The sequence below is a fragment of the Chrysemys picta genome, chromosome 6 (assembly GCF_011386835.1).
Source record: "Chrysemys picta bellii isolate R12L10 chromosome 6, ASM1138683v2, whole genome shotgun sequence".
Classification (NCBI taxonomy): domain Eukaryota; kingdom Metazoa; phylum Chordata; order Testudines; family Emydidae; genus Chrysemys; species Chrysemys picta.
This window is the reverse complement of record NC_088796.1, coordinates 13,607,802-13,679,182: the sequence shown is the minus strand read 5'-3', so window position 1 is coordinate 13,679,182 and position 71,381 is coordinate 13,607,802. Positions and strand designations below refer to the sequence as shown.

The 71,381-nt window shown below is 44.2% G+C and overlaps 3 protein-coding genes across 5 annotated transcripts; 2 read left to right on the top strand and 1 right to left on the bottom strand.

Annotated features, from left to right (window-relative positions):
- Positions 1–24,651: 24,651 nt before the first annotated feature.
- IER3IP1 (immediate early response 3 interacting protein 1) lies at positions 24,652–31,987 on the top strand. Its single transcript, XM_005305420.5, has 3 exons — positions 24,652–24,824; positions 29,311–29,412; positions 31,134–31,987. Exons 1-3 carry the CDS (start codon positions 24,734–24,736, stop codon positions 31,187–31,189), a joined length of 249 nt encoding a protein of 82 aa, XP_005305477.1. The 5' UTR covers positions 24,652–24,733; the 3' UTR covers positions 31,190–31,987.
- Positions 31,988–35,663: 3,676 nt separating this feature from the next.
- On the bottom strand, positions 35,664–37,423 carry LOC135972341 (uncharacterized). Its single transcript, XM_065549986.1, has 2 exons — positions 36,773–37,423; positions 35,664–36,247 (listed from the first exon to the last, which is right to left on the bottom strand). The coding sequence occupies exons 1-2, from the start codon at positions 37,311–37,313 to the stop codon at positions 35,697–35,699; spliced, it is 1,092 nt and encodes a 363-aa protein (XP_065406058.1). The 5' UTR covers positions 37,314–37,423; the 3' UTR covers positions 35,664–35,696.
- A 3,704-nt stretch (positions 37,424–41,127) lies between these two features.
- Positions 41,128–67,106, top strand: HDHD2 (haloacid dehalogenase like hydrolase domain containing 2). Of its 3 annotated transcripts, none has more exons than XM_005305418.5 (7): positions 41,128–41,260; positions 45,558–45,659; positions 49,197–49,405; positions 54,000–54,084; positions 60,062–60,278; positions 62,891–62,954; positions 65,851–67,106. In XM_005305418.5, the coding sequence occupies exons 2-7, from the start codon at positions 45,559–45,561 to the stop codon at positions 65,952–65,954; spliced, it is 780 nt and encodes a 259-aa protein (XP_005305475.1). In that variant the 5' UTR covers positions 41,128–41,260; position 45,558; the 3' UTR covers positions 65,955–67,106. The 3 variants fall into 3 exon arrangements, with proteins under 3 accessions (XP_005305475.1, XP_005305476.1, XP_023959151.1); XM_005305419.5 differs by having other exon boundaries at positions 41,170–41,192; XM_024103383.3 differs by having other exon boundaries at positions 41,241–41,472.
- The last annotated feature ends 4,275 nt before the right edge of the window (positions 67,107–71,381 follow it).

Sequence of the window (71,381 nt, the reverse complement as noted above, 5' to 3'; positions counted from 1 at the left end):
CCACACCCCTCTGCAGTTGACTGAAACTGGGATGCACTCAGCTCAGGCTGCTGCTGAGGTAACAGAGACTTTCTAACTAGCTATCCCCGAGTAGAAAGAAAAAAAAAACAATTCAGCTTGTAAATTCCTTTTACCAGCTGTTTGCTCATTGATTGAACCCTTCTCTTAACAAAGACCCTTGTTAAAAAAAACACCTCTGCCTTCAGGCAAGGAGAGATAAGATATGCATCTACCTTTAGCTCTGCTTTCCAAGCAGCTAGAAAGGAGAAAAAAAATCTTACTGGCTTTTGGTTTAAAATGATCCCACCGCTCTGCCATCATGTCAAGGCTGCTTCCCCACTCTGAACTTTAGGGTACAAATGTGGGGGCCTGCATGAAAACTTCTAAGCTTAACTACCAGCTTAGATCTGGTCCACTGCCGCCATCCCAAAACTAATTCCCTTCCCTGGGAAGCCTTGAGAAACTCTTCACCAATTCCCTGATGAATACAGATCCAAACCCCTTGGATCTTAAAACAAGGAGAAATTAACCATCCCTCCTTCTTCCTCCCACCAACTCCTGGTGGATCAAGATCCAACCCCCTTGGATCTAAAAACAAGGAAAAATCAATCAGGTTCTTAAAAAGAAGGCTTTTAATTAAAGAAAAAGGTAAAAATCATCTCTGTAAAATCAGGATGGAAAATAACTTTACAGGGTAATCAAACTTAAAGAGCTCAGAGGACCCCCCTCTAGCCTTAGGTTCAAAGTACAGCAAACAGAGATAAACACTCTAGTAAAAGGTACATTTACAAGTTGAGAAAACAAAGATAAACTAACACGCCTTGCCTGGCTGTTTACTTACAAGTTTGAAATATGAGAGACTTGTTCAGAAAGATTTGGAGAACCTGGATTGATGTCTGGTCCCTCTCAGTCCCAAGAGCGAACGACTTCCCAAACAAAGAGCACAAAAACAAGCCTTCCCCCCCCTCCCAAGATTTGAAAGTATCTTGTCCTCTTATTGGTCCTTTGGGTCAGGTGTCAGCCAGGTTACCTGAGCTTCTTAACCCTTTACAGGTAAAAGGATTTTGGAGTCTCTGGCCAGGAGGGATTTTATAATACTGTACACAGGAGAGCTGTTACCCTTCCCTTTATAGTTATGACAGGAGCAATGCGGGGTCATGTGCTCCCCCAGATTTGCTGCTTGGCTTGTACTGAGCATGCTCACACGGACTGGGCATGCTCAGTAACACTGCTGAAGCAGGCTGCCCTCACTCTGCCCCCTCACTATCGGCAGACACAGATCGTCTCTGGGTTTGTCCCAACAAATCTTTCTTGAATTTAAATGATAGGAACTGCTTTAGCTCAATGCCAGAATAATTGCTGTAAACCAAAGCTTAATATTTGCTAAGATTTCTTTCTTCTGACTGCTCAGCCACAGAACTGAAGTTAAATCCTGTTAGTTAACACGTGGAAAAATGTACCTTTTTTCCTAGTGTGGACATGGCCTAGGAGTCCAATCCTGCATTCATGACAGACCCAAAAGTCCCACCAAAGTCAGCTAGCTTTGGGTGTGCATGAAATGCAATGCCAGGCCTCTAGGTGGAGTCTAGTTATTACCACATCCTTTCATATAAAGGAATGTGAAAGAAATTGCCCAACAAGAGAATTGTGAGTAAAGGAAGTGTGTGATCCACCTCCATATTTTATTGCTCTGCTATAAAAGTCGAAGAGTAATATACCCTATCATAAACACTGATTAGCAGAGGCCAACAAAATGAGTAATCAATCCAGGTACACCTCATAGGATATTCTCATCCCCTCAGTCTGACAAAGTGAAGCCAACCAAAGAGTCGTCTGCAACAACAAGGTAATTCAGAAATTTACAGAATTTCCTCATGTTCTTTTCTAGTTACTAGTTTCCACGTTAAACTGATTTTCCTTTGAAATAAAGAGCCACCAGCCTGATCCTGAGAGGTGCCTCTCCAATTAATGTCAATGTTATAGTATGAAAAGAAAAGCTTGTTCAGTACGTGACAAGCAGACATGGTTCATATTGTGAGTTCAGTCAGAAGGGCAGGGGATCATCAGCTCTCAGGATCAGGTCTTTAGTTCTGCTCTTCTAACTCACATAAGTATTTCTCAAAGGAGTCCAGGGAATTTCTCATGTGAGTAAGGCAAGTGAGATCTGGTCCAACATTTCTTTCTTTAGGTACACACACACACCCTCCCAGTGAAGCCATGGGAATAAGTGGTGTGTCTGAGAGAAGAATTAGAAGACCAATCTGGTTCACTGTGCAAATGTTCTTTATGCTTTTCCTGTTCAATCTTTTTTTTTTAAAGGGTGTGGGGCTTTTTTCACTCTCTTTCCCAGGTTTTGCGGATTCTGGCTCATGCTATACACAGTATTACAGTGTGAACAGGGCTCTTCATTCCAGGTTTCAAACCTGGTATTGCAATTCATATAAATCTGAGAGAGGGTTGTTGTTTGGGGGTGGTGGTGTTTTTCTTCTGTGGGGTTTTATTTTCCTCAATCACTTGTTTCTTCATATGCAACCTGTGGCGAATGGATTTTTCACAATAAATCTAGTTTAACTTAAGTTTATTGTTGCAGAGAGAATATTATTTAAAGTGCTACTTACGTAACACTAGGTACAAGCTCTTCTGATACCTGAGGACATACTGCAGTCACTTGATTAACATATTTATTAAATGTTGGATACACATTCTATAAATCTGCATCTCATTTATATTCTGAATAATGGGCTGCATAAACACTGGATGGAAACCAGTACACCTCTACCCCGATATAACGCTGTCCTCGGGAGCCAAAAAATCTTACCACATTATAGGTGAAACCGCGTTATATCGAACTTGCTTTGATCCACCGGACTGCCCAGCCCCTTCACCCCTCCCCCCCCCCCCCCCCCCCCCGGAGCACTGCTTTACCGCGTTATATCCAAATTCGTGTTATATCGGGTCGCGTTATATCAGGGTAGAGGTGTATATTAATAACACAAGGAAAAATATATGTGTAAGACAGAAGCCCTGGGATCAGTAAATGGGGGGAAATGGGGCTTTACAGCCAGAGGATTTAATGGAGGATCATACCTGAGTCTGACTTGGGAATTATTTTCTATAACTCTTATCTGATGTTTTGTCAAATGTATTTTCCCAGTAACAAAATGTTATTTTTACCCATACTTTGAGAGAGGGAGGGATGGTCCTGTGGTTAAGGTATGGAACTGGGAGCAGGGAGATTGGGATTTAGTTCCAGGCTCTACCACAGACTCCCAGTAAGACCTTGGGCAAATCACTAATAGCTCTGTGCCTCCGTTTCCCCAACTAGAAAACAGGGGTAATAATGGTTCCCTACCTCACAGGGGTACTGTGAGAGTAACTTCAATAATGCGTTTGAGCTTCTCATATCTTGGTGAGGGTCATGATGGCAAACAGAGTAATTGGAAGAAATGGTATTTTGTTATTCTGCTGCAAAGCAAGAAATTGCACCTTGTATATCACATTATCTCCAATGTCTAATCATTCCCACTTAGAGTCTCTCCCATGATGGCTGAGGCCTTGCCTACATTGCAGAGTTTTGTCGACAAATGTTATGTCGACACTCAAAAAGTGCTATAATAAAAATCGGTATTGCATGTTCACACTCGCTCCCTCTGTCAGCAGAGCATGCCCACACTTGGTGCACTAGCATCAACCACGTGCGGGTACCTATCCCACAGTCCAGCTCAACACCTTCTGCCGCTAGGTCTTTTGGGAAGGCGGAGCGGATCGTGATGCATCTTGGGTCCAGGCTACAATGTCCCCTGATGCTTTGCTTTCTGTCCCAGCATTCCATAGGCTTCAGGCTTTCTTTCGAGGCATTTTTCAACAGCCCTTGTTTGCTGTGCACCTGAGCATCTTTGTGAGAAGGGATGGATCCCACATTGCTCTCCTATGCTCTGATAACTGTCATTAAGACATCGCAGATGTTAATCGCTAAGTTCCCAACTGAAGAAGACTCCCAGTTGCCTGACATGCTGTATGATATGGATAGGAGCAACTTTAGATTGCTTTTGGCATTCACAGAACAGCTGCAGCGGGTGGACCATCTCGGGAAAGAAGCACTGAATGGTGGGATCATATAATCATGCAGGCGTGCGATGATGAGCAGTGGCTACAGAACTTTTGGATGTGGAAAGCCACCTACCTGGAACTGTGTGTGGAGCTCACCCCAGCATTGTGGCACAAGGACACCAAAATGAGAGCTGCCCTATCAGTAGAGAAGCATGTGGCAATCACTGTGTGGAAGCTGGCGACTCCAGACTGCTACCAGTCAGTCGCGAATCAATTTGGAGTCAGGAATAGGGTGACCAGATGAGAGGGAGAAAATATTGGGACACATGGTGGGGCGGGGGTCCGCCAGCAGAGGGGAAAAAAAAAAAGTCACGTGCTGCCGGTGGAGCGAAATATCAGGACAAATTGCATCCCGACCAAAGATCAGTCGGGATGTGGAACAAACACCTAAATATCGGGACGGTCCCAATTTTATCAGGACAGCTGGTCACACTAGTCAGGAAGTCAACTGTTGGGGCTGCGTTAATGCAAGTGTGCAATTAATCGCATCCTGCTACGAAGCACTGTGACTGTGGGAAATGTGCATGAAATAGTGGATGGCTTTGCAGAAATGGGTTTCACGAATAGTGTAGGGGTGATAGATAGCACACATACTCCAATTTTGGCATCAGACCACCTTGCGATGGAGTACGTCAATAGGAACGGGTATTTCTCCATGGTATTGCAGGTGCTTGTGGATCACCATGGGCGTTTCACTGACATCAACACGGGGTGATCCAGGAAGGTGCATCATGCAAGCATCTTCAGGAACACTGGCCTGTATAGAAAGCTACAAGCAGGGAGCTTCTTTCCAGACCAGAAGATTACAGTGGAGGATATTGAAATGCCAACAATGATCCTGGGAGACCCGGCGTATCCCTTACAGCTGTGACTCATGAAACCTTACATGGGAAACCTGGACAGCATTATTAAGGACTTCAGCATCTGCGTTTGCTCCTCCATTACTTTAATCATCCACTCAGTAGTGTCCTTAACAAACTCCTGATTTTCTTTTCTGTCCTGCCTTTCAGATTCCCTCCACTCCTTGCGTTCCCTTTTCTCTGGATTGGAAAAGTGCAGTACCTCCCAGAACATGTCTTCTTTGCTCCATCTTGGGCACTTTCTTATCTAGTGGAGACACTTGGCCGGTGTTCCTGAAGGCCACATCTGCTGAAGCACAAGGAACAATGCACAGAAGCACGATTGTTAAATTCATGCATAGCACTGAAACATTTCAGTAAAATACACCTTTTGTAACATAACAATCACTTTCTCATTGACCCTTGGCAAGCACACATCTCTGCGAACACCCAAAGCATGGTGAGTGTTGACTGGAGGGAGGGGCGCTCTACATGGGGACAAGTGCACTCTGCAAGGGTTGCGGTGCAGCCGACTAGGAAAAAAATTATAAAATTCTCCCACACTTTTCCATAGGTGGGGGTCATTGTAGCAGACATCTCACTGCTGAGGGTAAGCAGGGAAGTGAGGGTACATCTACTACATGCTTGTGGCTTCCACCCTAGACCCTATGCTGCTGCTCGCCTGTGTGCCGCTTTGGTACCTGCATAAGTATTGCCGAATGGCATGGGAAAGTTTCATATAATGTGGGAAGGAACAAAGCAGCTCTGCCCAGGAACCTTTGGCAGAGGATTACCGAGTACCTCCAGAAAACTTTCCTAGAGATCTCTCTGGAGGATTCCTGTGAGATCTCGGCGTGCATCAAAACCCTGTTCTGCTGTACTGATTAGCTACACAGGGAAATGTCCAGCTCACAGAAAGACAGCCAGCCTTCCACATTTCTGTGCCCTGAACCCACCTCCGCACTACACAGACCACAGACACTTATCAGGCATCTCCTCTCCTGCTTCTTGCTCTCTGAAGAGCAACTGTTGAGACTGGCTAAACACCTCCAGAGTGGTGAACAGTTCCTGGCTGCCTGCCCCATCGGGCAACCCTGCCGGGAGCCCCACGTTGTCATTTAACTCCACCTCTTCATCAATGACTTTGTCCTCTGGGTCCTCTTTCCACTGCCTCCAGGCCCACCAAAGTATTTACGGGGCTCTTGGCAGTGGAGGTGGGGTCTCCACTGAAGATAGCGTCCAGCTCCTTACAGAACTGGCAGGTCTTAGGTGCAGCACCGGAGCGACGGTTTGCCTCCCTCGCCGTATGGTACGCCTGCCTCAGCTCCTTTATCCCCGCTCTGCACTGCAGCATGTCCTGATCATAGCCCTTTTCGCACAAGCCTCGAGAGAAATCTGCCTGTAGGTATCAAAATTCCTATGGTTCAAGTGCAGCTGGGACTGCAGAGCCTCCTCTCCCCATATACTGAGCAGATCCAGCAGCTCTGCAGTGGTCCAAGCGGAAAAGTATTTATAACCTGCCATGGTCACCTGGGAAGATGCAATGAGACCTCTCCACGCCGAGCCAGCAGGAAATGGAATTTCAAAAATTCCCGAGGATTCTAAGGGGGAGGGGCGGATGGTCGTTTAATCTGGCTGCAGGGCAGTGGAGTTCAAACTGCTCACCAGAACAGTCAGGATGGGCATTATGGGACACCTCCTGGAGGCCAATTAAAGCGATAAAATCAAGCGTGGTGTCTACACTGGCACTTTGTCGACAAAAAATTTGCACAAAAAGCTTTATGTCTCTCGTCAGGGCGGTTTTATTTTGTCACCAAAACAGGGCTTTTGCTACCAAAAGTCCGGTTGCAGTGTGTACGCATCCATTGTTTTGTCAACAAAAGCTGCCTTTTGTCAACAAAACTTTGTAGTGTAGACAAGGCCTGAGATTGTTAAAGGAGCCTAAAGGAGTTAGGCATCAACTACGGGGGAGTTAACAAAAGAGATGGCCCGGTGTTGGGTGATAGCTTAGGCCTCAAGAGAACAGGATTCAATTCCCTTCTCTACCACAGACTTCCTGTGTGACTGTGGGCAAATCACATAGCCTCTCTGTGCCTCAGTTCCTCATCTGTAAAATGGGGAGAGCAATACTTCCCTGTCACACATGGATGTTATGAGGATAAATACGTTAAGGCTGGGGGTGTGCTCAGATGCTGTATAATTACCTAGGACAGATGGACTGAATTTCAACAATAGCGCATGGTCTGACTCTCCTGTTTGATTTTGTTTTGCAGCATGGCCAGTGATGGTGACAAGACACTTCATGGCACAATGGTTCTCAAGCATGCAGGTGCCTTACTTCTCTAAGCTGTTCTCATAAGAACCTCCAATTATTATTATGCATTAGTATTACTCAAAGGCTGCAGTCACTATTTGTATATGGGACCACTCAGTGTAACAAAAATAAGTCCACTCACAGGACTGCAGGCTGGAAATTTGCTGCTTTATTTAACTGCATCACAAAAGAGTGTGTGGGAGGGGGGACACTCCCACTGACTAAAATGGGAAGTAAAGAAAGGGTGAACCAGGGCTCCGTCACATAATACGTTGGGAAACCCAGTTAACCCTCCCATGACCGCTTTACTACAAGTATCAGGGCCCCATTGAGTTAGATGTTGAACAAACACGTAGAGAGGCATGGTCTCTGCCCCAAAGGGCTTGAAATTTAAATAGACAAAAGGGATACAACGTGTGGGCGGAGTGATTGGCGAGACAGGCACTCGGCACCTAGCCCCAGGTCTTTTGGGATTTTTATGGGATGGGTGGGGGAGAAGAAGGGATTGTTGGAACGGGAGGAGCCGGGAACAGGATAAGGAAGAAGACCAGGGGCCTGATTCAAAGCCCGTTGAAGTAAATGGAAACACTCCCATTGATTTCAGTGAGCTTTGGATCAGGCCCAAGGAGCCAAATGGGCGGAAAGTGCGGTTGAAGAGCTATGCTCTGTAGTGGCAGAAGAGGATCAGGATGAAAGGGGTCCAACAACCAATGGCAATACAGCAAATATGGAGGGAAGGGAGAATTCCAGAGACCAGTTGTCAGAGCTGAGTGAGTGATATCAGGAAGCTGCAACAGCTCTTCCCTGTGGAGAGAGGGGGAGAGGAGGTCACCAGCCCAGTGCCCCAGCTCTCAGACCCAGGAGGAGAGGCTCATGGAGATGATATACACTGTGAGACCTCAACCATAGCTGGTGCTGGTTGGCTGCTCCTGGGGAAGGAGCCCCTAGGGCCTGGGCATGCCACCATCTGCTCTCTGCAATTTCCTCCTAGCTGCTGCTGTTGTACAAGAAGAGGCCGCTTGGTCCAGTGGGTTTTTACTTCTCTCTATGACTAACCATCCTCTAAACAGAAGCACGTTTGGTTCTCTATGGCACCTTTCATACTCACAAAGAAATGAGTTAACAATGAAGGGAGCTGATACTTAGATTGATAAACCAAGGCTGAAATTACCCAGTAATGCACATGTGAAGAGGCTGCACGGTCTGATGTTTAGAATATAATCTGGGAAGCTGGGTTACTCCCAGCTCTGCAACTGACTTTCTGTCTGACCCTGGGCAGGTCACTTCACTGCTCTGTGACAACTGTAAAAAACAGGTATTGAACTACTTATTTCAGTAGTGAAGTGTTAATTCATTCAGCTGTAAAGCACTTTGAGATCTTGAATGAAAGGTGGCACAAATTGGCAAAGTATGCTTTTAAATGCCCGCCTTACCCTCTGAAATTATGAGCCCTTCAATCCATGGGCTGCAATGTTGTTAAAATCCCAGCTCCACAATAAACTGGAGAATTTGCCATTTAAAATAATAATCAATAATAATAAATTAATAATAAACGTAATCATCCTGGGACCATGACACAAAGGGCTGCACATTTTAAGGCTTTTGTTTGGCTGCAAAACTCATCCATGCTTTTTATACTCTGCAAGGTCCTTCCAACGCCATTTATGAGATCATCATGGTGTCTATCAGTGGAAGTATGTTACTGTTGGCTGTGATTGTTTTTGCAGTGAAAGTTCTCAGAAAGTAAGTATTACCACTTTATCCAGTCAGTGTTACTAAGGATGTTTAAGGACGCCAGTTAAAGTCCTGCAGATATAAAATGCAATGCTGCACTATGCACTGGGCAAAGGCAGGATTTGGGGAGCCCATGCTCAGAGTTTGCTAACACTCTGTAGTCCATGGAGCATAACTTTATAGAGCCTCCTATGCCCCCATGCAACAGTGTATGAACAAAAGCTGGTTGAAAAACTGTGTGTGTGAAAATTTTTAATTAAAGTATTTTTAATTGTTTTTATTTGTTTTTGTTTTCTCATTTTTGTTGATTTTTTTTTCTCAGAAATGTATTGGGTTTTTATTGTTGAATAACAGAAAACCCAGAAAACAATTTTGTTGTATATAGCTGAATTTTTTTGGTGTTTTCGGGGTTTTTTTTATTTTCCACAGAAATGTGCATTTACATATATTTTTAAAAAGCTGTTTTCTTTCTAGAAAAACAAAACAAAACAAAAAAATCAACCCTTTCAAACCAAAAACTTTGACCATCTTTAGGTTGGATAGGAGAGGGGTGGAGCCAGTGAGTCTGTTATTATACTATGAGGTAGAAAAATAAAAGAGAAACAGCATTGTTGATGGTCATGTCCAGAATCATATGTAAGCCAGAGATGTCTCAAGGTTTCTTCCTTTCCTAAAACGTGCATTTCACAGTTGCATGTTCTTATTCACTGAAGTTAGAAAATATTATGAATTAGATTGTGGAAGTGTCCAAGCCCAACAAACTCAGACTTATCTAGTAGCTAATGTTTGTTTTCTTCTATTTTTATTGTTCCAGGCAAGGTAAATGTTGCTGTTCTTCCAACGATCCTAGTACAACAGAAGTGGTTCTGGCAAATGTTACAATGAAGCACAATAGTTGTGACAAGATTTCAACAGTGGATTTTACTGGTCCTGCGTATATAAACTACTTCTCAGAACAGGAAACTCTACCCAAGGAGCTTTCCCAACTCTGAAAATAAATTGTCCAGTTGAGTGCTACCTTACTCTTCATTCACATCCTCTAGTACACCCCCTGACACCTCGCCAAAGCAATGGTGACACCAAGGTTTCTCCCAACAGCGAAGTTTTCATTCGGAGAGGAAAATGCCTGGAAAGCTCTGGGATATACATGAGCAAAGTGAAGTCTGTTCGTTGCTTAACACAGGCCATCTTCATTTCCTTTGTCGTAAAGGCAAAATGTTGAGACATTGGAATGCGAACTTGCAACTTTGCAGGATTGAAAAATGCAGATTCTTTCCAGTGATGAAGAACAGATTCCAACTTTCTTTGTGATATATATGTATGTATGTACAGTATCTCTGTCAATAGCTGTATAAATAGAAGTATAAAAATATTATTGAAGGAAACCCAAGGATGGATCATTCCCTCCACAAATGTAAATGCAAGCTCTCCTTTGCTGAACTGTCCCCCACTCTCTAGAGGTGTCTACTAGGGTTCAACTTGTCGCAGTGCTAGAGAGTTTTGGGATTTGGGAGCCTGGCTCCACTTTGTAGTATCAATTCTTGTAGGATTTCTGCACAGAACTCTGCCTTGGAGTTAATACAGTATTCACTCTAGCTAGTTAGCCACCAGAGCTGCACCTGAGCTGCCACAGAGGGACCCAGCCAATGGAAGGAGGTCTTCTTCAGGACACCAGTACTGCTGGAGGCAGAAGGAGGATAGGAACTAAGCAGATGTCTCCTGCACCTTAGAGCTTGAAGATCACTTCCCTCTGGTCCCCGTCTGAAGGCCTTAGCTCTGGCTGGCAAATTCTGCTGAGATCTATTCCCTTCCCCCTTCAGCGGGACATTTCACAGGAAAATATGCAAAGGGAACTTTTTGAAATTTTCCTGACCCTCCCCAAAGGCTTCTCCTTCCTTCTGACTCTAATGCATTATTCCCACACTTTTGAGCCACATTCTAAATCTCCTATGTATGGTTTCTCATTGACCATAGCTGGGCCAATCTGTTGTTGTGCTCTCAGGCATCAGCACCTCCATGCATTGCCTTAGTACAGTCAGGCATTGCCAGACTGTCTATTTTTTTAATCTATCTGTCTATATTTATGATTCTAATGTGCTCTATTAATCTTTAAACTGATCCCTGTGACCTCCAGTGTACAAATGAACTATGCTCCCAGTTAATAAAGCTTTGTCTGAGACGGTATGACACCAGCTTGTTAAGGATGAAATATCCATGAGGTCTTCTCTATCCGGGTGGTAGTTACAAGGAGCTAGATTAATTCCTGAGCTGACACAGAGACTTTTGTGGTCAAGTGGGGCCCTTGGCCCAGGCTAGGATAGTCCTATCTTGTGTTCCTATCTCACTGGCTTCTCTGTGTGTCACTGCAGGGGCACAGGATGCCCCAGGCACATCCCTTTCCACTATGGCCTGCTCTGGACAGCCTGCAACACATACCCTGGGACTGGGAAGGTGGGCTCTTGAGGAGGTGGCACAGAGAACCTCTGCAGAAGTATTCGCAGGAAGGATCTTATCATGCCCAGTGGCTCCGTTGCACCAACACTCCTCAGGACCCCGAAGGCCTGTGCATACTCATAGAGAAAAGTATTAATTATAATTGACAGCAGCTCGCCCTTTATGTGGCTGTAATCATCAGTGTCAGTGACCTTTGTCTTTGACCATTTCCTTGGCTCGAATTCAACGTGTGGAACTGGTGACACCAGGGTACATTGCTTTCTCCAAACGGGAGGCCTCATCCCCAGCATGATCACCTCATGGAAGAAACTAACAAAACGTTTTCAAATTGTGCATTTCCACACATCCCAGCCCCTGTGGAAATCAAGGTGGATAGTAACAAAACCTGGGGTTTAGTTTACCTTTCCGTGCCCTCATCTCCATGGTGCGAAGCCCCCATTTGGGGGTGTTGCTTTGGGCAGCCATTAGCTGGGGAAGCCCTCACAACATGGCTCCAGTGGAACCATTCTACCAGGAGGGCACTGGAGATCCAGAACTTGCACATAGATGTAGGGCTTCCATAATGAAATCCCCACACATTGTGGGAGGTTTCCAGGTTTGAGTGCAGACCCATTGCCTGCCCCATAAGGGCTAAGTCAAACCCTACATTAGATCACTGTTGTGTCCCCTCTCTATTTATCCCTAAGAAACTGAGGCCCAGATCCTCAAAGGTATTTTGGTGCCTAACTCCTATTGATTTCAATCAAAAGGGAGGTGAACTATGTCTGACTTAGTTTCTAAAGAGACTGGGGACATTCTATCCCAGCAGCATGGCACACACTATGGTGTGGACTCAGACACAGCTTAGGCTGTTTAAAAACTCAGCCATATTGCCCCACACACAAACGCACACTTGAGCCCATTCAAAATATTGCTGCTGGGATCATTTTCCAGGGTCGTTGCTCTGAGCACATCACTCCCGTCTTTGCATCTCCACTGCACCACACACAAACTTCTCGTCTTTGCCTTTAAGACCTTTCACATTTACCCAGCTATATCTCTCAGATCTGCTGACTTATTGAGCTGTTCCTTGCCTTTGCTCTGCCAGTCTCAATCACCCCACCACCACCATCTGCTTTTCTCCCAAGTGCCTCTGTTCTTTCTCCCAGGCTGCCCACTATGCATGGGAAAAGCTCCCTGCCAAAATTTGTAAAGCCACCACTATATCCTCCTTAAAACCCACTGCTGCTGTGATGCCTTCAAATCCCTGCTGTTTGTCATTGGCTAGGCAAGTATGAACCGAGACTTCCACTTCTCTGATAAACTCGGTTCATATTGCTACCTCATCCTCCCCACTTTTTCACCCCATTTGTCTGCTTTGTTCATCGGTTGTAACATCCCTGACACCTAGACTGGGAAAGAGACTGTCTAGTCTGCAAAGTGTCTGTACAGTACCTGGCACAAGGGGGCCCTGGACTGGGGTTCCTGTAGGCACTACCATAATACAAATAAATAACAATAGCATGTGGGGTAGTAGATAAACTTACATATATAGTATACACAAAAATGGCATTAAAAGAATGTTAAGGTTGCAAAGTCAAGCACACACCAACTAGGAAATGCCAGACATATCAGTTTAAAATATTTAACTCTGTTTAGTTTTTTCCTTTACTCTTAAATTTCCAATGTCCTTTCTTTAATAATCTAAGTTAATTTTTTTTAACTATTATAACTGAGGAAGTCTAGTAGCCAGTGTTTTTGAAGGGAATGGATCTATGGTCTTTTGGAGACAGCAGGACAAGGCATAAGTGACAGCCTGTCTACAGCTTGTGGGCACAGAGATGGCAAAGGTCTTTCATCCATAGAATTAACAAAGGGGAACCTCCCAGGCACTAGTTAATTTGAAGGTACGAGGCATTATCACATACACAGAACCAGAGAGTTTGGTTCAGTACTTGAAACAATTAACTGAGAGTCAGAGCTTCTGGATACTAATTTTGGCTCTGCAACAGACACATTGTGTGACCCAGGGGAGGCTCTGTGACTCTATTTACCCATCTGTAAAATGGACATAAGAATACTTATCTACCTTGCAGGAGTGTGGTAAGGCTCAGGCAATTAAATATTAAAAACATGCTTCGCAGTCCTTGGATGAAATTACTTAAATGTGTCTACTGTGTGTACCATTACCATTTACTGGCAAGACAGTACGGTTCATCTGTGTGCCAGGGGCCCTATACTAAAGAAGATTCTCCTTTATGGCAAGTAGTCAAGGCCTGTGCTTTTAGAGCAGGAGAATCTGAGTGCTATATCCATTGTCACTCTGAAGTGCTATATGGCCGTGTTACACAGTGTAAGAGAGATATGCAGCAATGTGTACTGTCCATCTAACATTGGCATCTGGACATTTGGTTGCTATTCTCAGCACAATTTTTTTAGAAAAAGTAAAGCTTTAAATCATAAAATTTGACTGATCTTTTCAGTCTTTCTGCTATCATATTTTCTGGATGGATCCAGCCTTTCCTGCGGATTTGGTCTCTCCTCGATGCATGCATTTAACTTCCATTAACACTAATGGGAGTTGCACATGTGTAATGGAAGTGTAGCTCCGTGGACTAGCTTGCCTTTATTATATTTACTGCTTTGCATTATATTCAGCAGTAATGCAAGAAACCTACAGGCCTGTATCCTGTAAGACATTAGCTTCAGCAAGTTAGCATAAGGCTTGAGGCCTATAAACTTTGAATAGATAAACTTTGCACAGATAAACAGCCCAATGAAAAACCCCAAGTATTTGGGGAGCTGAAAATAGAATTTAAGGGGAAATTCTGACCACAGGTACATGAATGAACCACAGACGTGCCCTGGCAACGAAATTACGTACATAAGATACATCTAAGGCTACCCTGCTTGCTTGCCTATATATCTTTTCTTATGTTTCTTATTTTCTTATGGGTTCCATTATTGGTTTTATTATAATAGATTTATAGATTTATATTAGAGTATATTTTGGCAGTAACACAAGGGACCTGCAGGTCACATCCTGTATGTTGAGCTAAGGCAAAGTTAGCATACATATGTTTGGGACCTTTCACCTAAATAGATGGTGATGAGCAAAAACATAAGGTCTATGTTAATATGTTGATTTAGTTGGGGATTTTGATTTAGTTGGGGATTGGTCCTGCTTTGAGCAGGGGGTTGGACTAGATGACCTCCTGAGGTCCCTTCCAACCCTGATATTCTATGATTCTATGTATGGCTGCAACCTTTAACATAGAGGGTGCATTAAAGCAGGCTGGCATAGGGGCTTTCTTAAGTTCATTCCCTTTTAAACTTAACAGGTACACCACAACTTGGAACTTGGAAAGAACTGAAATAACCAGTTAGGACAGAAATAACAAATGTGATATCTAATCACAAAAGGGCCATGGTAACGAATTAACTTATATGATAATAAGTTGAGATCATTGATATACTAACCTACAGGAAAAAGACACTCCAATGTTAGTAAGTGAGGAAATACAAATAAGGAAAAGGGGGGAAAATCCCCTACTGAATATGCATGAAACATAGCGGCATCAGCATAAAATATTATAAAAGTGGCATCCCAGCCTAGGAGCGGTAGGAGAGAGAGATGTAGTCCTTGGGAGGTGCCAGAATGATGGCCACTGGTGATGATGGGGAAGATGATGGTGATGAGGAAGGTGATGGCTAACATGTCAGGTTGTTCTACAGGAGATGGTGTGAGTATATGGACGTGCAGATGTACATTCTGTAGTATCTCTATCTATCTTACTAAGTTGGGGTGTTTGTGACTGTGCTAAATGTATTAATAAACTATAGTTGTAAATATAAAAGAATTCCTATAATGTGGGTGTTGCAACTGTCCACATTGGGGTTCCCAACTATATAATAATTTGAATACTACTGGGCCTGATCTTGGGGCAAGAACCTGGCAACCCTCAAAGTGATAACTAGGGATTCTTAAGTAATCAATATAATTAATACATAATCTAAAGATCAGGCAACAGAAGGATATATGACTCAACTCTTTCATCCTTAAGCCTCTATGTCTACGTGACTTAATTCTCCAGTCACCTTTCATGTTTTTCTGTTACATCTGGCTGCACTTTGACCTCTTGTATTCACCCAGCTATTCTTGTAGCTTTCCCTTGCCAGTTATGCTATTGTGGTGCATGTATATTATATACATGACTCACTACAGTAGTATATGCTGTAATGAACAATCTCTTGTTAATGTTGCCCAGTGTGCTTTAATGTAGTACTGTTTCAAACAGCACTATGTTAAAGCACACTAGAGAACCTTTGGTGCACACCAACAAGGGTTTCCATGGGCCTATGAATGTGCAATACATTAGCGTGCATTAGAAATCACGCTCCTGAAGTCCGCATTACTGCTCGGTGTAGATAAGCCTACAGATACAAGTAACCATTTCCAGTTCTTTTCCGGTGTTTACTAGATAAACAATTTTGTATGGGGGGTGTTTTATCAATGTTTATCAGTTAAAATGTGAAATCAGAAGCCCTCAAAATAATGTACTACGTTTTGATCTCTATTACACTTGTTAACTCCCATTGATTTTAATATCTTACCAGGTGTTGTGATAACAAATACATTAAAGACGCTGATGGACTCAAATACTACAGTAATGGTGAGGGATTTATAGATACCTACAACTACAGTAATCAAGAACATAATAAGGCTGTCAATGTCTCTGACATACTCAGTATTCAAATAAAAATAACGATTTTTCTACTTGAGGTTTTTCTCCTACATACATTTGGCGAAATATTGAAAATTCTGAATATTCCAAATCCCCATTAACTTCAATGGAGAAAAGGCTGTGAAACTTTCAAAATATGTACTGTATTTTTAACTTTATTAATAATGCAGTCCAATAGGTGTGAATAGCTAAGTGACAATAAAAGCTTTAGCTAGTGAAACACAGTTAAGATGTTATCTGCAGTACAAAATGGGACCATGGAACCGGGTTCTTCTCACACATATACCAATTTAACTCCATTGACTTAAGCGCAGTTACTCCTGACTTACATTAGTGTACGTGAGAAGAGAATCAGGCCTCAGGTTTGTAACTGTGGCCCTGATCCTGTACCGTACTCTGCAACAGGGACTCGTTTGCAAGGATCCAACTGTAGGATCAGAACCTAGGTTAGAGAACAAGCATTTTGAACCAGGTTCCCTGACATAACTGTACATCTAGGGTGGACAATTTGCAGGCTGATTAGCTCTGGACTATAGAGTTTCTAAACTTCACTGGCAAAGCAGGTGTGGAAGAATCATGTCCATTAACAAACTGTAGGTTTAAAGAAATAAAAAAGTGTTGGGTTTTGTTAGAATATCTTTCCATTGACTGAAATGGGCTTTGGATCAGGGCAGAAAAGTTACCACAAATGTGTAATAAATTCGTAGAGTCATAGAAAAATAGAAATGTAGGGCTGGAAGGGACCTCAAAGGGTCATCTAGTCCTGTGCTGAGGAAGGACCAAGTAAATCTAGAACATCCCTGACCGGTGTTTGTCCAACCTGTTCTTAAAAGCCTCCAATGATGAGGATTCCACAACCTCCCTTGGCAGCCTATTGCAGTACTTAACTATCCATAAAGTTAGAAAAAAATTGATCGCCACCATCTTCTTTATAACATCCATTAACATTTTTGCAGACTCTTATCAGGTCTTCTTTAGGTATTATATCACAAATTCCAAACCTTCCTGTGAAGTGGGTTCTAGCCCACGAAAGCTTATGCCCAAATAAATTGGTTAGTCTCTAAAGTGCCACAAGGACTCCTCATTGTTTTTGCTGATACAGACTAACACGGCTACCACTCTGAAACCTGATAACATGGATGCTATCAAAGGACCCAATCCTGAAAGGTGCTGAGTGCCTCCTGAAAGGTGCTAACACCATCAACGCCCAGTGCATTGTATTCTGTAAACTTCTGACACTACAGAATAATGAACGAGAGCAAAGCTAAAATCATGGAAAAGTATCAGGACTTCAAAATACTTCTCCAGCCGGAGTGGTAAGCCTTTGGCATTTGTAAAGTGGTCTCAAACTCTCCTTTATGATGATTGACTACACTCTTCAGATTGTACCACAGAAATCTACTGTGATGAAAGGTAACATTCCCATTGAGTCAAAAATATGTTTTCCTCTTTAATGCAAGCAACTCTGGTTTTCTTTTCAACCACGGTAATGTGATGATTCAAATATAAGACTTGTGTGGTTGTTAAGTTGCCATAATGGATTTTAGAAAGATGAAAATCATGTCAAATTTATGCGAGCTTTATAGCAGCTGCTCTGTGGAAATACATCTTATTTATGGGGTAAAAATATCAAGCTATAACTTGTATTCTTATTTTTAAAAAACTATTTTTGTAGTACCGTACTTCACTGGGGTTAGTATTTATTTATAAGTTGGGTTTCACAGGGATATAACACAGGAAATGGTTCTTATTGACAGTGGTTATTAGAAAATGCTTTTGACCCTTGATATTTATCTGTATTTCATTATAGAATTGTTACCAGGATGCTATAAGTTATAGCTGAATACAGAAGGCACTCCCATTCTAGACCACTATATTCCAGCACTTGTAATTATATGAAAAATAGTAATGACTTTTGGATGAATTTTTTTCTGCCTAAAGTTGATTTTTTGTTTTTAGTGGAAAGTTTGGCAAAATTAAGATTGGCTATATTTTATTTACAGAAGCATGAGAAATAGCTGTTTTTCATGCTTAAAAATATTCAAAAACTTTTGTTTTGCCTTGGATAACTAAAATTGTTTTGTTTTAAAATTTTAAACTTGCCGTTCTCAGTGAGGATGCTGATGAACCAAGTTTAAAAAATCTAGCTGAAAAATAAAGAAGTTATACACCTCTACTCTGATATAACACAAATTCGGATATAACGCGGTAAAGCAGTGCTCCGGAAGGGGGGGGCGGGCCTGCGCACTCTGGTGGATCAAAGCAAGTTTGATATAACGCGGTTTCACCTATAATGCGGTAAGATTTTTTGGCTCCCGAGGACAGCGTTATATCGAGGTAGAGGTGTATTTAAAGCCTCAGTCCTGCAAACTTGCTTACGTTTACTCAATTGAATAATCACATTGACTTCAATGAGATTGTTAATGTGTACAATTAAACACATCCAAAAGTGTTTGCAGGGCCGAAATTTGGAAAGATTTTAGGCTGTGAGACAGGAAAAACCCATGCTTAAAATTAAGCATGGATTTAAATCCCATTGACATCAACAGGAGTAAAGCACATGCTTAATTGTTTTTCTGAATTGGAATTATTTATGATCCACGGCTTTAACTGGCAAACATTCGCATTACTGATTTATTTCTGCAACCCGCGCCTCATCCTCCCATTCCCCCACTCCAAATGTGACAAATTTTCCATTGTTAATACAAAGAATTTACAGAAAGGAAAAGTTAATAACTTATGATATTCTACACTTTTAGACAAATAGTGATCTCTTTTGTTTTCAGTTCCATCTGGCAATCAATTAATATTAAATTAATATCATGATTATTTAAATCCACAAAACTATACCTTGGACTAAAGTGCTGTACCAAAGACTGAGGTGTTTTCAGGAAATAAAGCTGAGGGAACTCAGAAATAGTCTTTGTGGCTGGCATACAGTTAGAAAATTCTGTAAGTATCTATTGACCATACCTGTACTGGCTCCATCCCTGTAGTAACTGATCACCTCACAACCATTAATGAATATATCCTCACAATGTATCTGTAAGACAGGGAGGTACTTGCCTCTATTATATAGAGATGCAAGTGACTTGCCCACGATCACATAGAAAATCTATGATAGGGAAAATAATAGAATCCGTGTTGCCTGAGTCCCAGTCAAATATGTTAAGCACAAACCCACTATATCTATCAAAGCAAAATGACTCTAGCAACTATCAAAATGCAGTGATTATGCAAATCATTGTGCTCTGATTGGGTAATAAAAGCTATCAGCCATTCAGACTTAAGGGGTTTGCATACTGTATGATTACTGAGAAATAAAAGTACTGTGATTATGCAAACAGAACTCCTCAGCCAATAAGACTGAAGGATGCAAGAGAGAAAAATTTGTACATTTACACATCAATAACTATACAGTATCCCTGAGCACCAGTTAATATTATTTTTGCTATTTGCATTACAGTCGTGCCCAGAGGCCCCAATCAGTATAATATAAAATATAATTGTTTTATTTTGGAATCTATTAGAAATCTTGACTCCTGCGGACATTATATTTTGGATAGACAACCATTAGGATCTGAGTTGATTTTTTTATTTCCTACTAGTGCAAACATTTAAATAAACAAAAATTAAATAAATAAACCCACAGATATTATGCATCAAATTAAATATAAATAGCATGATTACTATATTTAGCATTTATACACTATTTAATATTTTCATAGGACTTCACTAAAATGTATTGATTAATGCATGAACACTAATTAAGCCATACTTTCTCTAACCAATTTAAGTGCACTCTAAGGCCCATTCTTGCATTCCTTGCACACCCAGAATTGCCACTGGCTACAACAGGATGTAAAAAGAATGCAGAATTTCCCCCCTACTACCTTTATCCAGTTCTCTAGAACAGCTGAGGCCTCATCAGGATGGTGCTGCGTGTGCAGCTTGCCCATAAGAACAGCCAGGCTGGGTCAGACCAAAGGTCAATCTAGCCCAGTATACTGTCTTCCGACAACGGTCAATATAGGGTGACCAGGTGTCCGGTTTTCGACCGGAACACCAGGTCAAAAAGGGATCCTGGTGGCTCTGGTCAGCGCCGCTGACTGGGCTGTTGACTGTCCAGTTGGCGGCACCGCACAGAGTGGCTGGCAGGCTCCCTGATAGCCTTTGCGCCACGTGGCTCTCGGGAAGCAGATGGCATGTCCCCCCCGAGCTCCTACGCATTGGGGCAGTCTGGGGGTGCCGCACCCTGCTGCCGCCCCAAGCACTGCCACTGCAGGTCCCATTGGCCGGGAATCGCGGCCAATGGGAGTTGCAGGGGTGGCGCCTGTGGACAGGGCAGCGCGCAGAGACACCTGGCCGTGCCTCCGCATAGGAGCCGGAGTGGGGACATGCTGCTGCTTCCGGGAGCTGCTTGAGGTAAATGCCACCTAGAGTTTGCACCCCTGACCCCCTCCCTGGCCCCAATCCCCTGCCCCTGCCCTGATCCCGCTTCTGCCCTCCAAACACCTCGATCCCAGCCTGGAGCACCCTCCTGTACCCCAACCCCCTCATTTCCAGCCACACCAGAGAGCCCGCACTCCAGCCAGAGCCCTCACACACCCCTGCGCCCCAACCCCCTGCTTCAGCCCTGACCCTCTCCTGCACTCTGAACCCCTCAGCCCCAGCCCAGAGCCTCCTTCTGCACCTCAAATCCCTCATCCCTGGCCACCCCCAGAGCCTGCACCCCCAGCCGGGGCCCTCATGCCCTCCTGCAACCTAACCCCCTGAGCCAGCCCGGTGAAAATGAGCAAGTGAGAGTGGGGAGAGTGAGCGACAGAGGGAGAAGGGGATGGAGTGAGCAGGGGACAGGGCCTCGGAGGCAGGGTGGGGCATGGGCAGGGGCCTCGGAGAAGGGGGGGGGCAGGGGGCGGGGCAAGGGTGTTTGATTTTGTGCCAGTAGAAAGTTGGCAACCCAAGGCCAATGCCAGGTGCTTCAGAGGGAATGAGCAGAACAGGTAATCATCAAGTGATCCACACCCTGTAGCCCATTCCTAGCATCTATCAAACAGAGGCTAGGGACACTTCAGAGACGTGGTTCTCAACCAGCAGCCCGTGGGCTGCTTGTGGCCCAATCAGCACTCAACCATGGGCTGCGCGTGAACTGCCGGCTGGGGGAGGCTAGCCCCCAGCCCTGCCCCTTTCCCCTCGCCAGAGCCCAGCCCCCCCCCAGAGCTGCCCCTCCAACCATGGCCACCAGCCCAGTCCCGCAGCTAGCCCCCCAGCCCCAAAGGAGTGCCGTGAGGGCGGGTGGCAGGCGGCCCCAGCTCCAGAGCACAGGAGGGCAGGCGGCCCCAGTCCCGGAGCGCAGGAGGGAGGGCGGTGTGTGGCCCCAGCCTCCCCAGCTCCAGAGCACGGGAAGGCAGGTGGCGTATGGCCCCAGCCTAGAGCACTGTGGGGCTGCCGCTAGCCTCAGAGCCGGGAGAACTACTGGAGTTGCAGCAGCACGCAGGGAGCGTCATGGCAGGGGGTGGGGTCACGCCTGGCTGTTTGGGGAGGCAACGCCTCCCCCTGCCTATGCAACCCGCTGCCCATGCACACAACTGTGGCCCATGTGACATCCTCAGGGCCAGACAGGTAGTATATATATTGTGTGGATGTAGCCCACATAACACACACACACAGCTGCATATGCAGCCCACAATGGTAACTAGGTTGAGAACCACTGCTTCAGAGCATGGTTTTGCATCCCCGCCCATCCTGGCTAATAGCCATTGATGGACCTATCCTCCATGAACTTACCTAGGTTTTTTTAACCCTGTTATAGTCTTGGACTTCACATCATCTGGCAAGGAGTTCCACAGGTTGACTGTGCATTGTGTGAGGAAATGCGTCCTTTTGTTTGTTTTAAACCTGCTGCCTATTAATTTCATTTGGTGACCCCTAGTTCTTGTGTTCTGAGGAGTAAATAACACTTCCTTATTTACTTTCTCCACACCAGTCATGATTATATAGACCTCTAACATATGCCCACTTGGTTGTCTCTTTTCCAAGTTGAAAAGTCCCAGTCTTATTAATCTCTCCTCATATGGAAGTTGTTCCATATCCCTAATCATTTTTGTTGCCCTTTTCTGTTCCTTTTCCAATTCCAATATATCTTTTTTGAGATGGGGAGACCAGATCTGCACACAGTATTCAAGATTTGGGTGTACCATGGATTTATATAGAAGCAATATATTATTTTCTGTCTTGTTATCTATCCCTTTCCTAATGATTCCCAATATTCTGTTATCACATTCCACTCCATCACTGGAAATTTTTAAGAGCAGGTTAGACAAACACCTGTCAGAGATGGTCTAGAGATAATACTTAGTCCTGCCATGAGTGCAGGGGACTGGACTAGATGACCTCTCAAGGTCCCTTCCAGTTCTATGATTCTATGTCACAATGTTGGTATGTTGGTTAAATATATCTACTTACAGTGTATGTGAATACTACGTAGGTAGCATGTATTTTAATATTAAAATTATGAGAATTACTGACTCATGCATAACAGCTATAAAATGTAGTCTTTGCAGAATTTGATTTATAAATAATTTCAACAGATATTGATGTTTATTTTTAAGCTTTTTATTTTATCAATTTAAATATTCACAGTTGTGCAAAATTATAGGTTTTAAGTATTTTTAAAATTTTTATCCATTTAAATTTTCACAGTTGTGGGATGTCAGACAATGGCGGAGGCAGAAAATAACTATTTAATGACAAGTATCAGAGGGGTAGCCGTGTTAGTCTGAATCTGTAAAAAGCAACAGAGGGTCCTGTGGCACCTTTGAGACTAACAGAAGTATAGGGAGCATAAGCTTTCGTGGGTAAGAACCTTACTTCTTCAGATGCAAGACTTGCATCTGAAGAAGTGAGGTTCTTACCCACGAAAGCTTATGCTCCCTATACTTCTGTTAGTCTCAAAGGTGCCACAGGACCCTCTGTTGCTTTTTATTTAATGACAGTCGATATTGAGATTCAAAACGTTAAAGCTTTATAACCTTAAAACACAAACTGTCAACATCAGACACCAAAGTATACAAAGTAAATAGCCTTAAATCACACGCAAATACGTTCTCAAACAGCATTTTTCTTATTTTGCCAATCTGTAAATTTTGATGATTATGGGTGGAAATATTTTTTCATGAGTTTATGTCTGTGGTGAAATTGACAGTCACCGACACTGATGAAAATCTCTATGGACACTTGGGAAGAAAAGTAGGAGGGCTGCACCTTTTCATTCTACTGAAACATTAGACCAGGGGTAGGCAACCTATGGCACGCGTGCTGAAGGCGGCACGCGAGCTGATTTTCAGTGGCACTCACACTGCCCGGGGCCTGGTCACCGGGTCTGGATGGCTCTGCATTTTAATTTAATTTTAAATTAAGTTTCTTAAACATTTTAAAAACCTTATTTGCTTTACATACAACAATAGCTTAGCTATATATTATAGACTTATAGAAAGAGACATTCTAAAAACATTAAAATGTATTACTGGCACGTGAAACCTTAAATTAGAGTGAATAAATGAAGACTCGGCACACCACTTCTGAAAGGTTGCCAACCCCTGCATTAGACTAACAAGAGAGCTTTTAATAGGGGAAGAATGGGATTTGCTGGGAAACAGGGACGGTCCCACCTAAAAGGGGTCTGCGGGCACGAATGGTGCTTTGCAACCCCCCCGCCCCGCCCCTGCCAAAGTGCTTATGGGGTATTGGAGCATTCCCATTGCAATGGGTTACACCAGGGCACCCCACGGGCTTCGGTGGTGTCATAGTGTGGGGAGACAGATGGACCGACCGACCCAAGCCGGGACACCACACTGGAGAGGAAAATCCTCCCTGACAGACTAGGGCAGTGGCTCTCGAACTTTTTTTTACTGGTGAGCCCTTTCACATAGGAAGCCTCTGAGTGCGACTCCCCCCTTATGAATAAAAAACACGTTTTTAATATATATTTAACACCATTATAAATGCTGAAGGCAAAGCAGGGTTTGGGTTGGAGGCTGACAGCTTGCGACCCCCCATGTAATAACCTCACAACGCCCTGAGGGGTCCCGACCCCCAGTTTGAGAACCCCTGGACTGGGGTGACCAGACAGCAAGTGTGAAAAATCAGGACAGGAGGCTGGGGGTAATAGGCACCTAGCTAAGACAAAGCCCCAGGACTGTCCCTATAAAACCAGGACATCTGGTCACCCGCTGACGGAGACGTGGCAAGTCGCTGCCTCCCTGCCATGAGGGAGCCTTGGAGCCGGAGCCAGGCTCGGTTTGTCCCTCCTCAAGCATAGCGGGGCCTTTCCCCTGAGCAACGCGGGTTTCTCCTGCCCCCGGGCGTGGGATCCACCCGGCCAGACGCCCAGCGACACCCTCCCCTGAGCCCGGGGCGGGCCTGCCCAAGGCTCCCGGCCCCGCTCCGCCCCCGCGCGCGGCGCGCTCCCCGCCCAGCCCTGCCACGTCCCGGCCCCGCCCCGGCGGCGGGCTGAGCGCGCGCGCGGAGGCCGCGGCGGGCGGGTGGCGGCGGCGGCCATGGCCTTCACCCTGTACTCGCTGCTGCAGGCCGCGCTGCTTTGCGTCAACGCCATCGCCGTGCTGCACGAGGAGCGCTTCCTCCGCAACGGTGAGCGGCGCCGCACCCCGGCTCGCGGTAACCCCCCCCCCCCCGCCGCCCCTCGGGGCGTGGGCTCAGGGCCGCCCCCCGCTGCCCCTGTGGGGCCGAGAGGGGTCGCTGCCTCCCCCCGGGGCTGGCGGGCGCCTCCCTTGCTCGCCCCTGGGGACTCTGCCCAGGCCTGCGCTGCACGGGAGGCCGGGGATCGTTTCCTCCCCCAGCGGGCGCTAGGGCATCTCCGGCCCCTAACGCCAGCGCCGTGCCGAGCCCGCGGGGGAGCTCCCGGCCGGCTACACCGGCGGTTCCCTTTGCCCGGGTGCTACTGCCGGTGTTCGCCTGCCCGCTAGCCAGGCGGGCCGGGAAGGCGTTGGCACGCTGGGGGGGCGGGCACCGCACCGCACCGGGGCTCACCTGTGGGCATGTCCCTGCCGGGAAACGCTGTTGTGTGTTATACCGTGCAGGGGAGCTGTAGCGCTGCCAGCCCCCAGCATATTCGCGAGATAGGGTGAGTGAGGTGATCGCTTTTATTGGACCAATATAATTGAATTGTGTAATTAAGGCTACGATTATGTCAGGGAGGTTGCAGAAGTCGTGGCATCCGCGACTTGCAGAGATCTCCGTGATATTGGGGCATCGCACCAGCCCAGCCACTGCCGGCAGCGGGGGACCCTCCCGAAGCAGCCCAGCCACCAGGGGCGGAGGTGGGGGGACCCTGCAACTGACCTGCTGCTGCCAGTGGGGCTACCCAGGGTGGCAGGGACACCCTGGAGCTCCCAGCCACCATGGGTGGTGGTTGGACCTGGACCTCTTCAGACGCGATGGGCGGCGGGAGGTCCCTCCCCAGCACCCGATTCCCCCAACTCCCCAGCAGCAGGGGGACCCAGAACTCTCCAGCCGCCACAGGTGGCTGAGGGACGCTGGAGTTACCCAGCTGGGGTGGCGGGGCCCCTGCAGCTCACAGCCCTACAGATGGTGGAGGATCCCCCCAGCTCCCACCTGCCAGCAGCAGCTGCAGACGGACCCGGAGCTGCTCAGTTGCGGCGGGGGGGACCCCACCAGCTGCTCAGCCACTGGGCGGGGGGGGCGCAGCTCCCAGCCACTGGGACAGGATGCTGGATCCTCCTCCCTCCCCATTTTGTCAAGGATGTTTTTAGTAAAAGTCAGGGACAGGTCATGGCTTCCGTGAATTTTTATTTATTGCTCGTGACCTGTCCATGGCTTTTACTAAAAATATCCATGACAAAATCGTAGCTTTATGTATAATGCGCTATAGTGTGTGTTAACTAGTGCTGTGTCAGACTGGATCTAGCTCTCGACATGTGTCTAGATTAAGAAAATAGGTCACATTTAAAAAGCATGTTCGCTACCATGCGCTGAATCATTAGTGTACAAGGGTTTAATACCTTTAAAAATGTTAACTGGTCATGGTTAACCGTAGAGAAGGAATAATAGGTTTTTAAACAGAATCTGTTGGCCTACTCTAGATGGGGCCACGATGTAAACACGGCCTGTTGTGTTTAAAGTTGTCAGATGGTATGCCTGACCAGCTAACACAATTGCAAACACAGCAGACCTTGTCTACACTGAATGCTAAATTACATATAAACAAGTGTTTTAAAAAAATAAGCCTTAACTATAAATCATGTTAAGGAAACCTGTTGTACAAATGGAAACCAAGACTGTAGTCTTGTTAAGGGATGTTATGCCCTCACGCTCCCCAATACTCAGTCTCTCTTGTTGAACAAAATATTCCTGATAAATATTTTGACATCCTGCATTGTGAAAGCTTCAAGTTATTCAAGGTTAAGGCATGCAAGCAATAAAAACATCATGATACCTTTTATAGCTATTAAAGGGAATTGATATAAAAGGTCTGGGAGGCATCATGAATCTAAGCAACTTCAGATATATTACTACTTTGCATTTGGTCATGTGATTGCCTCTCCTCATGCTCTTCTCTGAGTGATGGAGAGTGGAATGTGTACATGAGTCTTTTAGCCATGTATGATTATGAATTGGTTTCTTCTATTAAATGGTCAGTAATATTGAAGTATCCAGCAAACTAGGTAGTTTTGTTTGACTCCAGGAATGATCTGAAATTAAATGGTATATTTCTCTTAGATAAATTCTGAGATTCCTGAGGTGCTGGAATGTTATGTACAGTAAACTTAGTTTATCAGATCTTCCAGTTTCTCACCCAATCCAAAGGCCAGAGCCTCCATTCCTGCTATAGGTGGAATTCCTATTGAAATCTGTGGGAGTTCTCTGTACAGGGGATTTGTGGGATTGATATAATCCCTTGTAATTATCTGGCAGTGGGCAGCATTACAGGTTCTGTAAATAATATGAAATGTAGCCTTTGTACTTTCAAACTGTTCATGTATCCAAGCATGTGTTTCTTATCATGTATTTGGTATAATAAAAGTATGTAACCATTAGGAAGAACCCATTGTTAGTAATTCCCAACCTTGGTGTGTTGGAGATGCACCTGGCCTTCTCTCTCCCTCTGTTTTGTCTTGTCTCTCTTCTTATATTTATTTTTGCAATTTTGTGTTTATTTTTATTTTTGTTCCCAGTATCTTGCTCCCAGATTTCTCCTCCATTTCTCTGCCTCTGTCTCTCCTTTGCCTCTCTGTAAAACCCAAGTCTCTAAATTGCAACTTAGATTTGTACTGTACTAGACAAAAGAGCATCCATCCCAAGCTCTGAACACCCTTGACAAACGTTTGCCATATATCTCATAAAATAAATAGACTCCAGGAATTTGTTGGGTATAGCATTTCCCTGTGATGGGCCAAACTGGGATTATTGGTAGGAATGCTGGTGGCTTCCCTTCTCTGCTCTTCCCCAGTGGATTCATGCAGGGGACACAATCGATTGGGGCCACTTTGTGCTCTGCTGGGATCATGGAACAAGCATTCTGAGTAGGTCCTTGCTCAAAGAGAAGAAGCCAGGCATAGCAATTTCCAGACTGGATCAGACCAGTTGTCTGTCTAGTCCAGTATCCTGGACAGTGAACAGACCAGATTTGTGACCCTTCTTATAAAGGAAGCCTCTTATGGATAATTCTGTAATAACCAGCCCCTAAAGGGAAAGTTTCTTCCAAACCCCCATCCGTGTTTGGTTTAGATCCTGAAGCATAAGGGGATTCCTTAGTAAGAAAAAAGTCCTGTCCTTTATAATTTAACTGTGGATCTTCTCATCTATATAGCTGTTTAATCCTTAAAAATAAATGAATAACTCTTGCTAAGACCTTGACCTCAAGGATTTCTTGTGGCAATGGGTTCCAATGGTTGTGATGTGTATTTTTAAATCCTTTTATAAGTTTTAAAGTTGTTGCCTGTTAATTTTATTCATTCACCCCTTGTTTTTGTATTGCATGAAATGGTAAATCTGAACAACCAGTTTAACTTTCTTTTTGCAACTGATTGTTTTGTGTAATTCAGAGGTGCCTCCTTTTATTTGTCTCCTCTCCAAACTAAAGAGACCCATTCTTTTCAAACTTTGTTCATATGGAAGTATTTCATACCTCAGTCATTTATGTCAAATGTCTCTAAACCCTCTCTGTTTCTGCTGTATCTTTTTTCTTTGTGAGTGACTGATTCCAGGTCAGGATATACCATTTATTTATATAATAGTAGTATTATAGTTTCAGTATTTTTTTCTGTTGCATTCTTTATATGTTGTAACACCTTGTTTGTTTTTTAAATACTACTGCATGTTGAGCAGGGTTTTTTATTATGCTATCCCCAATGATACACAGAACTTTTTCCTGAGTGGCTAGTTCATTTAGAATCCAGCTATAAGAGCAGTTCAAATTATTCCTTCCAATGGGCACTGCTTTGCATTTGTCAACACTTAATTTAATCTGTCATTGTGCTATGCATTTGTCTAACTCTGTTGAGTCCCTCATGGACATTTGTAGTCCTGAGTAATTTAGCCTTGTCCTCTGAAAATGTGGCTGTCTCGCACTTCACCCTTTTCTCCAGTTCATTAATAAATGTATTATAAAATACTAGTCCTACTGTGGAACCTTGGGATACAGTTATTCCTCCTCTTTGTTTTCTATCTCCTAGCCAGTTGAGTCCTTGATGGGACTTCATCGCTCACCCCATGATTACTCAGTTTCCTCAATAGCCTCTTGTGAGGTTTGTCAAAGGGTTTTTTTGAAGTCCACATACATTGTCAATCAGTTTTCCTTTATCAACTTCTGACACGTTCTGTGAATTGACGTAGGTTAAATAGGCACACTTTTCCTCTACTATTATGTTCATTTAGATGTTTTATAATTCTCTTTCCACTCAGCATTTCAACAGATTTACCTGGTCCTGAAGTAAGGCTTACTGGTCTGAAATCTCATTTCATCATAATGTTAGGACTTTACTAGTTGCTGAAAGTAATCTTTTTTCAAGATAGATCACTTTCTGATATTGCTAATAACAGAAGTGTGTGATTTTTTTTTTCTTCAATACGGTTTAACCATCTTTGTGTTATACAGTTGGCTGGGGAACAGACCAAGGTATTGGCGGATTCGGAGAAGAACCAGGAATTAAAGCACAGCTAATGAATCTTATTCGATCTGTACGAACAGTCATGAGAGGTAAGATGAAAAGAACAGTTTAGTTAGGTACTTACTGTGTGTTTTTAATGAACCAGGCCCAGGCACCTGAATGAGGACTCTTGCGTCTTTAATACAGACTTCATTTGACCCCTGTTCCATCTTTACAATCAGACCTCACCCCCTGGCTATCATTTTTACTCATTATTTTCAACCTGGTCTCTCCGATCCTCTCCCTGAGCTACTTGATGAAAAATGCATGGATCATCCTTCTGATTGACTCTTAAGAGGGAAGCTGCAGGTCACATGATTAATGGCCATGTGTGGCACCCAAGGCTTGATACAGCAGAAAATACTCACTGCCTTCCAAGCCACACAGACTTGTAATGTTGGCTCTGCAGCAGGCCATCCTATCCATATGAGTGCTCAGCCTATCATAAAAGCAATCTCTCCCCCTCCCCCCCACCGTGCCCCAAAACTCAAAAAACCCAACAGCTCTGTGATGGAAAGCAGTGCAACTGTCTCAGGGAAAGGAGAGCTTATGTAATTTTTTTACCTTCCATACTTCATAAACTGTGACCATCCAGCCACCCTTCATTGTGATAGCTGGAATTATTGTATCTCCATCCCCTGTATAAAATTACCTTAAAAAAGGGGTGTGGTAGGAGGAGCCCCAGTTACTCACCGACTGCAAGAGCTGACCCCACCATGAGTTGGACTCTTCATTTCCTCCTTCTCCCCCTGCCCCCTCCAATTCTCTTCTCACCTTCGTCAGATCTGTTTTGGAAATGGGGCTTTGGGAGTCAGGGGGTCAGTAGGCAACAAAAAGGGCTGTGTGACTGACTTCAGCTCTTTCAATGACTTTTCAGTCATTGGGAAAAGAAGCTGCCTGGCTGTTAGTGTCATGAGTTTTGTTTAAACACATATATTTCAACAAGATGACATCAGCTAGTTCCTAGAAAGAGGGCATTTGTAGAATTCTGGGCTAGTAAGGGGATACTTACTCCTCCAAATAGAAAGTAGCCTATATCACTAGACCACAAAAGACCTGGAAATTTTTTGTAGGCCAGCATTCACTGAGATGGTGTTCTGCATGGTCACATAGGAATCTTGATATTCCAGAATAGTAGCAGTGAGAATTAGCAATTCATCACTGACCTGACTCTCAATTCTTACTTAAAGCATCATAATTCAGTTGATTCACATACAAAGTGTGAGTGGTGAGTGAAATCACAATAATTCCTAGTAGTCTTAAATGTAAGTGGGGCCGGGACGGCTCAGGAGAATGTTAATGAAAATACAGGACTCCTTCACTTCTAGAAAAAAGAAGAACAGGAGTACTTGTGGCACCTTAGAGACTAACAAATTTATTAGAGCATAAATTTGTTAGTCTCTAAGGTGCCACAAGTACTCCTGTTCTTCTTTTTGCGGATACAGACTAACACGGCTGTTACTCTGAAACTTCACTTCTAGTTTACTGATACGTGTCCAGTCCATGTTGATAGTAGCTAGAGGTTATCATCTGATGGCTGTTAGGCAGCATACCTTAAATACAGCTTGTATTTCTGTTTGGTATTTTGTTCTTTGTATCTTGGGTTGTTGGCCCCAGAACATTTCACAAACTTTCAATTTGCATAACCAAATTAAATTTGAAAAAAGCAATAATGGCTTTTTCCAGGCTCAGTGATCATATGCCATTCTGTCTCTGTCCAGTATAAAAAGAGAGTGTCCTTCATTTTCTGTTTTTGTTTTTTTCCCCACAGTGCCATTAATAGCAGTGAACTCGATTACAATTGTGTTGCTCTTGCTATTTGGTTGAAGACCATCTGTTGAAAATGAGTTTTTGAACATCTGAAGTGGAGAGGCCGTCCACCACCACCACGAGTTTATTGGATCCAACATGGCTTAGCTGTCAAACTTGACATTCAATTTAAAATAATAAAAACACAATTTCTATTTATCTTATTTCTTAATGTTCACTTGCAGTTTCATTACACAAGATAACGTGATCAATGCAACAGTGCTGTAAATACATTGGACTGCAAAAAGTTTTACTGCTGATGGTTAATAGTGCCAACCGTTACAGTGTGTTGTAACATATTGTAATGATTAGAAAACTGCACCCTTTTAACAAATGTCTTGTCACTCAGGGATGAATTTCCTTTCAGTACACTTCGGTTTATTTTTATTTAAAAAATAAGTTGTTGAGTTTTCAGTTTCATAGTTATTAACACAGTATTATTAAATAGACACTAATTTGGCTATTAAAATGTGTTACAATTTTGGGAACAGATATTTTTTATTTTTTGGTGGATGATGGTGGGTGAAATCCTTGCTCTGTTGAAGACAGGAAGAGTTTGTCATAACCAGGATTTCACCCATGGTATATATTTTCTCAAACCAATGACATTTAAGCTAATGACAAACAAAGTGTTTTGAAAATATGTGCAATAGCTATGCAAAATCAGAACTGTTTGTACCTAAGGCCAGGAAACCATGTAACTGAGTGTTAAAATTTAAATTAGCAAGTGAAGTGCTCACTAGTATTTCTCATTGTTTTGTCAAGGATCTCTTAAAGTATTTGCTAAATATATGTGTAGTAAATAGTGTGTCTGCAGTGGTGATCTGTAGCAGTGTTTGTATTCTAAACTGTTTTGGATAATATTGGAAGAAAATACTGCAACCTTTTTTCAAATGCAGTTTAGTTTTAAAAAAACAAACAAACCACACAACAGCAACAAACTTCAGACTCAGTTATGTTACATCTGGGTGGTTGTTTTTTTAAATACTCTCTTATTCAAAGTGAAATACTGTAGTCCTTACTCAGGCAAAATTCCTAATTCAGTATAGATCTTGTCTAGACTAAGGGTATGTCTACACTACGAAATTAGTTCGAATTTATAGAAGCCGATTTTATTGAAATCGGTTGTATACAGCCGATTGTGTATGTCCACACATAAAATGCTCTAGGTGCTCTAGTCGGCAGACCGCGTCCACAGTACGAGGCTAGCGTCGACTTCCGGAGCATTGCACTATGGGTAGCTATCCCACAGCTATCCCACAGTTCCCGCAGTCTCCGCCGCCCCTTGGAATTCTGGGTTGAGATCCCAATGCCCGGATGATGCAAAACAGTGTCGCGGGCGGTTCTGGGTACATGTCGTCAGGCCCCTCCCTCCCCCGTCACAGCAACGGCAGACAATAGATTCGTGCCTTTTTATCTGGGTTACCTGGGTTACCTGTGCAGACAACATGGAGCCCGCTCAGCACAGCTGAGCTCACCGTCACCATATGTCCTCTTGGTGCCGGCAGACGTGGGACTGCATTGCTACACAGCAGCAGCTGCTAACTGCCTTTTGGCGGTAGACGGTGCAGTAGACTGGTAGCCTTCATCGGCGATCTGGGTGCTGGCAGCCGTGGGGCTTGCCTTTTGGCAGTAAATGGTGTATTATGACTGTTAGCCGGTCTATTACAAGTCGGGTCATCGCACGTTAGCAGAGTCTTCCCCGAGCAGCCGATTGTGCAATAGGCCTGAAGACCATCGTCATACACCGCCCCGTATTTGCTGCCAAGCACCCAGAAAGATGCCGAGGGCTATCAGTCACGCTGCACCGTCGTCTTAAGATGTAAAAAAATAGATTTTCTCTGTATTCATTTGCTTCCCCCTCCCTCCGTCAAATCAACGGCCTGCTAAACCCAGGGTTTTCAGTTTAATCTTTGGGGGGGACCATTCTGTGTGACAGTTGTTTGTGTCTCTCCCTGATGCACAGCCACCGTTCTTTATTTTAATTCCCTGTGCCTGTACGCCATGTCGTCACTCGGCCCCCCTCCCTCCTTCCCCTAGGCCGTCAGATACTAGGTTTGCGCCACAGCTCAGAGAGCCGAGAAGCGGTTCGCGCCTTTTCTTTGAATTCTGGGTTGAGATCCCAATGCCCGGATGATGCAAAACAGTGTCGCGGGCGGTTCTGGGTACATGTCGTCAGGCCCCTCCCCCCTCGTCACAGCAACGGCAGACAATAGATTCGCGCCTATTTACCTGGGTTACCTGTGCAGACAACATACCACGGCAAGCATGGAGCCCGCTCAGCTCAGCTGAGCTCACCGTCACCATATGTCCTCTGGGTGCCGGCAGACGTGGGACTGCATTGCTACACAGCAGCAACTGCTAACTGCCTTTTGGCGGTAGACAGTGTAGCATGAGTAATAGCCGTGGGGCTGGCAGCCGTAGTGCTGCATTGCACCAGCCCCTTCCAGGCGATGGCATATTATGACTGGTACCCATCGTCGTCATACTGGTATGGCTGTCAATCATGGCCACCTGGGCAGACATGCTACTGTTTTGATGATGACGGTTACCAGTCATAATATACTATTTTCTGCCAATTGCCCAGTATTGTCTGCTAAGCACCCAGAAGAGGCCGAGGGCGATGCTGGGTGCTGGCGGACGTGGGGCTGGCAGACGTGGGGCTGCATTGCTACACAGCAGCAGCCCCTTGCCTTTTGGCAGATGATGGTATTTTATGATTGGTATCCGTCATCGTCATACTGGTATGGCTGTCACTCATGCTGCACCGTCGGCTGCCACCTTAAGATGTAAAAAATAGATTTGTTCTGTGTTCATTTGCTTCCCCTTCCTCCGTGAAATCAACGGCCTGCTAAGCCCAGGGTTTCCAGTTTAATCTTTGGGGGCACCATTCTGTGTGACAGTTGTTTGTGTTTCTCCCTGTTCCTGTACCTGTACGCCATGTCGTCACTCGGCCCTCCCTCCCTCCCTCCTTCCCGCCCTCCTTCTCCTGGTCCATCAGATACTACTTTCGCGCCTTTTTTCTGACCAGGCGCCATAGCTAGCACTGGGATCATGGAGCCCGCTCAGATCACCGCGGCAATTATGAGCACTATGAACACCACGCGCATTGTCCTGGAGTATATGCAGAGCCAGGACATGCCAAGGCGAAACCCGGACCAGGCGAGGAGGCGATTGCAGCGCGGCGACGAGAGTGATGAGGAAATTGACATGGCCATAGACCTCTCACAAGGCACAGGCCCCAGCAATGTGGAAATCATGGTGTTACTGGGGCAGGTTGATACCGTGGAACGCCGATTCTGGGCCCGGGAAACAAGCACAGACTGGTGGGACCGCATCGTGCTGCAGGTATGGGACGATTCCCAGTGGCTGCGAAACTTTCGCATGCGTAAGGGCACTTTCATGGAACTTTGTGACTTGCTTTCCCCTGCCCTGAAACGCCAGAATACCAAGATGAGAGCAGCCCTCACAGTTGAGAAGCGTGTGGCGATAGCCCTGTGGAAGCTTGCAACGCCAGACAGCTACCGGTCAGTCGGGAATCAATTTGGAGTGGGCAAATCTACTGTGGGGGCTGCTGTGATCCAATTTGCCAGGGCAATGAAAGACCTGGTGATAGCAAGGGTAGTGACTCTGGGCAACGTGCAGTCAATAGTGGATGGTTTTGCTGAAATGGGATTCCCAAACTGTGGCGGGGCCATAGACGGAACCCATATCCCTATCTTGTCACCGGAGCACCAAGCCACCGACTACGTAAACCGCAAGGGGTACTTTTCAATGCTGCTGCAAGCCCTGGTGGATCACAAGGGACGTTTCACCAACATCAACGTGGGATGGCCGGGAAAGGTACATGATGCTCGCGTCTTCAGGAACTCTGCTCTGTTTCGAAAGCTGGAGGAAGGGACTTTCTTCCCGGACCAGAAAGTGACCATTGGGGATGTTGAAATGCCTATCGTGATCCTTGGGGACCCAGCCTACCCCTTAATGCCATGGCTCATGAAGCCGTACACAGGCAGCCTGGACAGGAGTCAGGACCTGTTCAACTACAGGCTGAGCAAGTGCCGAATGGTGGTGGAATGTGCATTTGGACGTTTAAAAGCGCGCTGGCGCAGTTTACTGACTCGCTCAGACCTCAGCGAAAAGAATATCCCCATTGTTATTGCTGCTTGCTGTGCGCTCCACAATATCTGTGAGAGTAAGGGGGAGACCTTTATGGCGGGGTGGGAGGTTGAGGCAACTCGCCTGGCTGCTGATTACGCGCAGCCAGACACCAGGGCGGTTAGAGGAGCACAGCAGGGCGCGGTGCGCATCAGAGAAGCTTTGAAAACGAGTTTTGTGACTGGCCAGGCTACTGTGTGAAACTTCTGTTTGTTTCTCCTTGATGAACCCTCCAACCCCCCCCCCCCCCGACCCGGTTCACTCTACTTCCCTGTAAACCAACCACCCCACCCCACCCTCCCCTCCCCTCCCGCTTGCAGAGGCAATAAAGTCATTGTTTTTTCACATTCATGCATTCTTTATTAGTTCCTTACAGAGGTAGGGGGATAATTGCCAAGGTAGCTGGGATGGGTGGGGGAGGAGGGATGGAAAAGGACATACTGCATTTTAAAACTTTAACTCTTATTGAAGCCCAGCCTTCTGATGCTTGGGCGATCATCTGGGGTGGAGTGACTGGGTGGAGGCCCCCCCACCGTGTTCTTGGGCGTCTGGGTGAGGAGGCTATGGAACTTGGGGAGGAGGGCTGTTGGTTACACAGGGGCTGTAGCGGCGGTCTCTGCTCCTGCTGCCTTTCCTGCAACTCAACCATACGCTCGAGCATATCACTTTGATGCTCCAGCAGACGGAGCATTGCCTCTTGCCGTCTGTCTGCAAGCTGACGCCACCTATCGTCTTCAGCCCGCCACCTCTCCTCTCGTTCATGTTGGGCTTTTCTCATCTCCGACATTGACTGCCTCCACGCATTCTGCTGTGCTCTATCAGCGTGGGAGGACATCTGCAGCTCCGTGAACATCTCGTCCCTCGTCTTACGTTTTCTCTTTCTAATGTTCACGAGCCTCTGCGAAGGAGAAACATTTGCAGCTGGTGGAGGAGAAGGGAGAGGTGGTTAAAAAAGACACATTTTTGGGAACAATGGGTACACTCTTTCATTACAAGGTCGCATATTTCGGCTTGCAGGCAGCCATCGTAGGCCACAGTGTTTTGGCTATTTTAACCTTCTTAGCATGCGGGAAAGGTTGCAAACAGCAGCGCATTTCCCATAGCAAGGATGAATTGGGTTGTCCATTTAAAATGGGGTTTCAATGTAAAAGGAGGGGGCTGCGGTTTCCCGGTTAACATGCGGCACAAACACAAGTAAAGCCCCACACACACACACACGATTCTCTGGGATGATCACTTCACCCCTCCCCCCCACCGCGTGGTTTCTGGTCAGAATAGCAGGAACGGGCGCCTCTGAATGTCCCCCTTAATAAAATCACCCCATTTCAACCAGGAGAGCTTTCTGGAGATGTCCCTGGAGGATTTCCGCTCCATCCCCATACACGTTAACAGACTTGCTTGCTTTTTTTTTGTAATGTTTACAAATATTTACAAAGTTACACTCACCAGAGGTCTCCTGTGTGCCCTGAGGGTCTTGGGTGAGTTCGGGGGTTACTGGTTCCAGGTCCAGGGTCACAAACATATCCTGGCTGTTGGGGAAAACGGTTTCTCCGCTTCCTTGCTGCTGTGAGCTACCTACAGTACCTCCATCGTCATCTTCCTCGTTCCCCGAACCGTCTTCCCTGTGTGTTTCTCCAGTGAGAGAGTCATAGCACACGGTTGGGGTAGTGGTGGCTGCACCCCCTAGGATCGCATGCAGCTCCGCGTAGTAGCGGCAAGTTTGCGGCTCTGCTCCGGACCTTCCGTTTGCTTCTCTGGCTTTGTGGTAGGCTTGCCGTAGCTCCTTAATTTTCACGCGGCACTGCTGTGTGTCCCTGTTATGGCCTCGGTCCTTCATGGCCTTGGAGATCTTTTCTAATACTTTTCCATTTCTTTTACTGCTACGGAGTTCAGCTATCACTGCTTCATCTCCCCATATGGCGAGCAGATCTCGTACCTCCCGTTCGGTCCATGCTGGAGCTCTTTTGCGATCCTGGGAGGACTCCATGACGGTTACCTGTGCTGATGAGCTCTGCGTGGTCACCTGTGCTCTCCACGCTGGGCAAACAGGAAATGAAATTCAAACCTTCGCGGGTCTTTTCCTGTCTACCTGGTCAGTGCATCTGAGTTGAGAGCGCTGTCCAGAGCGGTCACAATGAAGCACTGTGGGATAGCTCCCGGAGGCCAATAACATCGAATTCCGTCCACACTACCCCAATTCCGACCCGCAAAGGCCGGTTTTATCGCTAATCCCCTCGTCGGAGGTGGTGTAAAGAAACCGGTTTAAAGGGCCCTTTAAGTCGAAAGAAAGGGCCTCGTTGTGTGGACGTGTCCAGGCTTAATTCGGTTTAACGCTGCTAAAGTCGACCTAAACCCGTAGTGTAGACCAGGCCTAAGACTGCAGGATCAGGCCTGGTGTTATGTAGTAAGCTTGAATTCAAGAAGACTGATTCTTGTGTATCTTTTTAGAGAAGCCAAACTTCTGTTTAGCTTTTCCCATTTGCTAGAGTGTGACCCAAATTCTTTTAGCTTATTTTTAAAGTGGGGAAGAAAAGAAGACTGGAGAAACCTGGTAGTTATATCATTGTTTTTAGAACAGTTTACTTTTAGTTTATCACCTCTTCTTCTGTCATTGACTCAATATAAAATAATTTTTTTTATACAAGGATAAATCTGCAAAACAGCATGTGAATGAGTTTGGTGATCTTCAGTTGCAGGATCTTACAGAAGCCGAGTTTATTTAGGAGGAAAAGATTTTTTTTTAGTGAACATTTGTAAATAAATTTGAATTTCTAAACTAAGCACTCTCTTTCATAACTCAGTCTCCATAAAGTGGAAGGATCTCAAACCAACCTGTAGCCTGTTTTGGGTACTGAAAATATTTATTTTTTATATACTGTCATCCATCCTGAAGGTTCATAAAGCACTTGCTTCTACCACCACTGAAATACAAAAAGAACGAGGAGTACTTGTGGCACCTTAGAGACAATAAATTTGTTAGTCTCTAAAGTGCCACAACTACTCCTTTTTCTTTTTGCTGATACAGACTAACACGGCTACCACTCTGAACACTGAAATACAGTTTCCTCTGTGTGAGGGCAGTAGCCAATCCAATGCCAGCCTGGTGCACGACAATAGGGGACTAGAATTGTTGGCCAGAGTGGGATCAGTTCCTATTGGAGTATCTTGGAAATTCCAGAGTAGGGAGAATATCATTTTTTAAAGAGATCAGCTGAGACCTTAAAAAATTACACAAATGTATCAAGGAGGTTTTTTAATTATTACACTAATTTTATACAAATATCTTCCTTCACTAATGTAAACTTGATGACACTGGTGGGTGGCAACAATGCAAGACTCCCTACACAGCACTACCACTCTGTCAGGAGAGGCTACTGCTTTTGCTGACCCAAACAGGGAGCTCACACAGAGTTGGTCATTTCAAATGTATATTTGGATTTTAATGTTGAGGTAAGTCATATTTTGGCCCTAAACAGGTTCCAAGTGTCACCTGCATATCACTTCATATATGCCCTTTATTGACTCAGATTGTTACAGAACCCTAATTTTAATTAAAAGCAAAATAAATAAATAAATAAAAAATTGCAAGCCTCCGCAGTATTTAAGGTGAGGGGAAAGGAACTGCTGCTCCACCCACCTCCCAAAAAAGTTCTTAATACCTCTCACTCAAGGCATAGTTTCCAGTCTGAGAGTAAACATTAACCTCAAAGTAGGTGATTAGATATCCTACAATGAAAAAAACATGAAAGTAAGTGTGGCTACTTAAGAATGAAGTTAACTTCCTGTTATGTACGTGATCTTGTGCCAATTGAAGTCAATCAAAAGACTCCGGTTGATTTCAGTGGAGCTGAGTGAGGTTCTTTGAGCTTGGATTTTTAAAAAAAAATACAGCATTTCCTCCTCCCTCTTCGGTTTCCTGATAAGAAATTGATCTTCCTGAAATGTCACATGTATCATCTTATCCCACAGTAGAACTTTTCTGAAAAGTTAGGGAGTTTTGAAAATTGTTTACAAAGAGCAATGTTTAAGCTATCAATATACACATTTATAAACACAGACTTGCTGCTGAGTACAGCTGGATGGTACAGCAACTGTTGGATTGAGCCAGAAATGGGGGTTCATTTGGGGACTGTGAGATAAGGAAATTATTCAAGACAGAAGGATATAGATGAAGGGGTGGTGGGCTGGGAGGGAAATGGACTTGGGTGCACATGAGGCCCAGTCTGTGAATTGAGGGGTTTTGGGGGAGGAAGGAGAAAGGGAGGTGGTGGTGCAGACAAACAAGGTGGTATTGGAGGAAGTTGTAGTGTACTAAGTATATCAAAGGAGGTGGCAGGGTACTGGGAGGCATAAGGAGTTATGGAAATAAGACATGGAAGGGGGTTCAAAAGAGGGGGGGTTGTTTGGTGGGGTGTGTAGGGTGCCAGGGTGAGACATTATGGAGGTATACTCCAGGTATAACTATACTATGCACACCCACAAGGCTGCGGTAGTTTGGCCATGCCATCAGGCTATTCAGTGGCAGAAGCACAAGGTATGGCTTAGATTGTGATTCCACCTGCAGGGAAGAGAAAGCATGGAGGACAAAGAATGACAAACTGCAGGATGATTGAAAAGGATGCTGCCATCATGGAAACAACTTATGACAGAATCAAACAAGACAGCAATGGGAAAAGGGGTTGCCTGGTGCCACTAGACACAGGAGATTCTAAGTACAGTACATATACAGATTTGAGCAACTCTGCAGGAGGCCCACTTTGATAAGTCTCATAAGATCTATTGATGCAAAGATCCCCTCTTGCAGATTTTACAGGCCAACCCAATTTAAACTTCTGATGCTTATTCAAAAACCAAACCAAACCACCAGGGCAATTGCTAAACTAAATACTTTGTTGAAGAGAATGCTGAAACTGTGTTTTAGAGGAGTTCAGCTAGCCCTGAAAAATAACCATATGTAATATGGAACAGATTGTTATAATGGGGACAGTGCTTAATTGTTCTCCATGTCCACTGAGGGTAGGACAAGAAGTAATCAGCTTAGTTTGCAGCAAGGAAGAATTAGGTTAGATATTAGGAAAAGCTAACTATACAGGTAGTTAAGCACTGGAACAGGTTATTTAGGGAAATTGTGGAAGCCTTGTTATTGAAGGTTTTTAAGAACAGGTTAGACAAACATGTATCAGGCATGGTCTAGGTATACTTACCCTGCCTCAGTACAGACTCGATGACCTCTTGAGGTCCCTTCCAGCCCTACATTTCTATGATTAAAGTGCTCATGAAAATGGAGACTGCTATTTCCCAGGCAGACCCATTGAACATGTGAAAGCACAAAAGTCAACAGAGAGCCAGGCATGATGGAACCTGGTGCTCATATGGTCCTGGGCTGGCACAGTAGCCCTGCAAGGTAGGGCCTGTTGTCTCTTCTGGCCACAATGCTGTATGAGAGTGCTCTAAATGGTACAGCATGATCAGCTGTGACCTGTCATATTTGCAGATTGCACCGCCACCACATGAGATTGCCCTTAGCAATGCAGCCTGGCATGCTGTCCCGTCTATACCCTCCATAGGTTGCGCCCCACCTGAGACTGGCATTGGCAGTGCAGCACGCCATCCTCGGATCCATGATTCCCTGGCCAGGTTGCACTTCTCCTATACCGGAACGTAAGGCTGTCTCTCAGAGTGCCTGTCTGTAATGCCAAATTCCTTCGGGGGAGGCTGCATTTTTTAATGCAGGAATATCAGTCACGGAGCCACAAAACTGCAAGCTGCGAAAATATCGCACATAGCTTTGGTCTTTGGGGAAAAAACAGGCGTTTGGAGTGGGCAGCCGCTCAGAGCCCACGAGGACCCCATAGCGCAGGGACAGATAGGTCCAGGGCACAGCGCGGTTCGCTCTCCCCTCCCCCTCCCGGACAGGTGCTCGGCTGGAGTCAGGTGAGTTGGGCAGTTGTGTGCGAAGGGAGCTAAGATGGGGATACCCTGAGAAATCTGCCCTCCCCCACTCCCGAGAATGGACCGGTCCAAATCCCGCTGTCTCTACGGAGAAGGCGGGACCAACTGCATGGTAAAGGGTGAGGAGGAGAGAGCCACAATCGCACCTCACATTCTCTGTGTGTCACCCGCCGCGAGAGAATGGACCCTCTGCGGTAAGAGGACGGTACCATTTCCATGACGAGGAGGGGAGTCCTCACGCTGCCACTTTTCACTTGGTGCATATGGGAGAGGCTGTCTCCATTTCCCTCCTGCCTTTCCCTAGTATCCGGGGTGTCTGTCAGGCCGGGGAGGGGGCACTGAGGGGGGTAGGGTTTGTCAGTGCCCACCCCTCAGGGCCCCGCCCAGGAGTCCTAAAGGGGTGACCTTGTCTCCTCCCATGTGGGGAGTTTAGCTGAGGGCCTTGACTTCCCACAATGCATTGGTAAGCCCCATTGGGGGTCCCTTGGTAACACACCCCATGGGAGCTGCCTCTTGGGCACACCCATAGCCTGTCTAGCCTGTGACAGGTCCCGTAGTGGACAGTTATGGACTCACCTGCCTATAGCATCACTTCCTTCCTCACCCCAGGTGGTGAGTGGGTGGCTCATGCCCTGGAGTGGATTCATCACTCACTCCCTGTTCCTGGTATTTATCTTCTGTAATGTAACCCTTGTCTGCACAAGTTGACCTATGTGATCAGTGGTGAACCCCTGCAATCCAAGGAGAGAAAGGACATGTGGTTGGTAAAATAAATGCAGCTTAGAGCTTATTGCACCATATGGTGTTTTAATTGCAGTACAAGATCGTTACTAGCATAATACACACTGGTATCAGAGGGTATTGTCCTTTGCAGAATCTTTGCTGAAATATATGGGATAAAGTAGCTCCTGTATTGACTTGATGCAGAACAATAGGCATCAAATAAGGGACATATTTTAAAATAAAGGGTGCGTAGTCAAACTAAGAGAATTTTTTCACTTCAAGGTCCCAGAAACAAAGGCAAGGTTTTCATCTCGAGGCCAAAAGACCAAAAACATCAAGACACTTGATCACGGCCTTGGATAGACCAAGAGACTACCTACACTTTACCAGAGCTCGGAGAGCCGGGTTGGCAATGTTTGGCACGCGGCTCGCCAGGGTAAGCACCCTCGTGGGCCGGGCCAGTTTATTTACCTGCTGACGCAGCAGGTTCGGCCGATCGCGGCCCCCAGTGGCCGCAGTTCACCGTCCCGGGCCAATGGGGGCGGCGGGAAGCCACGGCCAACACATCCCTCGGCCCGTGCCGCTTCCCGCCACCCCCATTGGTCCAGAATGGCGAACCGTGGCCAGTGGAGCCCGCGATCGGCCGAACCTGCCACGTCAGCAGGTAAATAAACTGGCCCAGCCCGCGAGGGTGCTTACCCTGGCGAGCCGCGTGCCGAACGTTGCCGACCCCTGTAATACTATATTGTTTTAACCATCTGCTTTATTTACGGCACTATACCATACATGGGTATCACAGTGTACAATCCCTTGTATGATTATTACAAAATGGGGGCAGGAGAGCCCAGCCCAAAATGATAGTTATGAATCACCCTAGAACTGTAGCTGACACTGTACAATATATTGAGTTCCTCATTGACAGTATGCTGCAGTGAATGGTTGCTGTATTAAAACTGAAGCTGGCCAGATAGGAATTTATCATAGACATTTTTATTGATGAATGAAATGCCTGAGCATTGACCCAATGTAATGCTGAGTGGCCTACTCAACTTTGAGGCAGTGGCAGAACTGTGTTTAGTTTTACTTATTTAATATATGTTTTATTTCTTTGATGCTTATATCATTAGGCTTTTCTGTGTGTTTGATATATGACGCTGAACAGTGCTCTGTTATATCTAAAGTAAGGTGGAAAGGGTGGTCTTTTGCACAGTGCTCTTCAAGAGCACGAAAATATCCATTAAATCCTGTGACGGGCATAGAGTTACATACTCATGTATTACATATTTTACTGTTCTAAATGGGAGAACAGGGGAGAAACCAGGTTTTATCCTCTAGTCTCTGAAATAGCAGATTGTCTTTAGAGAGGCAGAACATGAATAAGGTTCACAGGGTAGATGCTGAAAAGGGAGAGGGAAGGATCTCTCTCTCTAACGTTCTCCAGTCTATTACATTAAGCCACTTCCTGTATAAGAAAGTGAGCATTGAATCCTGGATTTCAAAGTACGATAGGATTGACTGGATTTTGAATTTTATTCTTAACTCCACTTTTAGGCTACATTGAAAGGAGTTCTGTATATAACCAAGTTTCAAAGTAGCAGCCGTGTTAGTCTGTATCCGCAAAAAGAACAGGAGTACTTGTGGCACCTTGGAGACTAACACATTTATTTGAGTATGTTAATTATGGGGAAAGCTTGCTCTTTGAGCACAGCCTGAGTAAATGGGCTGCTTACAGAGGAGTCAGCGGGGCTCAGAGGTGGGGGGTAAGGTATTCCCTCCCACCCATCAGGCCTTGGAGCGGCAGCATAGTCACCGCCTCAGCTGCTGCAGCTATTCATATGGACGCTACATGCTTGCTGTGCAGGCGTGAGGTTTGGCTGGTGAATTCAGGTAAGCAGGACTGGCGGATCTGCTTTTCTGTCCCCCCTCATCCCTTAAAACCTCCTGTGTTAGGGTTGAAGGGCCTCATGGAAAACAACTCTGTGGCATTTAGGTAGTGTGAAGCCATGCTGGTTCCATTGCATTCAGGGACATCAGTGGCCTTAATGTGGGCCAGAAGATTTGACCCTTGGAGAAGGTCTTGAATTACCCCCAGATGCCCTTTTTATAAAGAAATTGCCAAAGATCCCTAACTAGCTCTGCCAATATAGTCATTTGTTATCAGCTTTTTATCACAGAAGTTCAGCCTTGGCCTTCATAGTATCAGACTTATTTTTAAAATATGCGTAATCTTCCTTGATACCATCTACCAGTATGTATTAAAGAAAACTTAGGCAGATCATAAAGTCATCTGTAGAATTTTCCTAGTACCTGAGACATCAGGTTCATGACTGATTTGATCTCAGTTAAAGATAAATGTTCCTTCATAGGAATTGATCAGAATGTTCTGATAAAAGATTTAAAATCTGCTAAGGCAGGTACCAATCACACCGTTCAATACTGTGCCAACTTTCTTATGTACTGTGATCAAAACAGATCAACAGAAAATACTGCTTAAAATCTAGAGATGGCAGACTGTGCCATTAGGCAATTGGGGACAACTGGCTGAGCAAAGTTGTTCAAGAAGCAGGAGACACAGTTCAAAAGGGTATCTGAACTAGGGATATATTAATGACTAGTACTAGTTTCTGCAGATGATTCTTCTGTCGCCACGTGTGACTTGCCGACGGGCCTGAAAAACAGAATCCTTGTTCCTCCACCCTTCCATGTATCCCTGGAATGCCGTTTTCTATGTTAGGCCGAGTGTTCTGCACTTGTTTGTATAACACAGAAGTGTTCTGATGTAAGATTGTTTGACTGTTGCCTCACAAAATGAGGGTCCTGACCCTGCTGGGTGCTGAGTACCCTCAGCTTTCATTGACTTCCAGATTGGCACGCTGCAAGCCTGTTTTTTGCCAGTTGTTTTGGGACCCAATCCTGTCAGTCTTCACTTGCTTTGTGGCTTGGCATGCTAGACAGACTTTGGGACTAGGAATTAGGCAATCTGGATTCTATTGTTGGCTCAGTCACTGATTCACTGTCTGACCTTAGGCAGATCCCTTAGCCTGTTTGTGCCTGTGTTTCCCCATCTGCAAAATGGGAATAATACGTTTTTGGAAAACATTTTGAGCTCTATAGAGTTGAAAGTGTTACATAATTGCTGAGTACTGTGTATTTTCATGTGAGTAATGCACTAAAGTCAGTGAGACTACTTAAACGAGCAAAGATTTGCAAGATGAGGCCTCCATCCAGCAATATCATACCTAAAAACCTCCTTCCCTATGGTCTTAGTTGCTTAGAAAATTTTTAGTCACTCAGATAAAAGCCCTTAAAAACAAATAGCCCCTGATTTCCATATATAGCGTCTTTGAGAAAATATCACCCCATCAATTATGTATTTTTTTTAACACTGCTGTTTATTTCTCTATCTAAAGGGGCCCATTCAATACTATGAGTAATGTTCTGAGGAATACCAGGCTTGGCACAAATGAGACGCTTAACAGGATTCCTCATTTTTATCGTCCATTGTCTCCTAACCAGTTTTTTGTTTCATTTATTTTTTTTCCCCTGGGGAATGAAGGATGGCAGCTCGGCGCGTGCTGAAAGCAGTCTTGGTGGATCTCAGTGGCACACTTCACGTTGAGGACTCAGCTGTGCCGGGCTCACAGGAAGCTCTTAAAAGGCAAGTTATCCCTCCCATGTTCCTCTGAAAGACAAAAATGCATGTAAGTACTGTTTTTATACAGATACCTCATTAGCTGAATGGCTTTCCTGGAGCTTGTACCTCATACTCCTGATGTACATAAGCAAATATACACATGTGGCCCTACTCCACTCTCAGTTACGTTGGACTGACTCCATAGTAACTTCACTGAAGCCAATGGAGTTACAGTGGTATAAATTTAGAGTAACTGTGGGAAGATTTTGGCTCAGAGGGTATTCTTTGGGGAGCCTACATTTAATTTGGCCTTTCTGCTTAGTTTTTGCTTCATGTTATTATCTCTCTTTTTTTAAAACTTCTTCTGCGAAGCAAAAAGCCCAACTTTCGAGCACATTAATTTACCATGCTTTGGAAATGTTCTATAATATAGCCCCTCTTTTCTGAGAATGTCAGAATGTTAATTAATCCTCCCAGCACTCCTGGTAGGCAGTGTCATTATCTCCAACCACTCAGATGAGGTGAGATATAAATACCTGTCCTACATTAATGATCTGGAGGTAGGAATACAACCCAGGGGTCTTGTTGACATCTGCTAACTGCTAGAGAATGCTTCTTCCTGGAAAACAGATCCTATAAAATATGGGGAGAAACCACCAAAGTTAAGAAAATAATCAAATTGATTAAGAGATGACCTCTCAAATGATGCAGAAGTAGTGACCCGAGTAGGGGGAAGATTTAAGGCCCTGATTCTGCCAGGACTTACACATATGCTTAACTTTATGCATAACTTTGTGAATAGTCCCATTGTTTTCAGTGGGATTACTTGTAAAGTGTAAGGTTAAGCATGGGTCTTTGCAGGATCAGGGCCTATATACGTAACTGTGGTTTCCGAATTAGACACTTGTAGTGCTAAACCACTAGTTGGAGGGAAAACTCACATAGGGATCAGGAAACGCCTGAGTTTCTTTCCACTAACACTGGTGGAGACAGTTGCCTCCTAAACCTATAGAATGAAAAGGGAGTGAGAACCACCAATCCCCTGGAAATCCTGTGGCAACATGGGTCCTGGTTGGCCACTGCTCCATTCTGCACCTGTACTCAGGGAAAACCTGTGGAAGATGATATCAAGGGGGTCAGTATTATCTTCTATGGGGAAATCCCTATAGATTGGAAGGGGGGAGATGCCATAGAGATCATCTAGGCTCCTCCCAGGTTCCGTGTATACCTCCAGATCTTCAATCCCTGAGAGGGAGAGTGTTGAAGGGGCTTGTGTGGGATAAGGAGATGGGGAGCTATTTTACCACACAGCCACTGCTTCTCTCCTACTTTCTGTACTATCTCCACCTGGTTTCTACTGGGATTTGCTCAGCCAGGTACTGTACTCGCCTGGGTCAGTGTGAGAAAGGGAGAGGTGGGAGGGGAAGAAGGTGTATTGCGCCTATAAATCATATTTAGTGCAGGGCTTGGCAACCTTTCAGAAGTGGTGTGCCGAGTCTTCATTTATTCACTCTAATTTAAGGTTTCACGTGCCAGTAATACATTTTAACGTTTTTAGAAGGTCTCTTTCTATAAGTCTATAATATATAACTAAACTATTGTTGTATGTAAAGTAAATAAGGTTTTTAAAATGTTTAGAAAGCTTCATTTAAAATTAAATTAAAATGCAGAGCCCCCCGGACCGGTGGCCAGGACCTGGGCTGTGTGACTGCCACTGAAAAAACGCGTGCCATAGGTTGCCTACCCCTGTTCTAGTGCATGCCCTGCCTGTACCTGGGATAGCAGCCCTGGAAAGAAGGCCAGTCATTTTCACTGCAAAGAACAGCCAGGTTTTTTTACTTGGAGACTTAAAGAAATATCCCCAGGTAATTGCTCTTCCTAAAAGAAGCTGTAGCAATTGGCACGTGGCTCATTCTGTGAACAAGTGAGTAGTGAGTGAAAAAGCAGGGCACAAACCCCAAATTGGTTGTGAGTTCTAAGCTTAGATTTCACCAAATCCTGAAGCACTATAACAGCCTAATCATGGAGTCACAGACAGTCCCCATGGCCATTCTGAGCTACCTTGCCACCTAGGCCTGCCTTTGTGATAGATGGTCCCTTACACCAAAAATATTTAGGTCACTTCCAGTCACAAAGGAGCAGTCACTTATCTCAGGTCAGTTATACCTCAGATCTCAAACCGAAGGCAACACGTGTAGCCAATCCTATAATAAACTAACTAAAGAAGTATTAAGAAAAATAAATGAGTTATTTATTACTCCTGGGGGAAATCTGCACCATAAAATTAAAAATTCGGCACACAAGATTTTAAAATTCTGCATATTTTATTTGTCAAAGTAACATCAAAATAATTGAAACTGCTGTGATTATATTGTAATTTATTACCTGTCAGCAAGTATGTCTGTAACAATAAAGACCAAAAAAAAAAATAATTCAGGAAATGATTTTTTGACAAATAGATTCCTTACTAGGCATATTCATACAGAACTTTGAGTAATAATTCATTTAAACTACAATACAGAAATGTATTTCCTGCATCCCTCAAAAGAAGTGCAAAGGCTTAGGGGAGTCAGGCGTAACAGAGGAGCTGAGGAAGAGGGAAGTAATTGCTGGGAAGAAGACTGGGTGTGAACCTGGAGGGTTGTTGAGTGTGGGTGGGAGAAGTCTGGAGCAGGATTTTTTGGAGGGGGGAATGTTAGGGAGTCGGGGAGCCCCCTCTCTCATTCAGTCAGACACATCTGCCCCTGTTCCCATGTGTCCCTGCACCCCCACTCAGCCACCTCCCCTTCCCCGCCCCCTGTCCCCATGTGTCCCTGGACCCCTACTCAGCCACCCTCTCCCTCCATCCCCGTGTGTCCCTGCCCTCTCACTCAGCCACCCCTGCTCCCCCATCCCTATGTGTCTCCGAACCCCTCCCCTGTCCCCATGTGTCCCTGTACCCTCTCAGCCACTCCGCCTTTACCCATCCCCATATGTCCCTACACCCTCCACTCCCATTCAGTTTCTGTCCTAGTCCCAATAGCTCTTCTGAACCCCAGTCTGTGATCCCTCCAGCAGCCCCATGTGCCTCATGCTGTCTGTTGCATGTTTTCCCCTCCCCCCCACCATCCCATGCCTCTTCACCTGGCCCCACTTGTCTGCCAGCGTCACAGATGCAATACTCTGGCCATGTGACACCTCCTGCTTTAGTGGCTGCTCCACATAGAGAATGCTGTTGCTACTGGCACATTATTCCTTTAGCTCCAGTGGAAGAAGTTCTCTTCCTATTGAGGACTCTGACTGCTTTTGTTGGACAATGGGCCTTAAGACTGATTATTGACTCAACTGATTGAAAAACAAAAAATAAACAAGCTAAATGGTCAGGAGTTCATCAGCTGTTTACAGTTCTTCTTGGCATCTGTAATCTAAGGTGCAGCAAGGGAAGGGGATTGTCTTTTCAGAGGTTGCTTATATACCGAGTGTCCCTTTAAAATAGAAAGAAAATGAGTGAAAGGTGCATTAAATGTATGTTGTATGTAACAAAATTCTCTAGTCAACTCAGCTTTGCTTTCCCTGGATTAGATTACGCAATGCTCCAGTTGCCATTAGATTTGTGACCAACACAACCAAAGAGAGCAAGAGAGACCTTCTGGAGAGGCTGAAGACACTGGAATTTGACATTGCAGAAGATGAGATCTTCACATCTCTGACTGCGGCCAGAAACCTCCTGGAGCAAAAGCAGGTCCGGCCCCTGCTGCTGGTGGACGACAATGCTTTGCAAGATTTCAGAGGTAAGGTGGTGATCAGCTGAACCTGGGAGCAGCATTGGTGAGCCTTCTATTAGTTGATGGAACTTTTACAATTGTCTGTCCCATGTAAATAGGTGAGATCCCATCCCTGTCATTTAAGATGTGAAGCTGAGATTCTCAGACATTAAAAGGCCCCTAGCACTTATCAGAGGAGTAATTAATTCCATTGTTATTTTGACCACCTGTCTATTTGGGTAATTGCATTCCGCCTACTTAAACTCATCTATAGATTATTGTATCCCATTGATTTGCTTCCTGTCCTGTAGTGTTGCTGAACCCTTAACAGCTGTTGTGTCCCCTCCAGAGTGCCCATTTCTTCTCGATTCAGATACATGACCATCTTTGCCCAATGCTGTAAATTGACTGAATGGTACTTTCATGTGTCATTTGTGTCTGTCCACCTTGAGATGTTACCAGCCTCCACTACCAGAGGCAGACTAGCTTGATATTTTGTTTCAGAGCTGTCAAGGATTGGGAACAGAGTAGGGGATGAAGGCTGGTAGTGGGAGAGGTGGTATGATAAGCCCTACATAGGGTGAAGGACTGCTTGCAATGTTCCCTTGCACAAATTCAGGACCAAGATTGGACCTTTGGCCCCAGTTGCTTCCTGCTGTCTTCTGCCAAAAGGACAGGTGTGACCTCTACACTACTTACAGGCCCTGTATGATTAAAATGAAAATAAGATCACAGGCATTGATTTACAGCTTCCCCAGGGGGTGCTCCACCCCTTCCCCCAAGGCCCCACCCTCGTTCTGCCTCTTCTAGCCCCTGCTCCACCCCTCCCCTGAGGCTATGCCCATGCCCCACCTCTTCCCACCCCTTCCCCCAAGCGTGTCCCACCCTCGCTCCGCCTCTTCCCACCCCCGCTACTCCCCCTCCCCTCCAGCACCTCCCGCCTGCCACCAAAGAGCTGATTGGCAGCGGATGGGAGACACTGGGGGGGAGAGGGAGGAGCTGATCGGTGGGGCCTGCCGAACAGCTGATTGGCAGGTGGGTTGTGGATGCTGCAGCCCTGGAATGCTCACGGAGTCAGCGCCTATGATAAGGCTGCAGGATCGTTAGTGCTCCAAGAAGTGTTCAGAGGACCCCACCTCTGGGGAATAAACTGGCTGGTTTTATGAATTACTATAGGTACCCAGCTACAGTGTTGTAATGTGTTTTTTGCTGATTTTAATTCAACCTCAGCACCATGAACTGTGCTATATTCTGCATGCTTAATGGACTGTTCGTGTAGGTTAGCAAAATCATCACAATCCATAAGCTACAACAATGATGAATGCTTGAGACCTGGACTGTTGTACAGTCATCAGTAGGAGTGTGTTTCTTTACTTGAAAGAAAGTTAATTTTCAGAAACCTCCTGAAGTCACTCTTTTGTTCATCTACAGCTAAACTCTGATTATCTGTGTGTTTTGGGGGGGTGTGGGACGGGACAGCCAAAACCTTTGGATAAGCTGATAAAATGCCATTCCTCTATGCATTTCAGATTTGGAGGACAGTTAAACTAATTTGATCTGAAATTCGGATCATTGGGGTATACTCTATCTGTAAATGTCAACACGTTTTATAGAATGTGTGTACCAAAGTGTAGGGAAACTGAGGTTTTCTTGTAAGATTTTTATAGGGACCTTGTCTATACTGAGAACACTCATAGCAGTTCTCCCAGTTCTTGGTCTGACACTGGTGCAGTGCATTTTTTTACCACAGTATCTGGCCCTACTTTGAGCAAGGTTAGACAACAGAGTAGAATACTTGGATGCTAATATCTAAACTGTATTCTTAAATTTATTCATCTAAATTTGGGTTATTTCTAATTATGTACTCTATGTATCATATGACTTTTAAAAACAAACTCTGTATTTGTGGATAATCTAAGCACTATATTCAGATGTACTCTTCTCTCAACCTATGTATTACATTTTTTTTTAACATCAGCTTTAATAAAATAAATTTAAATCTGTCAAAAAAAATGTCCTGCATGCATTTCTAGATGAGTGTTGGGAAGAACTGCTGAAAATTTTCAGTATAGACTCAACCAGAAAGCTACTGCAGTGGATTTGATATTATCACATATCAGTTTTGTGATTATCAAATGTAAAAACCTAAGGTATTTTACTGTCATTTATCATGAATTAATAAACATTTATTGCATTACCATTAAGTCTTTATATTGAGAAAAATTAAAATATCCAGATTCTAAATTAACCAGATTTGCAAACAATCAGAATGTTAATATCCCTTAATTTTAACTCAAGGGGGGACAAAGTTGTGGATCATTTGGTATTGTTCCCTCTCCCGCCCCTGTCCAAACACATATGCCAAAAATTTAAGTCCTAACAGGTTTATGATTTCAGTAGATTCTTATCCTTTCATGCTAGGAGCTGGGAATTTTCTTTTTAATTTCGTCCAACATTCTATTCAGTATTCTTCAAAAAAGTCTCAATGGGCTATGGGCAGTGAAACTATAATCTATTCTTTCTGTTTTTTTAAATCAGATCCCTATTGCTGGGGACAGCCTTTGTATCCATGCTCTCAACAACCCTTATCTAGGCTAGGATCTGCAGTTTGTTTCTAAATCAGTTTAGTTAAATCAGTGCCATGTCTGTGCACTGATTAGACTCAACATGGACTGCATTGGGTATTTTGGGGTCTTTTCCATATGCAGAATCTCTCATACGTACTCTCGGTAGCATTCCTGAAACAGTTAAGTAAAATGGAGAATGTTTTAAATTTCTGTTAGTAACTGGTGTTGGATTGTTCTTGGATAATTTTCCCCACATCAGATTGGTCACAGATGGATGAGTGTAATCCATTCTTTAGTTAATGGACCCAGATGATTTCAGAGAGTGTCTTATATCTACAGGGTGTCTCTGAGTGCTACATTCTGTATTTGGCTCTCTGGGTTAGCTGAGAGATGTGCAGTATGAGACACAGGACAGTAATCTGTTTGACTTCAGGCCCGTTGAGGCACAGAAGTGCAAGTTATTCCAGCAAGGGTGGCAGTGCAAAAACGCCAGCATGTGCATGATGCTGCTGCCTGCCTCACCCTTGTGCTCCTGTCCCAACATTGGCTCCAACTCTGCTTCCACTGCTGGTTCTATGACTTGATCCTGTTCTGCAAAGGTATTAGTGGGCCACGTCCTAGCTACGTTAGAGATGACATCACCATCTGAGAACTGCCAAAAAAGTTGTGCTCCTCTAGAACAGTGCAGGATAAAGCATGTGAGAACTGGAGATAAGGTATTCTCAAGGGCACCTGGCTGTGTAACGAACTTGTAGAAGAGACTAATCCAAAGTGTGATGGCCTTAAGGTCCTGCTGCAAGGCCTTCCTCTCTGGATAGAGCTTTTCCATCATAACCAGAACGACATTTACAACCATGCCTGCCAAAAAGAAATCTCACCCCAAGCAGAATTTTTCATAACCAGAGGGGAGCAAAACACTCGCTGAAATTCACTATCCCAGTCTAATTAACATGCAAAGCACCTGGAAACTAACCGTGTAAATTAAGCATTCAGAGATTTCTATTTCAGAAGATGGTGATAAAAGTGAAGAATTTGTATACTCTGTCCCTACACTAGCTAAATCTTTCAATATATGTGGTTGGGTGGATCTGTCATCACAATTACTGATCTGGAGTTGCATGCGTTGTGGAGAACAGCAGATTCCTGACACATCAACCCCTTTATCTCTTGTCAGTGCTGAAAGACATAAATTAATCCCTTTTATGTGCATGTACTTATGGATCTGAGGACAGAACTAAAAGTGTCTTATCAGGAAATGCTGACTTCTGTTGTCCAATGTCTAACTGTACTCACAGCCTACTTTTAAATGAAAGGGCGTCAGTGTGTTAAACCAAAGAAGATAACACTTCTTCTGAAAACCAAAAATTAATACTTGCCTCCATGTTTGACAGGAAAGTGTTAACCCCAAGTGTTATCAACTAATGAATCCAATCTTATCTGCCTCTGGGATCTTGAGACCCTCTTCCATCAGTTGCTATTGATCGGATTGCCTACTTTCCTCCTCACAGTGGTCCTTGTGGATTGTAATCAGCAAGGATCATGGAAGTTAGAACTGCTCCATGTTTCAGAGGGTTATAATTTCCTGTTCAGATTTCCTAGTTTGTGCATTTGTGCAGGAAGAGAGAAGCCATTCATTTTTTGACTCCTCTTCTTCTACAGGGCACTGGGAACAGTGCAATCCTTTTACCTTTTATTCATAGTGGTCACCATTAAAATGTCCGCATGTGTCCCTACAGGTTTTACAAAGGACTGCTTCCTGAGATGCTGTAGTTTCCCCTTATACTTAGAATGGTAACTGGTCAATGTTGACGCTTTATTTAATGGCTTCTGCCATATTTAGATTGTGTGGGCCAGATGATCCGTCCTCCCTCAGCTTCTAGAAGTCCTGGCACAGTGGCACTACTGCTGTGCTGCTGCGTGAAGGGATAAGCTGAGAAGTATATTGTTAGGTATAAACTAATTTGCTCACTGGTCATAAGACAAAAATTGTTGTTTACAAATGTTTTTTAGAATAAGTAAATCTGAGGGGTTGTGTTTTGATTTTAATGTTCCAGGGATACCTACAAATGATCCCAATGCCGTGGTGGTAGGATTAGCTCCTGAGCACTTTAACTATCGGATGATGAATAAAGCATTTCGGTAAGTCGTGAGAAGATAAGAGCTACCTTACTGGCTCAGACCCTGGTCCATCTTGTCCAGTATCCTGTCTCCGACAGTGGCCTGCACCAGAGCGTCAGGAGGAGTGTACAGAACAGGGCAGTTATGGAGTGATCCACTCCCGTCTTCAGATAACCAGAGGTTTAAAGTATTATGTATTATTTGTATTGTAGTAGCACACAAGACTCCAGTCAGGATCTGATTAGTGCTTGGGTCTGTACAAACATATAAGAGACACTGTCCCTGCCCTGAAGAGGTTACAATCTAATTTACAACTAGACACAACCAGTGTGAGAATAGGCAGGAAGGGGAATGAGAGGTAACAGTAGCAAGAACACTTGGTTACTTAGGTGAGGCTCCAAGTGTCTTTTTCCGATGCCATAGGTGTAATGCTGAGGGACAGCCCTCAGGCTTGCTGGATCTGGAGGCTTCACTGCATATTTATCTTAAGGTGGTTTAACATGAAATTAAATGGGTTCCACAACCTGTAATTAAACTGTAGAACTATTGCCGTGGGATGTTGTAGCGGACAAGAAGTGAGCAAGATTCCAAAAGGGATTGGACATTTGTTACAAGAATGTCCAGAATTAATACATTTTGGAATCTCAAGATTCAGGATTTAAAACAACCTCTAATTGTTAGGGATTGGGAGACCTAATGTGGGCTTTCTTGCATCTGCCTAATGTGGGATTTCTTGCCCCAGCCCTCTTGCATCTGCCTAATGTGGGATTTCTTGCATCTGCCTCTGAAACATCTGCTGCTAGCCACAGTTGAAGACAGAATACTGGAAAAGCTGGGTCCTTGTGTCTGATCCAGTCTGGTTGTTCTTGTGCTCCATTGAGAAACAGTATTTAGTCTATTTTATCTCTAGATTGCTGAAATGATTACATGGTTAAAACAAGTGACTGCATTTGTGCCTGTTTTTCAGTGGCTTGTGCAGTGCCATTTTACCTACCCTTGTGCAATGTATTCAGCCACACACTGCTCTTCTACTAGTTTTGAGGCTTAGGATCCGTTTAACTTGGACTTATTGTTGGTCCGATGAGATAAAGTGGGTTTTAACCCATGAAAGCTTATGCTCAAATAAATTTTAGTCTCTAAGGTGCCACAAGTACTCCTGTTCTTTTTGCGGATACAGACTAACACGGCTGCTACTCTGAAACCTGTGTAAATAATGGTTTCATTCTCTCTCTTCTGGCTTGATACTGCCACCCATCAGCATGGTATCTGAGTGCCTTCTCTTAATGAGAGAGTTTGGGATTCACAGTGCTTATAACAACGTACTGAGGACCACATAACCCAGGAGGTGAGATGCAAGGTAGGTGGGGCTAGATATTGCATTCTCTATACACCAAAACTTGTGTATTGAACTTGTAAATGCTTTTTTTTTTTTAATACATGTGGTTCTGAAGTACCATCTAGAAGAATCCTATAGGGCAGTGTTCTCAAACATATTTGATCACGCCCCCCACTTCTTTGCATCTGTAGTAGTTTGTCCCCCTCTCCCACCATACAAGTACATATACCAGTAAAAAAAATCAACATGCAACTCTCACTGAATATTAAAAACAGTAAAGCATTGATTCAAACAGAGCCATTTAAATATATAGTAATGTAGATTTTAAGTGAGATACTGCTTACTTGCATCACACTGTTGTTACTAGTCTAATGGGATTCACCTGTTTTTTTTGGAGCAGAGCAATTCCATCATTTGAGTAGCCTTTGTTTGCTGTTGCACAAATGAGCCAATGATCCATTGTAAAAAGAGCAAAAGCAAAACTGTGATTGTGGTTGATGCTTACCATGAAATGTGCACACCGCACCATAGCAAACGGATTAACGTGCAGACAGCAACAACTTTGTATAATGTTATGCAAGCTTAACAGAAATCCGTCAAAATGCGCAGTGCCATCTAGAGTCAAATGCATAGCACTATCTGATGACCTGATATGTCTGGAGGAATCGGCTTTGCTAGTTATTTGTTACTGTGGGTAAAATGTGTGCAGTAAGATTTTTTTTTTCCCCTAAAGTTTCTCACATTTCCCCCCACCCCCCAGAATACATTCTGGGGCGTGCCCCCACAGTTTGAGAACCTCTGCTATAGGGTGAGATTCTTCCACCTAACTATTGAATGTAAGTATCTTTGTGCTTCTGCAAATTTAAATTCTTCCATATCCCAATTGTGTGCTCCCACTGTGTGCAGATCTGGCTGTAGCAGAAGTTTGCAGATCCATGTCTGAAACACATGGTCAGGTGAATACATCAGAAAAGCTAATTGTACATATTGTTAAGGGTGTCTCATTCTCCATGTGCTTCCTAATAATGACTATGTCTACCCATGTGCCAGTAGCTAGAACTCCAAAATAAATAGCTAGATATGGATTTATGCAGTTTAAACATGGGTTAAAACTGTGGATCTTCAGTTGAGTTTCTGCCCCAAACAAGCTTCATGTCAGATTTCGGTGATGCATATCTGAGGAAGTAGCAGGCAATTTTTACCCATAATGAGCAGACCAGTGATGGGTGCTTTGTTCTTGTTGAATCTGTTTTGGATTAAATTGATTCAGTGTAAGTGTTTTTTGTTTCTTGTACTAATGAAATGGAATGAAATGTTATCGTTTTTATAATACTGCAGGTGCCTGTGGCGCTTTGCAAACACATATGAAGAGAGAGACTTGCTCGAAGAAGCATATTTTCTAACCTAGACCAGGATGGACTGATTTAAATCACCAATTTTAATCATGATTTAAATCAGCAAGCAGAAAACCTTGATTTAAATCATCGATTTGAATTGTGTTTTTCATTTGTACTTTTTAGTTATTTTCCTAAAGAAAGGTTTGTTTTTCACTGATAGGTAACCATTAAAACCTTTACACTGAATTTGGGGCTTTTTTTTTTTTGCTAACCAGGAGGATACACATTTTTAAGCAATTACATAGCTTAATGTAAATTTATTCAGCTTCTTAATTTTTATATTTTTATTATGTTAGAAAATGGTGAATGGTGCATTTCTTATTTACTATATTATTACTTTTTTTTTTTTTACTTGTGACTTGTGTCAAGCTCTGTGTGGAAACTCAAATTCAATTTAAAATGCACAAAAACAGCATTTACATTTTATTAAATAAAGCCACTTCAGATGTGCTGGATACATAAACTTTTTGATAAACATTTTTTCTTATCAAAATATGTTTTGAATTTAAAACAAACTGATTTATTAAAGCAAGGAAGAATGATTTGTCATTAGTGAATTGATTTGTTTCTGGTCACCATGTCCTTCCAGATTTAAAATTAGTAGATCTCCTCTCAAACCTAGTTTTTATTCATAGACTGGAAAAGGAAAACAAGTTTTAGTTGTTTTTTCCCTTACTTTGAATGATCTAGTCATTGAACCAAACTAGTTGAATAAACTGAAATGAGGAAAATATTGGAACTGCTGGCAAAAGTTGATTTAGCACTTCAACAGACTGGTTCTAGGTGCCTAGCCAGTGACCCAAACTACTGAAGTAGTAGAACTTACTTTAAAACTTGGCAGCAAATGTACTGCTTCTATTATATTTTGTATTTAATTTAAATGATTTTAATTGATTATAATAAGTTTACGACTTAACAGGTCAACAAGTTTAAATTTAATTTCAAATAATCCTGTATTCAATTTTAAATTGTATTTAAATAAAAAATCCAATTTTAACTTTAAAAAAGCATTTATATTTATTCACCCTGATCTAGACAGATCCAGTTCTTTGGGTTGAGTTACAGCAGCGTGCCAGACAGAGATTAGCGTTGAAAGAATGTGAAGGGTCAATAGGAGGTTGCTCTGCGCACTGGATTTTTCTGGAAGGCTTCTATGCAAGATAAGTGGGACTAAAAGGAGAAAAAATCCTCCTTTCCCAGTCCAGGGAAACTGTCAAAGGGCCCCTATTGATTCCTGAGCTGTACTACTTCGCGGTTGTGTTTTCCACTGTACTGGTGACATTTCTACCCATTGTGATAAAGACTTAGAATTGGCTGCGGTATATGAAGAATTTGCTGCCCAGTCAAACGGGAAGCACTCAACGAGCATTACCTCAGCTTTTATAGATACAATCTAGAGGGCTTTTATTGCAGTGAAACTAAAACTGGTGAGAGGATTGTAACAGCTAAGCACTGCTTGGTAGTACCAGGACCCTTCCTTCAGCTAAGCAATTAAGCAGACTTTCCCATGTTACTGATTATGCTTTCAGTGTTTATGGAGCTGCTGTGTCCATTGTAGAGAAGAACTATAATACAGGTGAGGGCAAAATGTAAACAAAGAACCTGATTGTGAGAGGGGTGGAGATCCCTTAACTCCTAGGACACTCACAGTCACACCCAGTATTAGTTTAAGGAAACCCTCTTAACTGCTAATGCCCCAAATTACAAACATTCATGTTTAATTTATTATTATTTTGTGTTGCACTGATTCCTCGGGGCCCGTTGTGGTAGGCATCGTACACACACATAAAACAGACAGATGGTCCCTGCTCCAGGGAGCTTACACGTACGAGACAACAGGTGGCTACAAAAAGCATGTGGTGGAGCACAGGGTAACAGTGAGATTATGATGATTGTTGTAGTAAACAGTATTCAAAATACTATTCCATTCATGTTTGTCTGGATCTTTCCAGACGATGCTGTGCTAGTGGCAGCTTTCTTCTAGGCTTCTTAGCACGCCGGTTGTTTTGGCAGGAAGAATGAAAAACTCATTTCATTCTTGCTCGCAGAAACCCCAGGTAGAGTTTTAAATTTTATACTGACCTCTACAGCATGCATTGCTGGAGAATCGGAATAATAATAATGGGGTTAAAGAAATGTGAGAACAGTCTAAATTTGTGGGGGGAAGAAATAGCTCCTACTCTCTCAAAACATTTCTAGATCCACTTTCTGAAGCCCCCAGCAGCTGTGGACAGCTGAGAGCTTCAGTGGAAGGATTTCCACTCATTAGTCTCCCATTATTCTAATCAGAGGTGTTAAGTATGTGTTGATCGGACATTTTGACTAATCCTCCAGTCTGAATTTTTCTCTCCCTATAACAAGGAGACTGTACAACTTTGTTCCTAAAATGTAACTTCTGATAGCACCAGCCATACCAAGAATCGAACAGCTACTTGAGTGTTCACTGGTGTGTGTATGTGTGTGATGTGTAGGCCTGTGGACGTGCTGATCTTCCCTTGTAACTAGTGCTTGCCTTTATGTTTTAACATGCTTTTGTTTTCTTAATTCCATTTTGGATGCTTTCTGCTTGGAGTTCATCCTTGCCATCAAAACTTGGGCATGCTGGAATTGGAATGTGGGAGTTGAACTGTGCAGACATTGGGTGTAGTTGGAAGATGGAACAGGCAGTACCAAGATTTGCTCTGCTGAGTAATCTGTATTGCAGAATTCCTATGCAGAGTAATTTTGGAAGCACTGAAATATTAATCCACCCAGCGAAGGCCTTGGAAGATTAGCAGGAAATTAAATGTGTGCATCCATCAAAATCACCAGCACTATCTACAGTTAATATCTAATAAAATATTTACAAGGCTAAATCAAATGAGTTCGTACTTCAGCCATAGACAAGGGAAAGTGACTGAGGTTCTGTTAGATAAAGGAATTAATTCCATCACCTGAGTGAATAGAAATATATACCTATCTTTTGAAAAAAATCTTCTCTGGCTCTTGCAGTCCTTTTTAAGACAGTGGCTTCATTAGGTTTTTTATTAGCTGGTTCTGATGACTGGAAGGAGGAGGGAAGTAACTTTATTTATGTAACTCGCTCAGTAAAACACTAGTTTAATTCTAAACCCTGCTACAGTTTGGGGCTTGATCCTGTTTCTATTAAAGCTAGTGGGAGTTTTTGGCATTTACATCACTGGAAGCAGGATCAGGCCCATAGTAGCACATATCTGTGAATCCAAGGCAAAACATGTTCTTTTTTCCTCTTCCCTTGGCTCTCTAGGTTGATCCTGGATGGTGCCCCTCTTATAGCTATACACAAAGCTAGATATTACAAGAGGAAAGATGGCTTAGCTCTGGGCCCTGGACCTTTTGTAACTGGACTGGAATATGCTACAGACACCAAAGCAACAGTGGTGGGGAAACCAGAGACAACCTTCTTTCTAGAAGCCTTATCGGGGACTGGCTGCAAGCCGGAGGAGACGGTTATGATTGGTGATGTAAGTGTAACGGCTGAGTAAGCGTATTATCATCTACCTCCCTAGGTGACTCCCATGTCCATGGTATCTGAGCACTTTGAAGAGTATATCCTTCCAGCATCCTTGTGAGATTGGGAAATGTTGGAATCATAGAAATGTAGGGCTGGAAAGGACCTCAAAAAGTCATCAAATTCATCACCCTGTGCTGAGGCAGGACCAACTAAACCTAGACCATCCCTGACAGGTGTTTGCCCAACATGTTCTTAAAAATCTCCAATGATGCAGATTCCACAAACTCCCGTAAACCTCGTCCAGAGCTTAACTACCCTTAAAAGTTTTTCCTAATATCTAACCTAAATCTCCCTTGCTGCCCATTATTTCTTGTCCGATCTTCAGTGGACATGGAGAACAATTGATCACCATCCTCTTTATAACAACACTTAACATATCTGAAGACCTATCAGATCCCCCCCATTGTCAACCCCATTTTAGAGATGGGGGAACTTAGACACAGAAACACTTAGGGCCTAATCCAAAACCCATTTAGTCAATCCCATAACCTCACTGATCTTGCCCAAGCTCACACAAGTTTGTAGCCAGGAATAGAAATCATCCCTCCTGAGTTCCAGCTCAATGCTTTAACTATAGGACCATTCTTCCCCTGTACAGCTATGCCACAGATTGCCAGCTCCAAATAAGCATTTCCATGATCCTGCACCTATCTCATAACTAATTAAAAAAAAAATTTACCCAAAACAAGGAAAACAGTAGCTCTTTAAAGGGACACTGCCAACTTACTTGCTTATTGTGAGGGAACACGTTTCCTCAGCTCTGTTACTAAGATCACGTAATTACACTACACTTGGGCCAGATTGGAGTGGAATCCCTTTAAAGACCGTGACTCTTGAATGTTTGGCTCCTGAATACTCTACTGAAGGTGAGGTTGAAATATTCCACATTTAAAAAAGTAATTACCTTAAGAGTTGTTAGAGCTGTAGTAACCAAACATTGCATATTGTCAGGAGAAAACTGGAGCCTGATCCTGAAAATCACTGCCTATGGGAACTCTACCTCCAGCCCAGGATGCCATTGAGTTCAGCAGGTCTCATTGCAGGAATAAGGGTCTGTGAATAATGGATCCTTCTGCAGGATCAGACCTTTACATTGTAACAGATGTTAATTCAGAGTACTTGATTAATGTTTCAGAATGGCTTTCATCTTGCATTATATTATAGGCAAGGCTGGTAGCACCACCTTTTAAGGTTGTCCAACACTTCCCATTAAAAGACCCTGTTTTCAATTCCTTAGAACTTTACCAAGATTGGGCTGGAATTTTCCATGCTGAGGGTTGCCTCAGGCTGATTTTTGGGGGGGAAATTTCAGCTAAAACGGTTCAGCTGTTTCTGAGAATGACAAGGGAAAAATACATTGTTTTCCCCCAACTTAAAAATTCTGGTTACATTTTCTTTGAACTGTGCTAGCACCCCATCCTTTGGAGCAGGAACGTGAAATTTGGCAGATGGGTGGCCTCTGAGTCGAGTGTGTGCCTTTTGCTGGGTCTGTAAAAATCTGCCCAAATTTGGGGGACAGTTATAATTAAGATTCTGTCCGCACAGAGGATGCTCAAGCCTTTCACAGCTGCTAGCACTGACCAGATTTTTCATGTGCCATCCCTGCAGCGCAACTGAAGCCAAGGCTTCCCTGTAATGGCTGCTCCAGCTACTCCGGGCCTGGGTGGGCTAAGGCAGCAGAACTGAGAGTAGTGAGCCTGTTTCTCCTTTGCTTTCAATGATTTGCTGATGACACCAAGGCTGCATGGAGGAGGAAGCCATGTGATTTGAATATAGAGGGGACTAAAGCCAGACCACAAGGCAGGGAAAGAAGTGGGTTAGGACAAGGAGTCAGATGAGATGCAGGTGTGGGGAGAAACTGGGACTGACTGGGTAAAGAAACTAGGAATGGAACTGGGACAAGAAGCCTGAGTGCAGAGTGGGAGAAGGAAGCAGGCATGGGAAAGTGGCAGGACTTAGCCAAGGACAGACTGGAATGGACAGAGCAGAAGGGGTCAAGGCTGGGAGAAACTGGCAGAAGGATCTCTGCCCACTGGAGCACACTCCCTTCCAGAGCCTGAACAGAACCCCAGTTTTTTCAGTTTTTTTTTTTAAACCTAAGAACATTAAAAGAACAGTATTAACGTTGCAAAGTCAAGCACTCAGGCAGCCTGAATTCTGTTATTTCCTGAGTTTTGAGTGCACCTGAAGATGCAGATGGCACACAAGCATCTAGTGGGGCTTCCAAAAGTGCCTAACTCCCACCGATCTTGGTGTTTCTGAAAACCCCACTAGGCAACACTCTGCATCTCTAGGCCCATAAGTACTTTTAAAAGCTGGTCCTTAATGTTTAGAGTATTTAAACCATATTAGTTTTAGCTTAAATCTTGCAGTTCTGTCTCAAGCAAATCTCCCACATGGGCAAAATTCTCACTGAAGTTACTTAAGTGCTAATTTCAGGATATGGCCTATTATTGTTTTGATTAGACTGGGTCGTCACATGGTGGTGAACACCACAGAATGCCCATAAACAAATTGTTTCTGTAACTCTAGATTAACCTTGTTTCCTCTTCTGTCTGCCAGGATTGCAGGGATGATGTGGGTGGAGCCCAGAATGCTGGCATGCTAGGTATTTTAGTGAAGACTGGTAAGTACTGCATGGATTTTGATATCTTGTGATATATTTTTTCACTGCAATAGAGCCATATTGGAACAACAACTCCAGCACGTATCTGAACAAATGCAAAACTGGGTCTGGGTTTTGGTCAAACTGTTCCTGGGGGGGGATCTAAACTGAGTCTTAAGGCACAAAATGAGCTCAAACTAGCTACAGGAATAAAGAGAAACAAGAAGACTTTTTATCAATACATTAGAAGCAAGAGGAAGACCAAAGACAGGGTAGGCCCACTGCTTAGTGAAGAGGGAGAAACAGTAACAGGAAACTTGGAAATGGCAGAGATGCTTAATGACGTCTTTGTTTCGGTCTTCACCGAGAAGTCTGAAGGAATGCCTAACATAGTGAATGCTAATGGGAAGGGGGTAGGTTTAGCAGGTAAAATAAAAAAAGAACAAGTTAAAAATCACTTAGAAAAGTTAGATGCCTGCAAGTCACCAGGGCCTGATGAAATGCATCCTAGAATACTCAAGGAGCTAATAGAGGAGGTATCTGAGCCTCTAGCTATTATCTTTGGAAAGTCATGGGAGACGGGAGAGATTCCAGAGGACTGGAAAAGGGCAAATATAGTGCCCATCTATAAAAAGGGAAATAAAAACAACCCAGGAAATTACAGACCAGTTAGTTTAACTTCTGTGCCAGGGAAGATAATGGCGCAAGTAATTAAGGAAATCATCTGCAAACACTTGGAAGGCGGTAAGGTGATAGGGAACAGCCAGCATGGATTTGTAAAGAACAAATCATGTCAAACCAATCTGATAGCTTTCTTCGATAGGATAATGAGTCTTGTGGATAAGGGAGAAGCTGTGGATGTGGTATACCTAGACTTTAGTAAGGCATTTGATACGGTCTCGCATGATATTCTTATCGATAAACTAGGCAAATACAATTTAGATGGGGCTACTATAAGGTGGGTGCATAACTGGCTGGATAACCTTATTCAGAGTTGTTATTAATGGTTCCCAATCCTGCTGGAAAGGCATAATGAGTGGAGTTCCGCAGGGGTCTGTTTTGGGACCGGCTCTGTTCAATATCTTCATCAACGACTTAGATATTGGCATAGAAAGTACGCTTATTAAGTTTGCGGATGATACCAAACTGGGAGGCATTGCAACTGCTTTGGAGGATAGGGTCATAATTCAAAATGATCTGGACAAATTGGAGAAATGGTCGGAGTTAAACAGGATGAAGTTTAACAAAGACAACTGCAAAGTGCTTAGGAAGAAAAAATCAGTTTCACACATACAGAACGGGAAGAGACTGTCTTGGAAGGAGTACGGCAGAAAGGGATCTAGGGGTTATAGTGGACCACAAGCTAAATATGAGTCAACAGTGTGATGCTGTTGCAAAAAAAGCAAACATGATTCTGGGATGTATTAACAGGTGTTTTGTGAGCAAGACACGAGACTTCATTCTTCCGCTCTACTCTGCTCTGGTTAGGCCTCCGCTGGAGTATTGTGTCCAGTTCTGGGCACCGCATTTCAAGAAAGATGTGGAGAAATTGGAGCGGGTCCAGAGAAGAGCAACAAGAATGATTAAAGGTCTTGAGAACATGACCTATGAAGGAAGGCTGAAGGAATTGGGTTTGTTTAGTTTGGAAAAGAGAAGACTGAGAGGGGACATGATAGCAGTTTTCAGGTATCTAAAAGGGTATCATAAGGAGGAGGGAGAAAACTTGTTCACCTTAGCCTCTAAGGATAGAACAAGAAGCAGTGGGCTTAAACTGCAGCAAGGGAGGTCTAGGTTGGACATTAGGAAAAAGTTCCTAACTGTCAGGGTGGTTAAACACTGGAATAAATTGCCTAGGGAGGTTGTGAAATCTCCATCTCTGGAGATATTTAAGAGTAGGTTAGATAAATGTCTATCAGGGATGGTCTAGACAGTATTTGGTCCTGCCATACGGGCAGGGGACTGGACTCAATGACCTCTCGAGGTCCCTTCCAGTCCTAGAATCTATGAATTAAATGAATCTCAGCCTACCTCTGTGAAGACCATCGGTGATGCATTAGGTCAAGAAGAATGCCAAGTGAGTACTCCTTTTACAGTGCCTTGTTGTTTGTGAAGTACAAGTGATTGGAGCATTGGACAAAATCTCTCTGTAGTGGGGTGGTCCCCCGCTCCTGCCCTGAAGGGCTTAAAACAGCCAGGGAGGAGGGCTGTGGCTCTAAAAGCTAGGCTGATTGGGGAAGCGGCCGCAGTTGGGCCACGCCCCAATCAGGCCACAGCTGGCCTGTATAAAAAGGCTGGGAGCCAGAGGCCAAAGGGTCTCTCTCTGCCTTCAGAGGGAGAAGGGCCTGGCTGTAGTAAGCTTGAGACAGAGTACCTGAGTGGAGCAGGTCTAGGGAAAGGCTGAGGAGCTGGGGAGTTCCAGCCTGGAAAGCCCCAGGCTGCGGCCTAGTAGAAGGCCAAAGGGTACTGGGGGTTGCAGAGGGCAGCCCAGGGCTAGGCCAAGGCAGCAGGTCCAAACCCTCCTTGCCTGTGATGAGTGGCCTATGCTGCAGTCTACCCAGGGAGCGGGGGCTAGTTAGTGACTGACAGTGGCTTTATTCTGAGGTGAGGTAGGGATAGTGGGTGGGGGTTCCCTGCAGAGGGGAGGCCCTAGTACTGAGGGTTACTGCCAGGGGGGCAGCACCCCAGATACAAGGGCACCGGGGTCCGGGAGGGACACGGGGGCCAGAGGACAGGTGGATCACCGGCCTGCAGAGGGTGCTCCAGGATGCTGGAAGAGCTAATTCCCAGAAGTCAACAGCAGGCGGTGCCGCAGGGGTGAGTCTGCTCCTCTAAACTCTCCTTGCTCCAGGGAAGACTTCAGGCTGGCAGGGCAGCTAAAGCAGTTTTTTAAAAAGCACCTTTTTTGTTTTTATTTCAGGTAAATATCGAGCAGCAGATGAAGACAAAATTAATCCTGCTCCTTACCTCATCTGTGAGAGCTTCCCACAAGCAGTAGACCATATCCTACACCATCTGCTATGAGAGAAGCATTTAGTTTGGAGAAACTTGGCTGTTTTGACATTGTTGCCTCCCTTCCGCCTCACAAAATAAAACTCAGAGCACAGTGTGTGCATCACACCTGCAATCAGGCAATGAACATGTCTCACTGCAGAGCACTGAAAGGAAATGATACGGATGTGCAACCCCGTGGCAAATCATTGGTAAACACTCTTACTTCCCTCAAGATGGAACACAGAGAGTGGAAAAGTAGGTCTCCCAAGTGTTCATCAGGTCAGATGGCAGGTGGAGAGAAACCAACTACCAGATGAAACAATTTGTTTTCTTGTATCTTGTAGGGAAAGGAGGGAAATTCACATAGAGTCTTTGTCTTTGACTGTTCAGGAAGTAACTATTTAAGAAGCCCATCTGAAATGTGCCAAGTTAGTTAAACTATAAAACCTACGAGAAATGTGCCAAGATAATAAACATCAACAAAGCATAATAGCCATTTTTAGTCTAAATGATGATAGCTTTGTTGGTTCTTGTATGTTTGTTTGTTTTAGTTACCATGTGGCTTCTCTCTGCTGTAATCTGACTAATTTAAATGTAGAGATGGTACACATTAGGAATATCTTACAATTTACGATATTACCATTACTAATACCAGTCACTGCTGATTTCTCTCCCTCTATTCAAACAGGTAACAATTGTTTTTTCAAGTTTTATGTAAAATTCAAACAATCAGTATTTTACAGATGTTTTAATTAGATGCTGTTATTAACAGGAATGGTGCAGAAACAAAAATCTGGTCCTTAATGGCTTTATAGGCCATGAATTTTTGAAGTTAGACTTCAGCAGGGTCCTATTAACTCTACATTTGCAAGATTTCATTTTTTTTTTCCTCTTTCTAATGCTATGAGAAAAATCCTTCAAAACCCATGGGACTGATTCAAGCTTTTAAGCAGTTGGTTAATACAGCTGTAAAATGAAATCTCACCCTGCATGTGTTAAATCCACCAAAATGAACTAACTTTGTAATGATGGTCAATAGCTTTCCTGGGCCGTTTGCAAGCTGTAATAATCAAAGTCCTTTCCAGTTGTTTTACAGTGCTCCTGCGTGTTAAGTTATTAGACTGTAATTGTACATCATTGTAGTACTCCTTATTGAAAATATAGTTTTGTGTTAATAAGCCACACTGCTTCTTGGTAAGAAAAAATATAATGAATATGTAGCAGGCGCTATCTAAAGGAAAGAAGGTTGATCTGTAATCTCTCTGGGTGGTTTACATCTCACATGGGGTGAATTTCTGCAAATGACAGAAAGGGAAGCATGAATGTATGTGTGGGCTGTGCAAGCTGCGTATTGGGCATGCAAGAAATAATGGAAGCTCTTTGGCTGTGAGGCTGTCTGTTTGATCTGTGTTTGGCAAGGCCTAGCCCACTGGGATCCTGGTCCATGAGTGGGCTCCTAGGTGCTACTGCTATACAAGTATCAGAGGGGTAGCTGGGTTAGTCTGGATCTGTAAAAAGCAACAGAGTGTCCTAGGGCACCTTTAAGACTAACAGATGTATTGGAGCATAAGCTTTCGTGGGTGAATGCCCACTTCATCTGATGCATGTCACATACATCTGACGAAGTGGGTATACACCCACAAAAATTCCAATACATCTTAGTCTGAAAGGTGCCCCGGGATTCTCTGCTTTTTACTGCTATACAAATAAGCAACAATAAGTGAATGTCCAGTGCTTTTAAAAAAAAAAAAAAAAAAAACAGTGCACAATCTTTCTCCATCCCTCCCCAGCAGGACTTAAAGTTACTCTTGCAAACGTGGTTGAGTTTAGTGACTCCAACCTAACCTCCCACATCCTCTTCCCAGCATCCTGTGAAAGTCAAAGGCTATGTAAGATAATGGAGCCCTTCCTTAGGCCACCTAAAGGATCTGTCTCCCTTACCCAACTAACTAATACACACAGTGCTGAGTAAATTCACTCAGCCAACCAATCCCTGTATAGCATCTATGACAAATATAAGCCAGCAGAAGGCTCAGGGATGTTATGTACCATGTAAGTGTGACACAAATGCAGAGCTGGTGTGAGGAGAGACAAGAGTGAGCAGAAGGAAAGAAAATGCTGTGCTTGGGAGATTTTCTAAGAGTGTTTTGAAAATGTAACTGAGGCAGGAGTAAGGAGGGGTTGCTCATCTGAGAGGGAAGTAGGTGTGGGTACGTTGAAGCAGATCATGGGACATTTATACATATGGGCAACTACACCTTAGACCCAAAAAGAGGACATCTGGAAAAGATTAAAAGGGAAGGGGCATCTACTGCTAGTAAAGCAGTGAGGATTAGAGAAGGGATATAAAAGGACTGAGACCTTTAAGAGGTAGTTCATTAGAAATATATGGTTCCTAAAAGGGAATGCAGTCATTTAAAGGGTACAGGGCAGTGACTTAGCTCCAAGTTACTTTCCCATTTTCAGAATGGGAGGAAAGGTCTCCATATTCAGATCTTGGATTTCATACCCTACTCCAATACAAAGACCTGATTAGCTACCACATTTGGCTGTGCAAATCCCAGAACGTTGTTTGCTTTTTTTGCAACAGTGGTACACTGTTGACTCATTTAGCTTGTTGTCCATTCTGACCCCTCAGATACCTTTCCGCAGTCCTCTTCCCAGGCAGTCATTTCCTATTTTGTATGTGTGCAATTGATTGTTCCTTTGGAAATACAGTACTTTTCATTTGTCCTTATTGAATTTCATCCTATTTACTTCAGACCATTTCTCCAGTTTGTACAGAACATTTTGAATTTTAATCCTATCCTCCAAAGCACTTGCAACCCTCCCAGCTTGGTATCATCCGCAGACTTTATCAGTGTACTCTGTATACCGGGGACAGCAACCTGTGGCTCCAGAGCTGCATATGGGTCTTTGGCTGCCACCTTGGGGGCAGCCGTTTTTGATGGGGTGCCAAGTGCAGGCTCTGTCCAGGAGGCGCTTACCACAGGCAGCTCCTGGCTGGTGGCGCAGCAGGGCTCGGGCAGGCTGCCTGCCTGCCCTGGCCCCACACCACTCCCAGAAGCAGCTGGCTGCTGGCACATCTCTGTGCACCCCTTGGGGCGAGAGGGGCAGCGGGTCTCTGTGTGCTGCCCGCGTCCACAAGCACCACTCCCGCAGCGCCCATTGCCCAGGAACCGGCCAATGGAAGCTGTGAGGACAATGCTGGGGGAGGGGGCAGTGCATGGAGCTGCCTACCCCCCACCAGGGGCACGCAGACATGTGCCAGCAGCTTCCAGGAGTGGCGTGGGGCCAGGGCAGGCGCCTGCCTAAGCCCTGCTCCGCCGCCGGCCTGGGAGCCGCCTGTGGTAAGCACCTCCCGGCCACAGCCTGCACCTCGCACCGCCTCCTGCACCCCAACCCCCTGCCCCAGGTCAGAACTCCCTCCCAGATCCCCCACCCCCTCCTGCACCCCAATCCTCTGCCCCACCCAGGAGCACCCTCCTGTCTATATTCAAATGGCTCATTACCAAGGCAACTGTTGTCTACCAATAAAACTCTTGGAATTTCTTGTGATAAGGAAGCGTCTGTGCTCTGTCTTTACTAGTATATTCAGATGTCCAACAGTTTGAAAAAGTCTAAAGTCAGAAATAAAATAGATCAGATAAATACCTTCAATCAAAAAAATGACAACCAAAAAGAGAAAGAGAAGACGAACATCAAGAATTTAAAAATGATTGGACTGAGTCTTGCGCTTTTATAGCGAGTTCAGCCAGACTCCCGTTGTGTCTCATTTCCAACAATAAGAAATCAAACCTAGAAAGACATTTTGAAAAGAAATATTGGACATTTGCTGAAACCTATCCAGCTGGGGATGTGAGGAAAAAAGCAGTAGAGGATCTCTGACGTAAAGCAGAGCAAACAAGATGTACGTTTGCTAAATGGATGAAGGCACCACCCAGAACCACTACTGCTAGTTTTGTGGCAGCTCAAGAAATCAAACAAGGGAAGCCATTCACAGATGGAGAATATGTGAAAGAATGTTTCATTAAAATGTCTGAGCACCTCTTCAACGATTTTAAAAACAAAGCTGAAATAGTTTAGGAAAATTAGAGAAATGCCATTATCTGCAAAGACTGTAAAGGACAGAACTATTGAGATGTCCATAGACGTAACCAGCCAGCAGATTAGTGACATTAGATCAGCACCAGGTTTTTCTATTGCCCGCGATGAGACATGTGATGTGGATAACATCGCTCAGGTTGCCTTACTCTGCAGATATGTTAATGATCAAGCTCCTCAAGAAGAGTTGATCGTGTTATTGCCACTCAGAGGACAAACTCTACAAGTAGCTTTGCTGTCATGCGGCTCTCAAAATATTTTGGTCAAAGACAAAAACAAAAAAGTCTCTTCTTCTTTGAAAGGTTGCTGACCCCTGCTCTATACCATTATCTAAATCATTGATGAAGATATTGAACAGAACCGGACCCAGTGCTGATCCCCTCGGGACCCCACTCGTTATGCCCTTCCAGCGTGACTGTGAACCACTGAATTACTCCCTGGGAACGGTTTTCCAACCAGTTTTGCACTCACCTTAAAGTACACCTCTACACCGATATAACGCTGTCCTTGGGAGCCAAAAAAAATCTTACCACGTTATAGGTGAAACAGCGTTATATCGAACTTGCTTTGATCCGCCGGAGTGCGCAGCCCCTCTCCCTCCTCCTCCCCCCCCCCCCCCCGGAGCACTGCTTTAATGCGTTATATCCAAATTTGCGTTATATCAGGGTAGAGGTGTAGCTCTCTGAGGAAAGAATTTTGCCTCAGTTGCCTAGTTTAAGCTTTAAACTGAAAATCTAATAAATAAGTACATAAGAACATAAGAACGGCTGTACCGGGTCAGACTAAAGGTCCATCTAGCCCAGTATCCTGTCTAACGACAGTGGCCAGTGCCAGGTCCCCCAGAGGGAGTGGACCAACAGGCAATGATCAAGTGATCTCTCTCCTGCCATCCATCTCCATCCTCTCACAGACAGAGGCTAGGGACACCATTCCTTACCCGTCCTGGCTAATAGCCATTAATGGACTTAACCACCATGAATTTATCCAGTTCTCTTTTAAACACTTTTATAGTAGCAACAGACCATAAAATTCTTCATCCTCCTTATAAAAGTGTCGCTAGCTTCACAAATATTCCTAACCCCATACATCACCTCAGCTGTCATCCACTTACAATTCCACTTCAGCATGTGCATTTTGCATCTTGGTAAACACCTAAAAAAGCCTGGCATCTAAAGATACCAGTTAGCAGTTTATGAACAGCAAAAAAGAAAGAAAAGGGAGGATGAAAAACTATTAAGAACAGAATAAATGCTTTGTTTCACTGGAGCTCAGCTACATGTGCTAATAAGTAAGTAATAATTTAAATTAGGCGCTGATTCCCCAACAGTAATATACTGATGAGCACTACAGCAC

Coding starts and splice junctions, on each gene's coding strand:
- LOC135972341 (XM_065549986.1), bottom strand. CDS start 37,313: ATGGAGTCCTCCCAGGATCGCAAAAGAGCTCCAGCATGGACCGAACGG. Junction 36,248..36,772: donor GGGCACACAGGAGACCTCTG/GTGAGTGTAACT, acceptor CTCCTCCACCAG/CTGCAAATGTTTCTCCTTCG.
- IER3IP1 (XM_005305420.5), top strand. CDS start 24,734: ATGGCCTTCACCCTGTACTCGCTGCTGCAGGCCGCGCTGCTTTGCGTC. Junction 24,825..29,310: donor GGAGCGCTTCCTCCGCAACG/GTGAGCGGCGCC, acceptor TGTGTTATACAG/TTGGCTGGGGAACAGACCAA. Junction 29,413..31,133: donor TGTACGAACAGTCATGAGAG/GTAAGATGAAAA, acceptor TTTTCCCCACAG/TGCCATTAATAGCAGTGAAC.
- HDHD2 (XM_024103383.3), top strand. Junction 45,660..49,196: donor TCACAGGAAGCTCTTAAAAG/GCAAGTTATCCC, acceptor TCCCTGGATTAG/ATTACGCAATGCTCCAGTTG. Junction 49,406..53,999: donor TGCTTTGCAAGATTTCAGAG/GTAAGGTGGTGA, acceptor TTAATGTTCCAG/GGATACCTACAAATGATCCC.